General features: G+C 46.2%; 1 protein-coding gene across 1 annotated transcript; it reads left to right on the forward strand.

Annotated features, from left to right (window-relative positions):
- The first annotated feature begins 9790 nt into the window (after positions 1 to 9790).
- LOC8042353 (solute carrier family 25 member 35) lies at positions 9791 to 53325 on the forward strand. Its single transcript, XM_040211211.3, has 4 exons — positions 9791 to 11255; positions 22814 to 23032; positions 29645 to 29818; positions 51781 to 53325. The coding sequence occupies exons 1-4, from the start codon at positions 10881 to 10883 to the stop codon at positions 51931 to 51933; spliced, it is 921 nt and encodes a 306-aa protein (XP_040067145.1). The 5' UTR covers positions 9791 to 10880; the 3' UTR covers positions 51934 to 53325.
- Positions 53326 to 72089: the final 18764 nt, after the last annotated feature.

Consider the following 72089-nt stretch of genomic DNA (forward strand, 5'->3'; position numbering starts at 1 on the left):
TCGTTTGTTCAGGGACAGCTCATTGGATTCTGCATACAAACTGAGGACGGGCGATGTCCGGAAGGCTCCTGTTGCCAGTCGCAAGCCGAGATGGTGAACTGGGTCCAACATTTTAAGGGCAGAAGGCCGAGCCGATCCATACACTACTGCACCGTAGTCAAGACGGGATCGTACAAGGGCGTTGTATAACTGCAGGATACATTTTCTATCAGACCCCCAAGACTTGTGAGATAAAACTTTCAAAAGGTTTGTGGACTGAAGGCATTTTTGCTTCAGAGCTTTAAGGTGGGAAATAAAGTTAAGCTTTTTATCAAATATTACACCAAGAAACCGGTGCTCCTTTTTAACTGGAATAGGTGTTCCATTTGATTTCAGGGAGGGATCCAAAGACAGCCCGCGTCGCAAAGAAAAAGGAACACAGACCGTTTTTGAAGCAGAGAACTTGAACCCATTTTCGTCGGCCCACTTGGACAATTTGTTTATGGCTAACTGCAACTGGCGCTCACAACTAGAAAGGTTACAGGACGATGATGAAATCTGTATATCATCAGCATAAAGAGAATACGAAATAGATGGTGGCAGCAGTCGTGCGAGTGAATTCATTGTCAGCAAAAACAAAGTCACACTTAAAACACCCCCTTGAGGGACTCCATTTTCTTGAACAAAGGAGTCAGATAGGGCTGAGCCGAGACGAACTTGGAAAGTCCTGTCTGTCAGATATTCCTTTATGCTTCGTAGCATACGGCCTCGGATATTACAGGCATACAGGTTTCGGAGAATCCCATACCTCCATGCTGTGTCATACGCCCTTTCTAAGTCGAAAAAAACCGCAACAAAGTGCTGCCTGTTTACAAATGCCTCACGTATCACAGTCTCCAGGCGAACTAAGAGGTCAAGGGTAGATCGACCTTGGCGAAATCCACATTGATTGTTATCAAAGACCCTCTGGCTTTCTAACATGTAGACCAGTCGCCTGTTTATAAGCCTTTCATATGTTTTCCCAAGGCAGCTTGTGAGTGCAATTGGGCGATAGCTTGATGGTTGTGAGGGGTCTTTGTTAGGCTTTAGGAGGGGGATGATATGTGCGTGTTTCCAAGCCTGAGGGAAACATGCCTTTTCCCACAAAAGATTAAAAAACAGGAGAAGGTTTTCAAGGGATTCTGTAGAAAGGCGGCGCACCATTTCATAATGGGTTCCATCGGGACCAGGGGCAGAGAGCTTTCTCACATTAAGAGCCATCTCAAGCTCGCATCGCGTAAATGGTTGGTTATACGATGCCGAGTTTCCTCCTGACATGACAAGCTTTTGTCGTTCCGCACGAACTTTTAACTGTCCGAAGGAAACACTGTAGTTGGCCGAACTAGATGAATTATAAAAATGTTCCCCGAGTATGTTACCAATATCTTTTAGAGACGAAGAAGGAGCATTAAACGTTGGAATGGCAAAGCACCTGTAATCCCCATTTACTTTCCTGTATCTGTCCCAGGCCTCCTTGGCTGGGACAAAGCTGGTTAAAGAAGAGAGATACTTCGTCCACGACTTCCGCTTTGCCTGCTTCCTAGTCCAACGAGCCTTGGCTTTTCGTCGTTTGAACTCAACAAGGTTGCTTGAAGTGGGGTACCTGCAAAATCTGCCCCACGCCCTATTTTGGTCCGCCCGGGTTGTGGCACACTCCTTATTCCACCAAGGTTTACATTTTTTGGGTATATTACCGGATGTTTGGGGAATGGACTGCTGAGCAGCCTTTAGTATCTGCTCAGTAACATAAAGTGTAGCGTTCTCAGGGGACATAGACGAAAGAAGCGAAGGATCCAATGTGGAGTGAAGATTAAAAAGTGCCCAGTCTGCCTTGTCTAACTTCCACCTAGGAACCCGCTTTAAAAGATTAGGCAATGGAACGGTACTTTCTAAAACAACTGGATAATGATCACTTCCAAAAGGGTTATGGAGAACCTTCCATGAAAAGCAAGGAAGTAATGAAGGTGAAGCGATAGAAAGATCAATAGATGTGAATGTGTTGTGTGCCGCACTAAAAAAAGTTGGCTCTCTCCCGTTAAGAAGGCACAGCCCAGAAGACAATAAAAGACGTTCAATTACACCACCACGGGAGTCCTGACGGGTACTACCCCACATGGGATGATGAGCGTTAAAATCACCTAAAATTAAAAACGGTTGAGGAAGCTGTCCAACAAGTCTCTGCAGCTCTTGAAGATTTAAAGGAACATTTGGCGGTAAGTATAAAGAAACAAGCGTTACAAGGCGGTCCACGAGGAGACGCACTGCAACTGCCTCCAGATGTGTGCGGAGTGGGACTTGAGAGCAAGCGACTCCACTCTGCACAACTACTGCAACGCCACCTGAAGGAGTGGAAGCGGGACGGTCTTTCCTGAAAACCTGATGGCGCCTTAAAATGTTAAAAGAATTAGAGTGAAGATGGGTTTCTTGCAAGGCAAGAGCGATGGGTCGAAGCTCATCCATGAAATGATTGACATCATCAATATTTCTTAAAATACCGCGACAGTTCCATTGCATAAAATGTAACTTCGTCATCTATTAAAAAAGTGTGTAAATATGTAAATATAAGAAGATAAAACCTGGTAAAATAAATAAAGCTATGGAGAGCCAACTCGAGCTAGGTGGAATATGTGACCACAATACGGCAGCTATTGGGGTCATCACTTGGGCGCTACTACAGGTTGCTTCTTTTTAGATTTACGAGAAGCTGTCTCCCATTCCATACCATCCTGGTCGGACCCAGGAGTAGACTGACTGTCAGCATCAGTTGGTATCTCCATGTCCTGCGAAGTGTCCGATGGATGGAGTATGACGGAGCTGGTCCGGCCTGGTACGCGCGGGGGAAAACCCCGGCCACGACCGGATGGAGGAGTGGCGGACGAACTGGGCGAGGGGTCACCCAAGTTCGTCTTGACACCTCCTTTCACAGGAGCTGCATGGGTACCATGCTGCTCCTTCGGTAGGGGGACCCTCTCCACCGAGCAGGAGCGAGAAGCTCGCTCCTCCCTAGGAGGGGACCTAGGAGAGGGGGAAGGCGCGGCTGCTGCCGGCCTGTCCTTGGATGGAGGGGCAGCACGCGTGCCACCACCAGGGGCTGGAGGAAGCTGCTGCTGCCCCTGTCGAGGAGCTGGGGCCCTGAGGTCGGCCGCCAAGGTCTCGGGAGAGACCTGCGTGGCCCTCGACTCCGAGCGTGGTGCAGGGCCCCTGCGCACCACGTCGGCAAAACTCCCCTTTGACACAAAGGAGAAACGTTTTTTCGCTTCCGAATACGAAATGTTCTCCTTCACTTTAATGGCAAGGGTGTCTTTCTCTTGTTTCCACGAGGGACAGGTACGATAGTAAGCGGGGTGTGGTCCACCGCAATTAACACAGTGGGCCACAGCCTCCTCACAAATGTCAGAAACATGGCCCTGACTGCCACACTTTGCACATGTCTCCTTCCCTCGGCAGCTGCGTGCTCCGTGACCAAAACGTTGGCAACGGAAGCACCGCTGGGGGTTGGGGACGTAAGGGCGAATGCGGCAGTTCAGGTATCCTGCCTTGACGGTCTCTGGGAGTGTGTGCTTTTCAAAGGTCAGGATAACATGTTTCGAAGGAACCTGTTCACCATTTTTCCGAAACATTATGCGTTTAACAGCGACAACGCCGGAACTTTTAAGTCCCTCGAGAAGTTCTTCTTCGCTTGTGTCCAGAAAGTCGTCTTCAGAGAGGACTCCACGAATGGTGTTAAGTGTGCGGTGAGGACTCACCGACACCTTCACGTCAACAATGGTGGTGAGGTTGAGGAGTGCTTCGCTTTGCTTTTTTGTGTTTACCTCCACAAGGAGGTCTCCAGAGTACAGTTTTTTTGCCTTGTAGGAAAACCCTACAAGGTGCTCTAGAACTTTGGCTACAATGAAGGGTGACATCTTTGCAACTGTCTTGTGTTCATCAAGAGAGTGAACAACAAAAAACTTTGTGAAGGATTCTACCTCGGGATCTTTGTCAATGGTTTTGTGTTCAAGGCAGCGCCTTTTAAGGGCGTGCCCTGAACGGGGTTTAGAGGGGCGGGGCGCCATAGAAGGGCAAAGAATGTTCGGAATCCGCGGTGCACCGCCCACCACCGAGCCCAACAAGGGGTTAGGTAACGCACCATAACAAGATGAGCTTGGCTGGAGACGTTACACTAACAGTGCTGCCGGGAAACTATACCCAAGTGTGGGTCAAGACAGAGGTCTATTGCCACCCAAGGTTAGCCCTTGCCGCCAAAGAGGGGTGAAAAAGGAGTAAAAGAAATGAGAGAGAAGTAAAAGAAACAGGAAAGGTAAAGGTGAAAGATTGGAGGGGATAGTAGAAGAAAAGGCGACTAGACTGAATCATCCTGGCCGGGCCTTACCAGGACTCCCGTCTACGAGAAGCGGGGGCCGAAGTGGTGTATTGCCTCACCCGGGGGGCCCCGAAGGGTCCAAACCTACCCCGGGCTCGGCTCAACCACCAGGATGCCCTTTTCCCCGGACACGGGAAAGCCACGCACAGCCAGACGTGGGCGGGCGAACCCGCATGGCTCGGGGTCTGTGGAGACGCCACTCTCCAAACACCTGCTTTCACAGGTGCCCCCTGCGGGGATTGTAGAACCAATATCGGTGGTACACTGGAATATACTGGCCAACGTTGGCCTGACTTGACCAACGGCTCACCAACGTTGGTATTCGATTGGCTTAGCTGGCCAACATTGGTCTATGTTAGCCAATGAGTTGCCATCATTGGTAATCGATTGGCTAAGACAGGCCAGCTTAAGCCAATCAATTACCGACATTGGTAATCGATTGACTTAGGCTGGGCAACATTGGCCTGTCTTAGCCAGTGGCTTACCAATGTTATATATAATTGGCTTAGTTCTTTTAATATGGATCTTTCGATCTACAAATATGGAAAAAGATGGGAGGAGCTTCTACTACCTGTCACCGACTATAACTAACACGCGTCTTCCCAAAACTGATAGTTATGCTTAGTAAATTCCACACGAAATACAAAATGCACGCTTCCTTCGATTTGTGTATATGTTTATACGGCAAAAAGCATAGTGCCTCTTCTCTTATGCCCATTTAGCGACGCAGCCGGGAAACCTTTCCCGGTTGCGTCGCCGGGAAAGCTGGAGAAAACAATTGTTTTCTCCAGCTTTTTATTCCCGCATTTATCCTTTTTTAACTATTGGCACAGGTATTTAGGTCGAAAAGGCATATTATTTGAACTTCCGAACCACTAAGCATGTGACGAGTAGTGCCTTCTGACAACGAGTTTCTAACAATGACCATCTACGCAATCTTTTATGCAGTGAAGAGCGACAGTAGCTATACCTACATATCATCAAGATTAGACCATTCATGCAAGATCGCCCGTCCCAAGTCATCAAGTGAAGCACACCAGCATTCCCTCATCCCTGAAGCAGTTGTGGACTGGAATGACCTCCCGGACGCCATAGTCACCATACCCGACTCCAAGCAATTCCGACTAGCCCTTCAAAACCACTTGTACTGACCCACTCCCCTCTATAACGCCCCCGAGGCATTGAGGGTATGTATAAATAAATAAATAAATAAATAAATATGCATAAATAATTTCAGATTAAAATAAGCTCGACCACGCCCTCTTTCCCCGTATTGTTTTCTTTAACAGTTCGAAATATCTGGAAGGGAAGAAAGAAACTGAAGCCCCCCCCCCCCCCCCCCCCCCCCTTGCTACCCTCTTACCCCCCGTTTTTCCTCTTCCGACGCCACTTGTATGGTAGAACGCTCCTCGACCTGGAGTTGTGTCGGCTTTTTGCGAGGCGATTCCTCCGTCCCAGAAAATAAACCTCCAGGACAATTACAAACTTAACTTACTATATGCCAGCGTCACTCGGGCGGCGTTCGATCGGATTACTACCAGCGTGCAAGAGGTGGCGAGGTAGTTTGCCAGGTCGCTTCAAGGTTTTTCTGAGCCTCAACCTCCTGCTCGTCCCTGGCCGTTTCGAACTGGACGAGTCTGGTAAAACAGTGTGTTTGTGTGATCACTACTGCGTGATGCAGATTAAAGACCCCCCCCCCCCCCCCCCCCCCCCGGGCTGGCGGTCACAATTATTGATCCATGGTCACACGCCACTCTGCACTGGCAAATATTCCAGCACATCCGGGACACTCGTCGTCATTTCGCAGAATCTAGATATCACACCCTAACTTTTCTAAACTTAATTTTGTGAAAACCAGTGAGTCGTGAAAACGTTATTTGAAACAAACTGTGGAGGAACTTGAAAACCGAACTTCGAACTCTGAAAACTTGGACTAGAAAGGAACTCAAAATCTTCAAAGTTTTTTTTTTTTTTTTTTTTTTTTTTGAATTTAGCGTTAAATGAGAGTCGAAACCTTCGAACCTTTCGAACTTCATGCAGAAAGAAATTCGAAATTTTCGAATTGTTCAAACTTCATGTCTATAAAAATTCGAAGCGTTCGAAGTTTTCGAATTTTATTTCCAAAGAATTTCGAAATCTTCGAATTTATCGACCTGAAGTAAAACATTATTCGAAATATTCGAATCCGAAATTTTAGAAACCGTGAAAGCTTCGAACTTTTCGAATTCGAAACTCCACTGTGATCGAAAGTTGCGAATTTTTCGATTTCGAACCTCGGTCTGTACGAAAATATCGAAATTTTTCAAAATCGAACCTCAGTTCGCTTCGCAAATATCGAAACCTTTCGAAATCGACCTTGGGGTGGTTCGCGACATCCCTACTACTGGATTGGCTGGGATGGCTCGTCCTATTCGCTGCGGTTCATTGGAAGATCGGGAAACGGAGCGTAATGCCCAGTGAAAAGCTTTTTTTTTCTTCTTTTTCTACTAAGCGAGCGCGTGTGTCTGTGTGCGTATGTATGTGCGTGTGCGCTCGTGCCAGCCTACATGTGAGGTGAAGAAAAATTGGGTTGTGTGTATGTTTATACAACCTAGAACTTTGTCTGCCTCACAGGGGCGACGAGTCTCCCAGCTGTAGATGAGAAATTTAGCCAGTGCAGTACAACCGCTAGCCTGGTTAAGAGCCTCAAAGTGCTGGCGAAACTCTGGCTTGGAACATCCGGCTCATTTCGAACGTTCAAGAACAAGTCGACGCCGTCCCCGCAGGCAGCGCTGCTGTACAAGTTCGTTCAAAGCTTCAGTCCGTCTTGAGCAAAAATAGTGGGTTTTCTGTACTCAAATAAGTCTCAAAAGTTCTCACCGGGAAACACTTCAGGGTACCGGAGGGTGTGGAAGTATTGAATATTCCTAAATACAAGTACGCCCCACTCACATCAGTTGACGTGGAACGCTCTTTCAGGGGCGAAGCTCAGGGTCTAGCCTTGTCCGTCCGGCGTCCGTGCTCAGATCGATTGCCATCCCATCTGTCTTCTTTAAAAAAAAAAAAAAAAAAATTGCGCTGTTGACAGGATTCGAATCTGTGCGGGGAGACCACAATGGATTTCTACCACGACTGCGGGACGAGTAGGGATCGAGCTCTGAGATCTGGTAGTAACTCAAGAGCTCGGGATGTCATGGATGAAACGTTGCGTGTAGCCGCTCAACGTCTATACAGGAGAGGGCGCTGCAGTCAAATGCGTATATAATCGCTTTAAACTTTGTATGCATTGGCTCAACGTTTAGAGACGAGAGGGCGCTGCGGTCAGATGCTCAATTGCGTATATAACCACGTTCCATACCACACATTCTCTTTCTGACATGGACCGTTGACTTAAGCTGTGGAGATGCGCTCCCACGGCTTCTAGCGGATCCAAGCTGATCCGCTAAAAGAACCACTGGCTCTTCATTTCACCGACCATAAAGCAGTAATAATCAAGTCGAAACGGCAACGAACTCAGCACTACCTATGAGCAATAAAAAAAATCAGCACCATCAGCACTACTTATGAACAAAATCAGTATCATCAGCACCACGAGAGTTTCGCTCCAGTCAACATCATTCACCACGTGGAGATGCGGTCATTTTTCAGGGTACGAACTGGTTCTAAGCGACAAGGGGCAGAAGTTTGAACCCAAGACTCTTTAGATGGTGCTTGTTCGCTATTGTTTTCATAATTTTTCCCATTGTTTCTCGTTGGACTATGTACAGCATGGGATAGCTTAGTACCGGTGTGGGCATGAGTCGGCATTTTTTTTTTCAAATGTTGGAAAAATTCAAGTGCAATTTCTATTGTACCACTTTACTATTCTGTCTTTGAAATGCAGAGGCCTTGAATGCTTTCAAACTCATCCTGTGAATAAAAACTGATTGTGCCTATAAATGCCTATTACGAAGTTTTTTTGTACGAGATGAAAACGCGAGACCTTTGCACATCGCAAAGCCTGACGTTTTCGTCATGGGATGCGCGTGCCGGGGAAAAATCCCCGGGATTTCTCTCTCGTGTGAATACCCCTTAAAGGGATACTGAACCGAAATTTCGAGCTCACAAAACAAGGCCGGGCGGATAGGCGGTAGCTACAAAACCAAAAAATATCACTCTTACCGCGATATATCTAACGAATCGCCGTATTTTTTCGGAAAAGAAGTGCGCCATTGAACCCGGCCGACGAGGCCGACGAAACAAGGCACGTCACGATTCCCATTCTCTCTCGTCCTCGGTACGCCCCGTCAAGCTGGTGAACCGAAGCGAGGAGGAGAGAAGCGAGGCCGCTTCTCCTCATTCTCAAATTCTCCCGGAGGACTGTTACGTCAAAGAACTCGCTTGATCGCGCCCTTCGTCTCCAAAAGTACGGCCATCCGTTTGAGATATCGATGTACGAGTGATGTTTTAGAGTTCGTAGCGTCCCATTCAACACTTCTGCAGCTTTACTTTGCGAAATCTAAATTTCGGTTCAGTATCCCTTTAAACATGCAGCCTCTATTAACAAAACAGTGGCCGGGGACTTTTCAGGCATTTCCCCATCTAGTACTGTTGAATTTGTTCTGAAGATTGGGCGGGGGGCCATAATATAGTTTTATTGGAAATGACCGATTTTCCTTCACCCGTTACCGTTCTTACGCCACTACCCACATCATATCAGCACAACGCAATACACGCCTAAAATCCTACACCTGCTCTAGTTTCTTTCTTTTTTCGTCAATAAAACTATTTAACCCGACAAAAAATTATCGCCAAGTTTTTTTGTGTTTTTTTTTTTTTTTTTTTTTGAAAGAGAGGGAGTGGGGGTTTGATGGTTTTTGGGATTTCCCTGACTTTCAAGTTGGTAAAAGATTAATAAAAAAATCCCCCCCCCCCCCCCCCCCCCCCCACACACACACACACACACACACACACTGATCGCATCGCCTGTGTCCGGTCCCCGAGGCGCCAGTACCGTTTAATCGTAAGTGCGCTAACCAATGCTAATTAATTTTTTTTTTAATAAAAACAAAAACATTTGTTTGAAATTATTCTAATTCCGAAACCAGAACCACTAATATTTCCATAGACCCGTCGAGACTGCCAACACGCCAGTGTCACAACAAAAAGTTGATAACTTCTAAACCACTCTGTTCCAGTTTCCCGCGACAAAATCGCGCCGCACCAACGTCTTCGTACCTCCGGACCTCGTGGTACAACGACCGCGCCTTCGCACGCAATACGCTATGGTGGCTATTCCGGCTATTCACCTAACCTTTTTGCTATTCACGCACTAGGAGTGCGGCTTAGAATCCACCGCTGTCCGTACTCATAGTTCGAGTAGGGAAACAGTGGCCGCTAGGTAGCGTATGTCATCGTCCAACTCCAGAGTTCGCTAGGCTTTATTGCTTTAGCCATCTATTTCCCCTAAAGAGAAACAAAACAGAAAGCTGGTAGCGGACGTTTTGTTTAAAAATAAATGCGGAAGAATTTATCCTTCACTAGGTCAATGGCCTCAGCGTGCCTCTCGCACACACTTGCTTTATAGCAGCGGAGGTACTACCGGTACTACTACGGACTGCGGTGAAGTTTTTGCGTAAGCGTCTTTCCGCAAACGAACACCAGTCGCCCGCAGGCCCTCAAGCCAGCAAATGCACGTGTGCCGGTGATGCTTCGTGGTAATTATTCCCTTCATTTCCAAAATTAACTAGAGTCGCAGCCAGTATGCCCGAGCAGATTCACCGATGAATGCTCTTTACGACTTCTGAGAGCTTTGTACTAGCGTAAGGTAACCGTCGTTGGGAGTCGCTCCTCCCAACTCTAATCGCGGGTTCAAATTTTGTTTTTCTTTTCTTTTCTTTCTGTACAGTAGGCTGCGTCGATTTTCATTCATTGGTTTCTCAAGAATCCAACGCTAGTTTCCGTCGATTTACGCCGATTCTGGGGCGTCTGCCTCGAGAATAGCGTTCCGATCGAGTGATTTCGTAGCGAGTAATGCCACTTCTTGCATTGGACCGCTCAAACTCTTTTTCCTATAAATAGGCTATCAGTGGACTATATCGCGGAGTTTGCGGCACAAGCCGACTCGACGTTGAAGCGACCGGCAGCTCGCGGCACGAATCATTTGGTAGCAGACGATCGGGGGGGTCTACGTTCTCGTTCCTGTAGCTTGTTGCCATAGCGCCGCTACGATTTGACTTCTGCTCCGACTTGAACTGCTTGAACGTTGCACCGGTTGCTGTCACTTCTCATCGGATCGCCGTCGCGCTCACCTCTGCAACTTACGGTTTCAAACCTCTTTGGGCGCTTTTCCTTCTGTTTCCAAGGGACGCAAGTAGCTCTGCACACATCGACTTTAGTAGCACGACAAAGCGAGTTTTAGCAGACGAACGCTCTCTCGTTTACCTAAAAACAAATTAACGTCTTAACTCGAAAAAAAAAAAATCGATACTGGTTTTTGCAATTTTCCAGCATACCTTTTTATTTGCCGTCACTCTTGAGCATGGAATTTCTGCTGGGCGGACTGGCCGCGTGTGGTGCTGGCTTTTTCACAAATCCCCTGGAAGTGGTCAAGACACGTATTCAGTTGCAGGGCGAGCTCCAAGCTCGCGGTCGCTACACTGTTCACTACCGCAATGTGTTTCACGCGTTCTACGCCATCGGCAAGCACGACGGGCTCCGGGCCCTGCAGAGCGGGCTCTCGCCCGCTCTCTGGTACCAGTTCTTCATGAACGGCACCCGGCTCGGCGCCTACCACATCATGGAAGACCTGCACCTGACTAAGAACAAGGACGGCAGTCTCAACGTCATCAAGAGTATTGCCGCGGGCGCTGCGGCCGGCTGCGTCGGCGCCTTCGTGGGGAGTCCTCTCTACCTGGTGAGTGACTACGTTGCTCTTTCTTTTCTGTCCTTATATACAAAATAATCATGAACAAAAAATACAGCGCCTTTTTTTTTTGTTTGAGAGTCTAGAGTTCCGTCCAGACGGAACAGTAGCAGACGCCCTAGAGTTCCGTCCAGATCAGGGGGGTTAAGGTGGGTGAGGAGGAGTGGAAAATCACGTACGCCGACATCCTGGGTCCCAAGTGAAAGATCGCGAAAGAGCGACAGAACACGAGAGAAAGAAACCAATCTTGCCAGCTGAAGGACGACAGTCGCAATGGTAATCGCGAAGACTGAAAACTCTCAGCAATATAAATAGTGATAATTTAGCGTTGTAAACTAAATTTTGAGCTATTCTAACGCTTACAAAAAGCAGTATATTCATTACGCTGCATTAACTTCCCTTCTGTCGAAATCTCTGAAATCTGGTGGTTGCGCGGTTTCGTATTCCTGGGGCGCGGCCATCCGCGAAGCCGGTGATCTTGGTTATCTGGTTTAGTTTAGTGTTGACAGAAGGCCGTACATCTATGCGCTATGCAAAAAGAAAGCTTCGAAAGGAACGCGAATATCTTTCCACCAATAAGTTTGTGTATTGTGGAAGTTCATGAACCTGCTTTGATGATATAACTATATTTGTGAAATCGAAGGCAGTTGGTAACCATGTGTGGGACCCCGAGGGTCTGCCTGCATGCTCCGCTGCTTGCGGAAGCCAGAATGCATGGAAAAATGGCGGACCTTTTTCTTCTAGAGTTAGTATGTATGATCTCTATGGTCCATATGGAACTATGGCAGGCCCAGCAGAGTTCCGTCCAGACGGAACAATAGCAGTTCGGCTTCCGGAACGACAGCAAGCCTCATAGAGCCCCGTTTGTTCGTTCCCAAGTGTCCAGTAGAGAGTATTGTTCCTTTTCGTGTCCATGCTAGAGGGACGATAACAAGCTCGGGCAATTTTTCGGGATGCCAAGGGTGTTTGTTTTTTTTTTAGAAATTATTCACCAGGTGGAGCCACAATACTGGCTTCTTATTATGCAAACCTAATTACAAAACTATGCGCTGCAATCAAGGAGAAACGTTGTGGGAAGTGGAGACTGGGAGTACTCCTTCATTACGACAATGCACCCAGCCTCAGGTTTTGCATTCGAGTGGTTGTCATTCCTAAATAAAGCTTTGAAAATGATATCTACTGCATTCACTGTATCTGGCTCCCTGTAGCTACAAATTCTTTAAAAAAAACAAAAAAAAACAACGAAAGAAACACTTGTCTGGGAGGAGATTTTTAATGTGTATATGGAGGTAATAGAGGCCAGAGGATGCAAGGTTTGCAGAGGTTGGATAAACTGTTTTCGAGGAAGCAGCAGAAATGTTATGGGATTGCTGGGACAAGTGAATTTAACTTGAAAGACTAAATTAAAATTAGCTTAGGAACATTGCCAGCTGTTACTCTGGAAAGAGTCAGGGGTTGAACATGTAGACCAACACACGGCCTTGACGTCACGCGTCTGTGGAGGCGCTGTCGACGGCACTGCGCATGCGCAGAAGCTTCACTTCACGCGAATCCGGTTTCTGCGCATGCACAGTGCCCACACCTGGTGTGGGCAAACGCGGGCTTGTTTGTAAACAGCATGTCGGTCTATAGGGATCAACTTCCGTGCATGCTGGATGGAGCTTCAGTGGCGCGTTGCTCTTCTGTCTGGACGGAACTTTAGTGGTGGCTATAGTTCCCTCTGGACGGAACTGTAGTGGTAACAGTTGTTCCGTCTGGACGGAACCCTAGCCGAAGCCTTTTTGTTATTACAAAACGTAAACCATGCGTTTCCAAACGCTCCGTCTCCCTACTCAAATATAGCCCTAGCAGTCCCAACCAGATGCCTAAGTGTTGGAACAAACCGTTACCTTCTTATAACTGATCTTCGGAAGTTTTCAATGGTAAAATGGCTTTGGCTACAGACAGGGATGGGCAGAATACATGCAAATATGTATCGAAATACAAATACAAAATACTTCGTCAAAAATGTATTTAATTACAAATCTAATTACATTTCCATAAAAGCATTTAAATACAAGATACAAATACAACAAGATGTATTTGGTCTCCTCCAAATACTTTTCCAAATACATTCCTCAAACTTTGCGTCAGCGACTTCAGGGCATCTGCAACGGGTTTCTGGGTATCTCATTTTAATTTTGCATCGCACACTCGGGAGTTAGTGTGCGAGGCTTTAGTGACGTAATAGAAATATAATCACAAAAAAAGTAATCAGCTTGGACGTAATAGGTGAAAAAAGTACAGAGATTCAGCAGCTTTTTTTTGTCGATTACATTTTGGTATAGACCAACAAAGAACCGAGACGACCAAGATGCGCAGCACTAGCTAGAGAATTCTTTATTGTTGCAACTAGCACCAGTTACGAAAATATGGACGACCCGCGCATTTAGAATGTTCCAGACAAAAATATGGATGGAAATCAGGCTGGAAAGCATCACAAGTTGCCACAGGCACTTATTTAGCCAGTCCTGTGAACGTCGATTTCACCACTATTCTTGCACTGGACTAGCACCGTAATCACAAAGTCACTAAACGCTTGTGGTTGATTGAGAGACACTGCATTCGGTGCAGAACGCAGTTTTCTTCCTGCACTGGACAGTGACAATAAATTTGAGTGATGTATTTCCGCCCACAAAATTGTATTTAATTGCAATTGTATTGGAAATACCCACGTTTTAGTATTTAAATACACACGTCAAATACATTACCCAATTCGTAATTAAATACAAATGCAAAATACACAAAGTATTTGAAATACGTATTTCAAATACTTGTATTTGAAATACTGCCCATCCCTGGCTACAGAGGTAACAATGTGTTATTAAAGGTCGGAGGCTTGAAATCGAGGTGGAGCATCTCCAGAATCCTGACTGTAAACTGTATTTCAAGTTAATTTACAAACATTAAAACTAAAAAAGAAAAAAAGGATTGTGACTATTTTGAAGTTTTCCAGAGGTACATATTCACTGTTGCTGCACCCTCGAAAGGAAGGGTGCACAATGAAACTGGTTATATCAATTCAGCAGTGTACTTATAAATCTTATCACCTTCATTTCTGTTGTTCATTCAAAGGCTTGGTACTACGTGTTTTCACATGCGCTTGCCAATTAACAACATTCACAACCTACCAAACTTCACTAGCAGTACGGTGTAGCAACCGTCAAGAGCTGGAAGATGTGTTTCGCCATTGTTTCATGTGCCACGGTATGAATGGAAAAAGAAACACTTTTAATGGTTGTGAGCTCTATACCCATTTTCACCTCAAGGAAAAAGCAAGTTTTGAGCATCGTTCATACCCGGCACGAGATTCGGTTGTGGGCGGAAAAAGTGTTGCATTTGTAAAGTGTACATCTTGATGAGATAATGTATATTTAGTCTAAAAATTTCCTTCATATATCTCAACTTGCCACATATAGGGGGAAATTAGTAATGCTCTGCTATAGTCGGTTGCAAGCTAAGAAAAAAACTGAAATGCCTTTCAGAGGGAAATGTAATCCTACGCCGAGAAACGCCAGCCAATCGTTTTCATGACGTCACGATTCCGTGGACCAATCGCGATCCTTTTGAAGAAAAAAAAAGCTCAACATGGCTGCTTGCCTTAGCAACGCGACGCTAGTTTCTCGTGACAATTATCCTGCTTTTTTGCACCGTGTTTTACGTGCCCGAGGTTACGTCGCGAAATCTTAATGGTATCGGCTTGCGTTTGCAGCAGTTTTTGCGCGACAACGTGAGAATCCAGTGACGCTATCGCCAACGAAAATTTCGAAGCGGGCGCGAGGCTTAGCACTGCTGGCCGCTGTTCAAAACCTGACCTTGCTTGTGCTTCTTGAAGAACCGCTTTGGTGTCGCCGGTAAGGCTGCACCAGGCTGTTTCGTCCAAGAAGAATCAGGGGAATCGCTTTCCGATGTCACCTCAGTGGGATCCATGACGGAAGACAAAGAGAGCGGGGCGCGGTGGTGGTGTCGATGACTTGGAAGGGTGCCGATTTGTCAAAACCCGAAAAGTATAATTATTCTTGTTTTCTATTCATCCAACAAAATAAAGGCACACATTTCGTGTGCAAAGCCCACAAAACTAAGTAAGTCACTAAATATTTATTATTTGCAGGAACTATAAGTGCTTCGCTTTCCCTCAATCGAAGGCGCTGGAAGACGGTATGTTAGACAGTATCTTGGACAGAAAATGAATTGGGAAGACGGTACATTGGACATGACTTTCTTTCTTTACTAAACAGCTATTTCGTTAACAAAAACATATTCTAACTTATTTAAATGTCCTGAATGAATTAAATAAATATGGTAGTAGTTTAAGACACGTTTCCTGGAGGAAGAAAAAGCAACGTTGCTAGCGAACTACTTTCTCAACGGCGGAGGCACTTCAGATGGGCGCAATGCGCTTGTGGGTATAGCTAAAAGATCGTTCTCAGGTTGCATCCGACTATAGACGCTTTACACACACGCCAGAATACAGCCGCCATTGCTGACCTTCTCTTGTTTTACCGAGATACCGAGCCACTGAAATTGGTGTGGACGAGCCTCCACAAATGCCTATACTGGGGAGAAAGACAGAATAAAATCTAGGATGGCAATGACCTAGCCTGCTATGGTAATAATGAAGTGAAGTAAACGAAATAAGGGGAAACAAAACTGAAGGTCAGTTATGGCGGCACCCATGCACAGCTGCTGCAAAGCGTCTATAGAAGCCGGACCTTTTTTTTACTATGGTTCTTGAGGTGAAAACTGGTATGGTTGCCCTCAAAGATGTGATTTGGTGGTCACTGTTTTTTCTGTTGAACCTGGGATTTCAAGAATCTGTCTAAGAGTGAAATGTGAAATTATAGTCTAGTTCATTTGGGCAGCAGGATTGGGCTTAAAAATGACATGTGAAAGCAACACCTTTGTGTGAATCTTGGTGAGTCGAAGCAGCACTGCTTGGAGATTTGTTTTATGGGCGCACATTTCAAAGGTTCGGAAAATATTCACACGGATGTCATGAGTTTTATAGCCCCCATGAGTGTTGCTGTTGAGCTTGTATGCTGTGTAATCTTTATTTTACATTGTAGAATTAGTTGAGGATTGCTCACGGTAAAAGTATGGTAGTGTGTGTGGTGTCATATGAAAGATATGCATTTTGACATAGCCTTGAAATTTGTCGCATACATTAGAAGGGCATTTTGTAGATGTTACATTCCTACTGCATGCTTTTTTAATGCTTTGTCACTGTGAATGCAAATCTTGTAATGGTGTGTAAGAAAGAGCTTAAAGGAGCTGTGCAACTATTTCAGGGCTTTGCTTAAATAATTGTGGAAGTTGATGCCTTGCACTTCTGCAGTGAACTACAGAAAACAGATTTTGCCTGGATACTCTAGTTTTTATTTTAAAATATGAAAAAGATCCAGGTTTTTGCCGCCTCTCAACTCGTACATCATCTTCCGGGTCACGTGCGCAGTGACATCACTTGAGTAGGCGCGGGGTTCCGGAAAAGTTCTCTCTTTAGAGCCATCAGCGAGCAGCGAGAACTCATCCGCTCGCGACCGCGTGACCACGGGCTGGCGGGCGCCTCGCGAAATATACGGTGAAAGGAGGAGAGTCTCATCCGGGTCCGGCCATACCCGTCCTTGCCCGTCCGGCGCTGTCCCCCTCCCCCTCTGGCTTCTGGCGGCTATTCGCGGTTTTGTGGACCTAGGATAGATGGCGCCACTAAAACTCCGTATAATAAAAGTTTTGTCGATGATACCAGGGTTTTGACGCATTTATATATATATGTTGGAACGACAAGATTTATAGAAAAGTTACCTTTTATCGAGCAGGTATTCGCACAACTTGCTATATTTTTACAACTACCCAAGTGACGTCACGCCGCTTGTTTCTCATGGCCGCCGCTCGCGGCTGCAGGTCGGGAAATATTCTAAGTTTTGCCTCGCTATTACGCGGCGGAATCGCAACATTTCGATGAAAGGAGGTGTGTTTTCTGCCATTTGTGACACAGTGAACAATATCAAAAGCAGAAAATGCCAATTCTTTCAACGTTAAAATCGTTGCACAGCTCCTTTAAAGAACCATGCTATTTCTGAAACAAATAGAATGGTAAATTAACATGCCTCGATAATAATGACAATTACAGTTGTAGTCACGATTATAACCTAATAACGAGCATTTGTGAGGTGGGGTCATTTTATCGACTTTATTCAGGATAACGCTAGAGTAATATTTTATGTTTGACGTTTAAACATGTAGAAATCTTCGGTTATTGCACAAACTAGGGGTTCGACCCTCAAGGTTCCACATTTTTAGGTTTTATATTGACCAGATATCAGAAGCTAGAAATATGATTTTGTTTTGTTTGAAAAAGAAAACTGGAAGAAATGAAGTATTTATGAAAAATACTATGTTTTTTTTTCAGAATAAAATTTAATAAATACCGATACGCTATGTCAAAATTAGCTTACATGATATATTTTTGAGCTTGCCACACATATTCCTGCTCCTGCAAGGCCATTTGCCTTTAGGTTCCTTATTTGTGGTTCCTGACTCACTGTGGCTGCTCATGAATTTGTAAATAGCTTTTTGTTTTAATTAGAATAAATATATATATATATATATATTTTTTTTTTATTTGGGGTATATTTATCGAGTGAAGTTGGGCTTTACTTGAAAACATCCTACTCTGTTCTAAAATGTGGGCCATTTGTTTGAGAACAAAGCACATGCTTCAGTACATTGTTTCCTTTACCTAAATTACTTTAATAATCTTTCTGGTCAGCGAGGATTCTTAAATTTATTTCCTAGATGTATTGAACCGAATTTAAATTTCTAGCACAGTCTGCACCAAAAAGATGATCAAACATTAAATATTTTTTAAAGAGTATATGTGTGGTGTGTTCATTATTGCACCCTACCAGCCAAATGAGAAGCAGAGTCTTTGCTTTCATTCTTGTAGTATCTGAACTATGCCTGGAAAATAATGTTTATAATTATCCAAGTTTCTGCCAGTTTTTCGACTCTCAAGTCATGCCAATCCGCATAGAGTTGCATCACCTACCCCTACCCGTTTGTCAGAGAGATACACTTTCTTGTTTATACTGATAAAGAAATTCTCAGTCAAGAGAGAGATGTTGTTTTCTGCTACCTCCTCTCCCCTTTGCAGACCAGTGAGATATGCAGAATCCAAGAGAGAACTGCACTGTCACCTTGTTGTGTGTGTATATTCCTTCATATCTATATCCAAGTGAGCAGTCTTATCTAAGTTGGCTCTGCTCCCCTCCTATATCAGTAAAGATGTCTGGAGTGCTTTTCTTTATCAGGCTGCAAGTTGTGTTTGTAAGGAAAAAAAAATTTCTGGACTATGACAAAGCAGAATTGCAATATCTTCTTTACTTTTCTTTTTTGTTTTTACACTCCAAAAAGTAGACTGGAATCTGCAAGAATGTTTTTTGGGATCTTATTATACTTCAATCAAAAGCAAGAGCCAAGTCAGGGTGGAAGACGCACTGTAGGCAAAGGGCTAAGAGCTCAATGTCACATGTATTCACTAGGCTTGATTTGCTAGCTGAGGATGAGGAGTGCCCTGCGGAAAAAGGGGGGGGAGGGGGAGGGGGAGGGGGAGGGGGGAGAGGAGAAGGAGAGGAGAAGAGGGAGGGGAGAGGGGGGAGGGGAAGGAAGGGGGAGGGAGAGAAGGGGGGCGTGGGTGCGGCAGTGATGATGCATTTACAGCACAGGCAATACTTTAGCTTGAGTAATGGGTGCAAAGTGAAATCTGAACCTGTACATTCTTCATTTAATTCTATCCAGATTTCCATGTTTTTGCTGCTTTTTGAAAACAAACCTGGTGTAGTACAACCATTAAAGAAATACTGAAAAGAAAAAAAAAAATGTTATTTTTAAACAGTCTGGTTGGGACACACATGTCAACAAATAAATTTTACGCAAAAAGAAACAACAAAAAATTTTAGAGCAATATTGACAGCGTGAGACGCGTTTTAGTCGGTAGTCACCTCTTTCCACTTGTTTATTTTCTCGGCATTTCGGGCACGTGGAGGAGAGGTGGATCAGCTTGGCCATCACGTTGAGGTGGAGGAAATGTATGACCATCTCAATGAGGTGGAAAAAGTGTATGACCATTCTGTGACGTCATGGACTTTGCACGCAGAATTTAAAATAAATCTTGCGCCGTCAGTATTGCTCTAATTTTTTTTTGTTTCCGTAAATTTTTTTGTGTGTGTCCTAATCAGACTGTTTAAAAAAAAAATTTTTTTCTTTTAAGTGGTTTTTTAAGCCTCCTGCTTCAGAGCATTTCTGTCTCCCTGCAGCCGGCTTTTCCTGAAAGTAACTTGATGAAGGAAACCCAAACTGTTGCCCCTTGGAAGGCAGCAAGATTATCATATGACTGGTTGCTCACGTAATATAATAAAAGGTCAGTTAACCATCAGGTTCTTCACAAGGAATTTCTCGCATTACAAGAGAAATATCAAGACTATGTACAATTCTTTAATGATGGGGGCAAAAGCTCATCTTTCGTAGGTTCCGCAGTATATTTGGCACACTTTAGTAGAGCGAGACATATCGGCAGTGTTGCAAGTCTTTTCACTGCTGAGCTTTACGCTGTGCTCATGGCACTTGAACACATCTTAGAAGATCGTGTGAGGAAAACTATTTTGTTTGTGGGATTCCCAGGGTGCTCTACTTGCTGTATGCTTTCTTAACGTTACAAAGAATTGCCTCGTACAGCAAGCGCGTGTTCAGATGAATCGTGCTCTCCTACTTGGCCTTAAAACTATGCTGGGTGCCAAGCCATGGGGATATTCCAGGTAATGAAGCAGCAGATAGATTGGCTGTCTCTGTTAATGGTGGCCTAAATACATTGGTTGGCCTACCCTATGAGGATTTTAAGCCAGTTAGAGAAATATTCAGTTTATGAAGTTAGGCAGTTAGTGTGGAATTAAGAAACAGACAAGAAACTACATAATATCGCACCTTGTTTAGAATTATGGGAGAGTTCCCACCCGAGGAACAGTTACCACGAGGTTTTGATGTGCCGCTTCTGTGTTGGTCACGCACGTTTAATGCATCTATATTTTCTTTAGGATGACGATACCCTGCAGTGTGAGCATTGTGGCAAAACGTTGACTGTCGTGCATATTCTGTGGCACTGCAGGTACTTGATCAGAAACGATGAGCATGTTTTGCTTGTATTTTTGGATCCCATCTTCCATTTCATCCCATATTGTTTTGCTAGGAGATGAACCTCTTTTGCCATGTATTTATTTGCATTGCAGATAATTGCCTATTGATTATAACTTTTATTCTTACCTGATGTCCATATCTTTTACACAATTCACATTCACACTTTTAATGCATCACCAGCTACTATAGCTCTGTCTTCTCCTTAACCTTTTTTCTGCAATAGTTTATGCACCTGGTGCATTTTAGCCTAGTTGCTCTCGTGCCATTAAACTCCAGTCAGTCAATGAACTGCAATATTAATATTTTTCTAAGCGTTTATTCCGGTGGGTTAGCCCTGTTGAGCACACTTCATACCGAGCACCGGTGCACTGCGAAGAAGCACACTTAACGGTGTAACCCTCTGCAATCAACACTCGGGAAAAGTATGAATATCGCAATTGCATGCTTGGGAAAAAAGCAAACCTTCAAAGCGGGATAGTGCGCGCTCGCGCCTGGTGTATTTAAAGAGAAACGGAAACTTTGGGAAAGTTGATACCTACATTGGAGTAAAATTTAAAAAAATAGACTATGGGAAGTTAAGCTATGATGAATGATGAAGATAGGTTGCCCTGACAACCTGTGTACATCATTTCGAGATACTTTTTTTGTTTTTAATTTGAGATTGAATAAAGAGTATTAGCATATGGCAAGATCAGTAAATCCACTCAGGTTTAGCTGGGCATCTCTATAGGTTAATTTTATATGAAATCCTTGTTTACTTGCCATCCCAAAGTATAAAACTTTCTGAGGTCACGGTCGATATATGTAGTTAGATTAAAATTAGCTTATAAATGGACAAGTGGAAGCTCGGGAACAACCTTCACGAGCTTAGCTGGGTTTTAGTTTAAGGATGGTGCAACAGTAGTGAAAGGCTCGCAGAAACTATTCAATATTCAATTAGAAAATATTTGGCCAAAAACCGCTATTCGCTTCAAACTCAAAATCCACTATTTGCACATGACTACAAATCTTGGATCATTGAAAACCGGGCCTTACCGTTTATCTCGTCAAGCTTCATTCAGAACAACAGGTCATTGTACTTCTGGGTCACGACAAAAGCCACTGCTCCAGTTTCCAGCCTAAACCATACAATTTATGCTTCTTGGGCGGAGGAGGGGTTGTCTTCTTGTAACGGTGAGCTATGCACAATGAAGATTTCATTGAAGGGGGAAGGGGGCAGTTGAAGCTCTCATATTACACCCACTCCACCTCGCGCAGCCACAAGGTAGGGGATGGAAAAGGACGGGATGAAAAAAAGCTTCCCAGTGACTAACTCCAGAAGTTCAGTGACTTTAAGGTATCAACGTTAATCGAAGCAACACTTGTTTGCAAGTTTTGCCGTGAAATAGATTGGTATTACCAATGGCATGGGTGCCAATGTCAAATCCAGCTGAAGAAATATTATTTGATGCAAGTGCATTCTTTGAAATCTAGCATCACGTTTACACAGGATATCATTTATTTTTATTTTGAAAATAAGAAATGCTACCTCGAAATTTCGGAGAATTGTATATGCAACAAAAAAACTGAATTTTTGGCAAGAAATAGACTCGGAAATACACCCTTCGAATTTGACCAAAAATGAACTTTGAAATGCAAAAACCTACATATGTTCCACACATATTTTTATCATTTCTTGGCAGAAATTCAGATATAGCATACTTTTAGGCTTTCCATTTTACGGAAATTATTTTGTTTCTGAGCAAAACATGTTGAATAAGCAGAGTTTAAATCTATGACTAGCATTATTTTTGTCATGGGAGAAACTTTCTAACTGCAGCCTTTCAGCATTTCCCTCAGTCTGAAGTAAACTGATTTTTCAGGAACTCTTTGCAGTTAACCGAAAGCTTGAAAACTGGAGCCCCAAGAGGAAAGGAGGAATTAATGGTTTTCACAGGTGTAGCTGAACCATTATATTTTATTATTTCTAGATTTAGCTTTTCCTTCCCCTAGAAGTACAGGTCAGTGGGATGTATACTTTTCAAATTTAAGTATTTCATATTGTGGAAACTATGCTTGGCAGCATGTTCCTTTTTGGTCATAATATATAAATACATTTTCTTTAAACCTTTCACCGTCACAAGACTTAAACTATCCTGCATTCTGTTCAGCATATCACCAAAAGATTTGACTTCGTTGCTCTACACGGGTGTTCTACTACATCTGTGCCGAGGGGTGCTTACCAGGAAGCCGCGAGCCATGCTTGGGCTTGTGAAAAGCCGCATGTGTGTTGCAAGCCGCAGTTTGGCCACCCCTGGTTTATAAAGTTGCTGCTCCTCCTCCAGGTGAAGGTGCAGCTCCAGGCACAGTCCAACGCCCCGATCGCAGTGGGCTACCAGCACCACCACGAGGGCATGCTGACGGCCTTTGTGCGCATCTACCGTGAGAACCGGCTCTGGGGCCTGTGGAGGGGAGCCAGTGCGGCCGTGCTCCGCGTTGGCTCGGGGTCGGCCGTCCAGCTCTCGACCTTCTCCAAGGTCAAGGCCCACATCAACCAGTTTGCAGTGAGTGGTGTAACCCTCTCCCCAGTGCACTTTTCCGTCTAGAGTTGGGTGCTCTTGACGCCCTATGACCTTGGCAGTTTCTGCACTTCTAAAATGGAAGCAATCGATCAATTAACGAATCAGCCTTGTGCCCTTCAGGTTTAGCTCTTGCAAAATACTATGTCGGGCGACAAGGAATTACCTCGGTTGCACCGCCTATCAACAGGGATGACATGTATCAGACCTGGAATTGTGGGGGAATTTGGTCGGCTCGCAAAATTTTGAGGGTAAAAGTAGAGAATATACAAGTGGAACAAAACGAGAGTCGAAGATTTGTGAGTGGCGTTTAGTTCACTGTGTGTTTTTGTTGACCTGATGGGCTCCAAAGATTTAAACACAAACAACTTTTAGGTGTATCCATGGTTTAATAAATAATTAGTCGACAATCGTGCAAGTGTCATTGGAGGCTCTGAAAGCAAAGAAGCTTGTTTTGTTCCATACTTGCGGTAGGTCACGAGCTGCATCGTAGCATCATTGGAGTCGTTCGTGATGGTGGGCCATTCTCTTCAAAATATTCAGGGAATTTTGATTAAGCGGTTAAAGAAAATGGGAGGGAATTTAGAAATGTAAGTATGCTAAAGACTGCTTGTTTTTGGCAGCTAATAGTATACCATGGCTTTTGTGTGGGGTCAGCATTGAGCTAGATGAAAACTGGCAAAAGGCATGTCAGTACAGTGTAGGTGGTGAAACTTGTGACCCAGTGATCGGGAGACCTGGTTTCACATCCGACTAATAACCCATTTACTTCTTAATTGTTAATTTTTTTTTATTATTTTGCACATTCACATCTTTTCATTTACATCATTCATCATCTTTTCAGGGCCTCTGAAAAGGCCCTGAAAAGATGATGAAGGTGCACTTTTGACATGCATATAATTTTTATATATATGAAAAGTGTGCAAATTTCAATTATAAATGTCACAGGACACGTCCAAATAACACCTCGCAGTGCCCTGAACTGTGTTTATCCTTTAAACAATCGTTGACGCGCATGCTTTGGTAGAAGTTGCAGACATAGGAGAAGTGGTTTACCCGAGCGTGGAACAGTGCTTCATTAATAAAGGGTCTTACGAAGAAAGGAGTCAAACCTTTGGGAACCATACGTAATTGTAAAATAACAGCTTGGCTAGAAAACATTGTCAAATTATAAGCAGTTGTAAATCAGGAAAGGCCTTTAAAGGATGACAGCGGAGAGAGAACAAACAACATTCCCAGTTCCCGAGCATTGTGTCTGCTTTTTACCGGACAATGCTTGGTCACATACCTTATTCTAGCCGTGTTTTCATGATAGAGACAGAACTGTTCTTGCCTATGCTTTTTGCAGTTTGAATCTTGCCTCATTGAACATCTAGCTCTTTGGGTGCTTGAATGCGTTTCTTGTACTTTAGGAGAGAAAAAACTTGCCACCAATAAAGATGACATTGCATCTCATAGAGAGTGGGTGTACAGGCAGCCAAAATGATATTTTTACATGGAATCGGGAATCTATTGGACTGACAGTGCCATTGAATTGCGAGGTTAGGGAACTACAAAGTATGTAATCTATATTGCATTCATTGAGTTATATTTTAAATTAAAATTCCCCTCATATTTAGGCATGGCCTCGAGCAAAAAGTATTTGCACAAATATTTGTCTGGTATAAATGCTTCTTTTCACGAATTACAGATAATCTTCAGGGGTGGAACGGCTGCGCCATTTGCGCCATTTTGCGCCAGACGCATGTGTCTGCGCCATCCTGCGCCATGTTGCAGAAACTGCGCCACAGACAATATCTCGCGCCATTATGCGCCAAATCGCAAAACGTGCGCCAAAAAAACGTTTTATTTTGTCTTGGTTTCGTTTTATCGACTCGATTGTCAACAATGAGGGCGTTTAGCCTGGTCGGCCTTGCAATGCCTTGTTCTGTTTATTCCCCTTGTCTATCCCGAGTCGGAAGCGCGCGAAAAAACTCTGATTCTAAGCGCTACACCACCTGCGACTGGATTCTTACTCTTCAACCATAAGCGGTAGGGCAAGTAGGCCGAGGTGAGGTCGAGTCGTTAAGCGTCAAATTGCATGAGGCTCTGCGGCCCAGGATCCGGACGTCATCCAGTCGAAAGCAAATGAGCAAAATATTCCTTTTAGTGCTTCATCGTTAGGAGTTGGAACCGCATTCTTGCAAGATAAATCGTGATTTGATAGAAATGAAACGCGGTCCGATCCGAAACCTTGCCTCTCAGCAGCTCTACTTATCTGCTCGGCGTACTTTAACCTTGCTCCTGCTTATCGCTTCGAATACGATAACTCCGTTAATCGTAGTCTGCTGCTTCGATATCGAGTTGCACAATAGGATAAACTCGAAATTTGTTGCCCTGTTCCTCCGTGCAACTGCACGTCGGTTGTTTACGCACGTCACGTGGTTCGCACATATAATTACTATGTCGAGCACGTGTGGGTTGTGCGATAAGCAGAGCTGGTTTGCATCTTGAGCGTCTGAAGGCCACTCAGAAAATATCAAGGACGCTATCTTCAGAAACATAGAGTACTTGCTGTTTGATTCTCATTAAGGTTCACAAAGATTCAAGTTTTCGCATATATTACACTGTTATCCCCTCTACCTAGGTCCCTAACCGCTCATGTTCATCTCTGCTGCTAAGCACAATTGAAATTGCTTTCGTGCTTGTCTAAGATAGAAGCTAAAGTGCAATGCAAACTGATCTGAGCTGCTCCTAGCCTGCTCCAGAATGTAGTTTTAGCTGCTCCCAACCTGCTCCAAAACAGCTGTTTCAGCTGCTCCCGTGGCTGCTCCCAAGTACATTTCATGAGTTCCACCCCTGATCTTTCTAAATAGTTCCTACATGAACCCCCCAAGATGATCAGTGATGGCATGTCTATGGAAAAATTAGCAGTACAAATCCTAGTACTAGTTGAGGTTGAAAGGTGACATTTATGGTCTTTCGGTAATGCTCTGGTCTTGTGATGTTTTATCTTTATGCCCGAAATACTGCGTAAGCAAGCATATGCAAGAAAAGGAGAGGCGTGCCATTTCTGCACAGTGGAGAGGGGTGCCGAGGGACGAGGGCGTTGTCCTAATTTTATGCTGATTAAAACTCTCCACATGCTGATGGCGAGGTTATGCCAGGCAGCTTCCACTCGTGTATATGTGTGTGAGATACGCCTGGTTCTTGTGGCAGGTTTATGAGGCTTTGTGTGTTTGCTAATGCATTCTCAGCATGTCTTGCACCTGAGTGACCCGTATGAGCAAAGTGCTTAGGGACAAAGGGGTTATTTTTTTATGTTACATTTGTGTTGTTGCACATATCAAACCTGTATTCTGTGGGAGCTTTTAACCTCCCAAGGTGGTCGCTAGAAATGATAATCTTTGCATATGCCATATTTCATGTTTAAGACACATTGGGAGTCAAAATAGTGGACATTATGTCAGACCTAACATACAGAGAAAGTAAACAGTGTTTTTCTTAATTTGTGCTTTATATTGCAAATCAAACAAATACAGTATTAGAGAAGAGTCGTACTTCAGTCCCAAAAGATTACCACGCTCTTCTAAAAGTTAGATGCTTCTCGTCTCTGTTTTGGAGAAAAATTTTTGTACCAGCGTTCATACAGTTTGCGTGGCGGAATAGGAAATTTGAGCTTATCTACGAGAAAGACTATTTGTTTGACAGCTTTTTAGAAAAAGTTATTTTCTTGCATTCACTATCATAATGTATGTTGGGTGGCTTATGACAGCTGGCACACTCACCTGCTGTGATGGGTGGTAGCAAGAGATTTTGGTTTGGGGTTTGTTTGTGCATGTCTCAGAACATGATTGATTTTCAGTAAAAGACCTGCCTGTGTTGAGGGCATGTAGAACGGAATCTGTGGTACCACCATCGGTTTAAATGTTATGCTGTTGAAGTGTTGCTGGGACTGAGCTAGTAGCACTGGTTTAGTGTTGCTCGTATTGCAGATCACAGTGTGCATGAGTGAGAATCAAAGCCGAGCCAATCTGCACCAAAACACACTGAAATCTGGTTCACTACAACTTTTTTTTGCCCATTAGGCTCTTCGTTGAGCCTGCGCTATGTCATAGCCGCCTATACAGGTGAAAAGCCTGGGAGTCGAGCGCGAGAACAATAGCCCTCTCGGCAGCTGTAAGAGAGAAAGGAAAATGAGAGCCAACACACCCAGCACTAGGAAAAGCGCGGCGGCCAATTGCTAAACAAAACACCTCGCAGTGACATGCGACCTCATGGCCACAATCACAGGCTCTGTCAAGGCAGAGTGCTTCCCAAAACTGCCGCTCTGGTGCAGTGCCCCTGCCTGCCTCGCTCTTTCTCTCCCAGATTTGGCAACCAGTTCTGGTGTTGACCTCCTGTCTGAGGCACCCAGAGTGGTTGCTAAGATGTCAGAATTGCAGTCATAGAAATTCTGTTTGTGAGAAAAATTAAGGTTTATGCTGGAATTGTATATTTGCGCAAGTAAACTAACTGTCTTTGGGTATCTTTACTAGCCTTCTATGGGTGTCTTTGTTCTGTTCTTTCCCACCTTGAGCTCATAATGTTGGAAGATTTCTTTGAACTTATGGGCATTTTTAGCAAGCCATTAGAGTGGAAATCTCGATTATCTGCAAGTATGGTAATTGAAAGGCCATTCATATGATTGCCTCAACATTGTTTTTGACTAAATGACTTGAGACCCGTGTACAGCAGAAGTTGTAGATTCAAGAGCCTCCATTTTCTGACACCTTTTCTTTTAGATCTGAATTGATCTTTGCTTCCTTTTTTTAAGCTGGGAAGTCTGTTTGTATGTTATAGATTGACCACATCCTTTAAGAAATTGGTTCTGCTAGAGCACATAAAGAAAAGACCAAGGGAAGGGGTTTTGTCAAACCTAGTGCAGGCTCTTTTGTCTGTTTGTTAAAGATCAACTACATCTGCCAAGAAAGCACAACTCAGCCAGAGCAAAACACGATAGGAACAAAGGAAGGTTGATCTCAGAGTTGGGACTAGCTACTCCATATCTGTAACCCCAAAGAATGAAAATGCGGATCTTGTACACTTCCCAGGCGCCAGAATCCATAAAAGTCCTTGGCACATTGATAGTTTACCCCCATGCTGCAGTACAAAAAGCTCCGTCCAAATTGAGAGCTAAAAACATACTTTTGTTTTAGGATCGTCAAAATATTAGGTGCTGGAGAAAATCGCCCATCTGCGTCAAGTTCTTATTTTAAACTCTTTTTGTTCCCATTCCATTCATTGAAAAGCATAGTGAAAGATCCCAAGCATGTACCTGGTCTTGCCACCACGCTGTCTCCTTCCACATGATAAAGTCCGTTGATATCGTCAGCGTTGCCGTGGTAACCAAGCTTCTCTACGGAGGAATACCCGAACACAGCGTCTGAAGCCAGCAATAACAGACGTCATCTTCCAAAAGTCGTCTGCTAATGTAAACCTCGCAACGCTAGCCAAAGTCGGATGGGCCGTCGTATAGGTTGACGCCAAGAGTGGAAAGCGGTCACCTGCCGTACCCTTGACGGTTCCAACAAGGCTTGTTGCACTCTCGGGCCTAAGATTATATTAAAGTTTCCTCTGAGTGAAGCGAGGGGTGTCTATGCGCAGCGCTGACTGTTTGCTTCAAAGCTGACTTGGAGCCCAAGCTAGCTTTGCCGCATTGGTAGCGAACGGCTTTGGAAAACCCCGTAGCTGTAGCTGGCTTCAGATGCTGCATTCGCGTGCGTGTTTATAGACATTCGGCAACCATAGCAGACAGACTTTATTGTGTGGGAGGAAATGGTAGTGGTATCGAGATCAGGTGCATACTTGGTGGGCTCTTTCGCCGTGCTTTTCAATGGGCAGAATGTGAACGAAAAGAGTTAGAAATGAGGACTCGACGCAGACGGCCGATTTTGTCCGGCTCCTAATATTTTATCCAGCCTCATACGAAACGCATGTTTTGGCCATCCAACGGCTGTATCTTTTTTTTTCTTCTTGGAATGTTAGGTGAAAGTATCAAACTGCCAAGTCCTTTTGCTCGGCAACATTACATCGTCCTTTTCTTTCCCCAAGATTCATTTGTTGTGTTTCGGTGTGTACACATTTGTCACCCTTATGTCACGGCGTCTGGATTGCGTCTCCGACTGGTGCGTTTACCGTGTCCCGAAAAGTGGTCCTTCGATTTCTGCCCGACGTCATCGTAAAAGTGTCGCGTTGTCGCCGGCCACGACCCTGGCGGCGTTGCAGCGACGGTGGTGTACGTGGCAGACGCCCGCTCTGCTGCAGGTCGCTCTCCAACTTCTGAAGTTTTGTAAAAGCTTCTGCGGCCAGGAGCTGGGGACTCCGCGTCGACGACGACACTCGCGTTCGCTCTTACTTTTTGCCAGGACTCCTAGCACTGACCGTCGGGACCGTTGCAGCCTCTGCGACATTGTTTATTGCCACTTCGGCGCCACTTCAACGTACGGGCGGGATGGGACGCTCGATGCGTCGGTCGGAGACTAGTTCCAAGCACCACACTTACGCGATGTCTCTGCTTTTTCGTCTGTGACGTGCGCGTGTATCTTGCGTGGGAGTGAATGTGTTCGCCCCCTGCAGGTGTTTCACGAGCGTTCCTGGCTGAATGCGCTGGTGGCCAGTTCTGCGAGCGGAGTGGCCGTCGTCGCCACCATGACGCCCTTTGACGTCTGCTGCACGCGGCTGTACAACCAGCCGACCGATGCTCGGGGCAAGGGGATCATGTACACCAGCGTCTTGGACTGCTTCTTCAAGGTATGTGCCCGGCTCGGAATAGGGGAAACGGAAGACTTTTTTTGCTCCTCGCCGATTGATTTTTCAAAAGCCTTTTTGAACGACGGGTGTCTGTGGCTGCGTTTCCGCATTATGACTAGAGCAAGTTTTGCTATGCATGTTTGTTTGTACATGTTGAAGGTTTCACGTTTTGTGCTTATAGATTGACACGCTGTTTACAAACAAGCCCTCGTTTGCCCGCACCAGGTGTGGGCACTGCGCGTGCGCAGAAACCGAATTTACGTGAAGTGAATCGTCTGCGCATGCACAGTGCCGTCCACAGCGCCACCGCAGCTGCGTGACGTCATGGCCGCGTGTTGGCCTATATTTTAGGAGATGAATATGAGGACTTTTTAGCGAAATTTTAGGCTGAGTGTAAAAAGAATTTGCTTGACACATCATATTGTATGCCATTGTAAAATCTATCAAAGAGCAAACCTGCAATAAATTAAATTTACATTGCTATTACCGGTATGAAAATTTTGTCCAGTGAAAACTATGTGATGACTTTGTATTGTTCTTGTGCTTTCCTGAAAGATATGCCGTAATATGCTGAGACATAGCCCACCTAAAATCGAAAGCAAATCGGGTGAAAATAATGAGTAGACAAACTTTCGGTATGTGATAAAAAAAGTAAAAAAAAATTATAGTTTTAGATTTTGTGGCTTGCGAAACTTGTGATTGCAGGAAGGGGCGATAAAGCAAGGACGACCGTCCTTCCCAGTCATCAGTGTTCGCTTATCTCCCGTCTTGTCTAAGTGACACCATTTCTGCTGAGGTCACCATTGCCAGGGTCCTGCAATTACTAGAAATGAGCTGTCTTCTGGTGTTTTTGAAAAAATAGGAAATTCTGCCAAAATTGGCCATCTTTTGGGGGTGGGGCATCTCTCTGAATATTGTGGTAGTTGTTTATTTTATATTTGCGACTCCAATTCATTATAGGTGGCGCCACTTGTTCTCCAAAATGGCCGTTATAGTGAGGGTCAGAGATGCATGCCGGTATACCAGTTGCTCAGCTGGCTTCACTGAGCAGCAGAAATTATTCCTGCTTAGACGAGAAAGCTAAGGTATTATGAGCACGGGTCACCTCCCTATCCTGAAGAAATAAACACTGTTTAGCGGAATATTTACGTCGGAGGGACGTTTTAATTATGGAACGAAACCAAAACTAAACTCTATTTTGAACTTAATTTCTTGGTATAGATGTTAATTTCGGGTCTCTCATAAATTAAAAAAAAATTGGGTTGTGTGTGTGTTTATACAGCCTAGAACTTGGTCTGCCTCACAGGGGCGACGAGTCTCCCAGCTGTAGATGAGAAATTTAGCCAGTGCAGTACAGCCGCTAGCCTGGGGTCTTTAACGTGCATCACGCAGTAGTGATACACGCCGGTACGATGCTCATCCAGATCGAAACGGGCAGGGGTGGGGCTCGAACCCAGGATCCCTGGGTTCTGCAGCGCGAGCTTTCGCTCCACGTGCTCCGAGCTGGTGTGCGCTAGACCACTCGGCCACCGATCCCCCCGTTTTCATAAATTAAGATATGTCTCACAGTGTAATTATTATACTAAAGGAATTGTTTGCGTAAAATTTATTTTGTGACGTACGTCTCCGATCCAGGCAGTTCAAGATATTTGGAGTCCACGGTCTCTCTAAAGACGGGGCTTTTCATACCCCTTAGAGGTAACATAGAGTATTGCGTTTGTTGAAAAATATCGGTGCTGGTAATTGTGTGCTCCTGCTACCATTTCTCGCTCGGATAATTGTCATGTGAAATAATGAACTGCGGGCCTTTTAATGGGTTTGGAGGTATTTATATGAAAAATTGCTTTAACATTATTCCCAAGCACAAGAATAACAGAATCAATCTGAACTTTACAAAATATTGTTACAGGTGATGAGTAGATTATGTTCATAAAAAATTTAAATTAAGAAACGCTGTTCTCACTGCAAAACCCAAAGACGAAATTGGAGTCGGACAGCAGAAGTGTTTGTGTTTTTTAAAGCAACGCTTATATTACATCCAGCTTTGACTGTTTGTCTATCTTGATGACGATTTCATAGTTTTTATATGCTAAAAATAAAACAAAATGAGGCCTTTCTGGTAGGACTGTTAATTTTTAATAATTAATTATAATACAATTAAGATATTTTAATACATAGTTTTTCGAGCTCTACTATAATTTTTTTCTTATGATCTAATTTCAAACGCGCGAACAAGTATGGCACTTAAAATGTGCAAATTATCCTCACTGGTGTCAATTGGAACCTTTTTAATTAACAAGTCATAACCCCCCCCCCCCCCCCCAATTAAAAAAAAAAAAGTAAGAAAATAAACAGATTTTTTTTAGTTACTATTCTTTTTAGAACTATATGCTTCTTTAATTTTCACGCACTGTCTTTTTCCAAATTTCAGCCTTTCCAGTTCAAAGGGACGCTTACCCGTTTGCCCGTCTGCATGTTTCGTTGGCGTTGGAAATTGGTGAAACAGTACTGAGTTTTAGTATTGTGTATACGAGCGATAGCAAGCACTGTGTGTTTGTGTTGCGTGTTCTACACTGTGCGGGCACAAAAAGGCGGACTTGAATTGGAGCTTGGCGACGACGCGCATGCACAGCGTGGAACACGCAACTCTAATGCAAACGCACAGCGCTTGCGTCTGCTTCTGCACGCAATACTAAAACTCTGTTATAAGTTTGATTGTTGTAACAGAGTTTGTTATAAGATTGGGACAATGAAGAGTGTTGTTTGCATTTGGAAATGACATTTCGCGAGCCACGCGAGCCACGATCGTGAGCAGTTCTGCCGTGCCTGCTGAGTAGGAGAACCGAATGACTCTCTCTAGAGCACTTCCTTTTTTCGCCGCGGGAGGGCAAGTAACGAGCTGGAGACGCGAATACGGTCGGACGCCTTTATAACAAATGCCTCTAGTACAAAAACGCCCATTTAACGAAGTAAAATAAAAGTCCCGGCCAATCTCCTATGTGTTCAATATATTTCTCTGACCACTACAACGAATTCCTGTTTAATAAATATATCTGTTTATTGAAGAAATTTCGCGGCCCCATGAAGCAAAAATGACCGGTATTACGAATTTTCTAAGTGAAGAGTAATCGACCTCACATAAATTATCGCTCAAGTGACGCGCGTAGAGAAGAGAAATACTGCGGCAGCGGCAACTGTTGAAATTGCCGTTGCCGTCACTGTGCCGCCGTCACTGCAATGCCACGCCGCATGTTGTCGGTTTTGGGTCTAAATACAGTGTAGACCGCATATAACGTATGTCGCGGCAGTCGCGAAAATCCGCACTATAAGCGGTACCGCGCTATAACCAAAACATCAATTTTTCAGGCCAAAATACATGCCATCAGACAACTTACCTTTGTAAAAGAATTAATTTCTATGTTAGATGAAAAATAAAGCTTAGTTTGAGGAAAGTCTTTATTTCACCAGACTAGTACACTTGTCTCTCAAGTGTCACACATTCTGAAAGAAATGAGCGACTTTTACCTGGCGTAGCTTTTTAACGGCGTCGCGGGCTGCGGACGGACGTTGCAAGCGTTCGGGAATGCTAACCCTAATCACTTTTCTCCGGCGATAAAAACGCGTAAAAATTCGTATCCTTTATACGGTACGCGCCAGTAATACCTTCAACTTGAGCACAGGCACGAAATGCTCCAAATAAGAAATCCGGGCGATGGTCGAAAAATGCACGCACGTGCGTGCGTGCGTTTAGAAAGCACCACTGTAGTCGAAGTAAACAAACACGACGACACGGGCGTTTCTGCCGTCTTGAGAGTGCCGCCACAACATCGCCGCATGTGTAGGTGGATCTTCCCTTCTAGTATGTGCTGGGTTATCATAGCGACACAAAACGAAAATTCAGTCAAGGTTAGCGCTTTTACGCGGAACGATGAACTTCCACCATGTTTCTACGACGGCGGTCACCACCGACGCCATGTTCGCGAATAGAAGCCGACCCGCGCGCGAACACTTCTCCTCGACCTGCGATTGGTCTGTCGTTGCGGTTGTTTCCAACACAGCAGAGGGATGCACGCACGCACGCACGTGAACGACACGTGCGTGCGTCCCTCCGTCGCTATGGCAACTGAAGCCTCCCACTTCGCCTCTCCCCGCTTTTTCGAGCAACCTCCTTGCCCCGCGAGTGCCGCTCGCGGCTAGCGCTGTTATCTAGTGTCGGCGCAGTCGGCGGGCTGTTCGAGAAACCGCACTATAACCGGTATTTCCCTTCGCGCGCCTGCATTTTAAGCGGTGTGTAATTACATGGAGTTCTATGGGAGGCGAACCGGTGGTTTAAAAAAGCCGCGTTATACCCGGTACTGCACTATAAGCGGTTACGTTGTAAGTGGTCTATACTGTAATTTGTTAGTATGTAACCTTGTGTCTAGATGATACAGGTTGCTGCGTAGAAAGCCTGCACGCAGCTACATAGGCACGTAGTGCCATCTATACAGAAAGTGGCACACAAACAAATTATTTCGACCCAAAATCACTGATCTCCATGACAATAACTGGATTGCGCCTTCCCGCTTCGCAAGTGCGGCCACTGTACAGCCATCTTGAGACACTGAAAATCTACGTTTTGGAGCATTGTGGAGGTTGGGTGGCAGCGTGTTGAAGACACGTTTTCTGCTCATTCGTCGTCATTCGCTGAAGACGTTTTTTAAAACCTCCTGTAAACGGTAAGAATTGCCTTTGAGAACACGTGAAAATTTTTACGAAAGCGCAGCACCGCAGAAAAAAGGCACAACTTGTTGAACGCAAGTCTTGCCGGTATTCTTGATCGGTATCCAAGCGTGCGAAGGCAGAGACGCAGCACTTGGCATGCCAAGGAAGCTTTGATCACGCTGCAAGACCGGCGAGACTTGCATTAGACGAGCTGCACCATTTTCCTGCGGTGCTGCTCTGTCTTACAAATTTCCACATCTTTTCAAAGGCAATTCTCTCCGTTTACATGGGGCTTTGACAAACTTAGGCGAATGATGACGAACAAGCAGAAAACGTTTCTTCAGCACGCTGCTGCCCAGCCTCCACAACGCTCCAAAAAGAAAATTCTATGTGTCCCAAGATGGCTGTCCAGTGGCCGCACTTGCACTGCAGCAACGAAGTGGGGATGCGCGATCCAGCAAATTTTCATAGAGATCAGTGCCCGAAACCGAGAACGCCCGGCGTGTTGGCGGCGGAAGCAGTGCAAGGGAGGTGGCGTCGTGCCTCTGCCACGTGGGCTCGTGCATACTTTCGTTGCTTTCATTTTGCTCACGCGTTGAGTTCACACCACTCACTGTTCCAAGGTCAGTTTTTTTTTTTTTTTCAACGTTTCGTTTGGGCAATATGCACACTCTTTTTCTTATATTGAAAGTATGTCAGTGCATTTATAAAAACCCGCGCAAACAAAATCGCATAAAAATTTTTTTTTTATTATTGACAGTTGCAATTTTTTTATACTGTCTTGGCATTTGCTCGACCAATGGGCCGATCTTTGTGAGGGTCCAAGATTTCCAGTCTTGCTCGATCGGAGGTCCAAATTGTTCCACCTTGTAATGTGTTTGCACGATTCTAACACGCAGGCAGACTTAGCTCCCAGAAATTCAAAAAGTAAATTGCTGCCAATTCTACCACGCAGGTAAAACAATGAAGGTTGAACACGTACCTCCGTAGACCAGATTTTATGAAATGCGCCCCAATGTAAAAATAAATACCGTGCACTAGTAGCAGTTGTTGGAGTCCGACGATGGTTTTTTGCTGTTCACAGAAGTAATCCTTGCTTTTGTCTAAAGCATCTTAGGTGCCACGCTTCTTGCGCCGCTTGTTTGAGTGTGCAACCGTCACCTCTGGGAGGGTGGTCTTCCAAACAACTTTGCGAACTCGTCGGGTCGCTGGTTTTGCCAGGTCACGCAGTGCTACTCCTTTATTATCTCTTCCCGCCAGCATGATGGCCTTTCATTTATATAAAGCCTCCTAGTAGAATTTTTTTTTGTTTTTCACTTTAAAATGGCGGACATGAGTCTAGTTTTGGTTTTAACGCGCATGTATCTTTGGGCACCGATTTTGGTGAAAAAACGTGTGCGTTCGAATCGTGCAAAGTGGTAAGCAATTAAGGAATATCTGCGACTCCACCCATGACTTTAAAGTTCAAGCGAAATCAGTAGAACCGCATAGAAAGAAACGAGCTCTCTTTTTGGTGCACCGCTACACGGGCTGCAGCTGCCACGTGCCGAGTGCATAGCTGAATCGGCCGTGCTGCTGTATGCTGCCATAACACCCAGTGTTACCAGATTGAAGTCGGTTGACAAGCTTGTCAACCGACTGCGCTCGGTAATGCTTGCTGCACTATCAGGCGGCCCAGTGGACAGGAGCTGCGGAATCGGTGGAACATTGGATGCAGGTTACCTCCAATGGAAAGAATTCTATCGGGTTTTTATGCTAAAGGTGCAAGAAGAGCGTCCTTTGAAAATGGTTCTCCTTCGTTGTCCGTGGAGGCATCAACGTCGGCGGCACTAAGAATGATATCCGCCCGCACCTGCTCGCATGCAGGCCACAGAGAAGAACAGTTTTCGACCGCCGCTTTGATTATACATGTAATTGAGGGCAACACAGCTGCTTTGAGTGCTTCCTTTGAATGACATGTGGCGGTGCAAGCCGTCGCCCAGTTACCGAATTAGGAAAGGCCTAACTTACACAGTCGGTGAACGCCTTCGCTGAGTGATGGGGGTAGATGTGGGTGGTTTAGTGATTGTCCGTGTCGTTGCGCTGTTTTTCATTTTTAACCATGAAATACCAACTAGCCCGAACGTCAGTGTTAGTCCACTTGAATTTTTTATTGAACCGCATAGCCATTCGTCCGAACCCTTTCAGCTCGTCTGAGGGGGAAATCATTCTTCTTTTTCTCGAACCCACACTTCATCTTGGTCGTGGCTGTTGGTTGCAACGGGTGCTTCCACCCTTGTGAGGGGGTCCAGAAGATGAATGAATCAGTTACGAAGTCTGGCTTGAACTGTACATGACATGTGAAGGCTGAGCTTATTGTGGAGCGCACTTGGTGCTGCTCGAGATGGAGCTGCTCGATTCTGTCAAGTAATTGTCATCCTAATGACCTTTGGTGAGCAATGTGAAGTGCATTATTTTACATCTCTAAAGGGTCTAAGTTTAGAAGGTGAACATGTTGGTGGAATTATATGTTCCTCAAAGAACAAACACAGGCAAAAACTTCGTGTGAATTTTGCGGCGGTTTCTTCGCAGCGTATGTATAAGTAAAGAAGTACTGTTGATACCGGTTATAACGAAGTCAAAGGGAATCAGAAATCGCTTCACTATATCCACTTCTTCGTTATATCTGAACACCATAAAAGTAACACGCAAAAAAAAAAAGATAACATGAGCTGTCACAGGCGCATGTTTATCGTGCCTGCAAAAACTGGTTGAGGCTTTCCTGCATGCATTCTCTGCTAGATCGAAGCCTCTTCTTGCCAAATGCGAGAAGCTCCGATAGAGAAAAGATCCTGCGAGCTATGATGGCCCCTGTGGAGGACACCGGCGGTGTAAGGCATTCTTTACGTTTAGGAGCACTTCATCGAGGTTGGCGGTACTCTTTTGTCTTCCTCGTCGATGGGCAAACTTGTCATCGTTGAGTGGTGGTGATTCGCCGAATCGGTGCTTGTGCAAAGCTCAGCTTTCGTGCAGAGGGCGACCACACCAACTAGTGACGCCGACACGGAACACTAAGCATACAAAGAAGCACGCACGGCATCGAGTTCGGGCTCAAGGTCGTGTTTCGTTGGTATAGAGAGCCTTGATTGCGGATGGAGGCAACTGCTCAATTGGGATCACGTGGTTTATGGGCCGCATTTGCAAAAAGAGCTGCAGCGTGCAAGGAGACACCTAGTGCAAACATGTCCGCCTCTCCGCCTGGTTTTCTCACCACGCTGGCCACGCGACAACCAAATGCAGACGCACTTGTGCCAATCTGCCCAGGAGGAGTCAGCCATTGAATTGTAAATGCTCTCCGTGGTTGGAGTTGCTCTCTCCATCAGTACCTTGTTGCTAGCGCTCGAGACGCCTCTGTCGGCACGCCACGACGGCTTCTCTGCATGTGATGCGGAAAAGTCACTTCTTAGATAAGGAGTGAAGATCAGGCAACAATCCAGGGGCAAAGTGCGGCATTCTGCGACTTAGTAAATTTTTCATATTTTATTATTTTTTATATTGTAAGAATCTTTTTTCGCTATATATTCGCGTGAGCTGCTCGATTTCCTTCGCTAAAGACGTTCAAATACATTGAAAAAGTGCAAACGGCAATGGGAAATTGTTATCGCTTCGCTATAGCCGCTATTTCGTTATAACCGACTTCATTATAAACAAGCGCAGCAGTATTGTGGAGCAGACCAGGCTGTGGCGCCCCAAGCGACTAACTTTAGAACTACACGGTTGGGAATAACAAATAATAATGACTGAGCGCTCGGCCGACGTGCCGAACGCCGCGTCAGCGTTCGGCTGGAGTTTGTGTTCTCCGGTCGCCCGAGGGGGAGGAGGGGCTCTTTTCTTACCACTCTGACCTGCATAAACAATGCAGCATGCACGGTGCATATGCCCAGTTAGCACAAAAGCCGAAGTGGGTCAAGCTCGCATTCTCCGAGTGCTTTCGGGAGAGATCCGGAACTAACTTTAAACTTCACTTCGTGTATTGTTAATATTTCTATGTCACACTCTGCCCCGCGCTCTATTGAAAAAGATAACGTGGACATGCCTACAAAAAGGCCTGTGGGCCTATCCACGGGCCTTGTGTTGGGTAAACACTGAGGTGTGGGGACAACAAACGGGTTAGAGCGCCCTCTATAGTTCAATCTCCTCGCCAATAGCGCGGCAGTTCTGAGCAGAGTGTGTGTTAAAAATATCTCAGGAATGCAAAGAGGCACGCTATGCACCATATATGCCGTGCTGCATTCTAGATTGCTTCTCAGAGATTTCCTTATTCACAGCATGCTGAATCGAGTCATGGTAGTAGCCCTCTCTACATCAGCTGGTTTCATGTGGATTTGGTGGTACACTTTCACCAGTTCCACCTGACCAAAGGTGATTGCTCCATGCATGACACCGGTGAAATCCCACATCTGGTATTGGTTTGCAGTCGGAGACCGTATTCTGATTGAGGGGCTCTGATCCCTGCTTGGATGCAAGTCACCACTCTTTTTGAATGCCACCTGGAGGGCCGAAGATCGAGAACTGGAGGAAGGCTAGATATAGCCAAGTTCAAGCATGTGTCCAAACTCCCGTTTCACTATCCGTGGGCGATCGGTGTGAGACGTCGAGGTTAAGTGAACACCAGGGGTCCTGTCGTCTCGACGTACTGTCAAACCCACTTATAATTATAATGCAATTAAATGCAACGGTGCAAGCGAGCTGGACAAAAATGACGAAAGTACTTTCGCCACTTATAGTGAACCCGATAGTTCCGCGAAAAGTGGTTGTTTTATCAGTAGTTCGTTATATCTGGACTTACCTTTAAAACACGCTATAAAGGAGGATGATAAACCTGGTATTGGTAGTTTCACTCCGCCAGCTTTTTATTTAAAGGAACGTTTTGCACAATTCTAACGCGCAGGCAGGTTTAGCTTTCAAAAAATCAAAACGTAAATGGCTGCCGATTCTACCGCGCAAGTAAAATAATAAAGATTGACCACATACCTTATAGAACAGATTTTATGAAACGCATGGCAACACAAAAATAAATGCCGTGCACCAGCCCGACAGTGGTTCTACGCTGCCCACAGAGGTAATGTGGACAGCGAAGAATTATTGTCCACAAAGGGGACGATGGTTCTTTGTTGTCCACAGAAGTGCCGCGCTTCCTGCGCATGTACGAGTGTGCAACCGTCGCCTCTGGCAGGGTAGTCTTTCAACCACTTTGCAAGCTCGTCAGGTGTCTGGGATTACAAGGCCGCGCAGTGCTGCTCCGTTGTTATATCTTTGCACCAGCGTGATGCCCTTTCGTTTAAATAAAGCCTCCTAGTGGATTTTTTTTTCTCTCGTATTACAATGACTGACACGAGTTTGTTGACGCGAGAGAATGTGCATGATAGGGATACCAAAATGGCAAACATAAACAAACGCTCACGATGGTGATGGAGCTAGCCACCTTACACTGAGCATTGAGTTTTTCTTGAGTTAAATACAGAGTTTGCAAACATATGGTGAATTTGCATGGTTCTTTCTGCACGCTCTCGAGCGCGCTTCCCAGAGCGCGTGAGATCGGGTGGTGGAAAGAGAGTGCTGTTGCTTGATCGGCTGGTTCATTCTGGGACTCCTCTCCCTCTCGGAGCGCTTCCTAGCACTCCGTCGGTAGCTGTCGGAGTGCGGAGCGGCGCAGGCGTCACGTGATACTTGGACGGGGATCGCGTGGTTTCGTTGACGATGGCCGGCAGTGGTCTGTGGTGGTGTGTGGGGTCCGACATGACGGCGATTGATAGGTGGTTCTACAAAGTGCTTGTGCATTTGACGGTGTGAGGATTACAACGGACGGGACGACATTCGTTTGTGACCATAACAGGAAAAGTCGACGTGTGAAGTGTTCCCAGTGCTTTCACGAGATCGTTCATTTCACAGCGGTGAATCCACTAAGCCTAACCGACGAAGAAAGCTCGCAGAGCTGGCGGCTGTCTTACCGGGTTTTGCGGTCTCTTCAAAATATTTTCAGGTTTGTGTTGTAAAGTAAAGGGAAAGCCGAATATAATGCACTGTGATTTGTGTCGCATGGCGATATGTGCTATATCCTGCTTGCACAATATTTTGCCGAGAAAAAAATGTGGTTTATTAACCATTTTATATTTGCCTGCTCTGCCGTACGCATGACCACTATCGCAGCGCGTTCACTATCGAAAACGCGACGAGTTGACAACTCTTTCCAAGCATTGGCTTTCATTCCGTTCTGCCAAAATCAATTCGCATACTGCTGTTTTCTTTTTTTACATGCCGATGCTTAAAACAATTGACGTTACAACCATTTTTTTATCACGTTGGCGTAAATTTTGCTCAATCGCCCACCGTGTGCTGTACAATCGTTTTTTTTTTTATGCATTATAGATGTTAAGAAGTTTTACTTCCGTGACTGGTCGGAGAATGTCGGAGCACTCTGAACCCATCAGTTGTGATTGGCTGAAAACGATCCCGAGTAGCTCTGGCGGCAATAAGGGGGCGTTCGGCTGAATCAGGATCAGAGGATAGAGGCAACCACCCGAACTCATCAATAGAACGAACGAACGCAGCACGGCGTGAGAGTTGACTTTTTCCTTCTCCTCGTCTTCTCCTTCCCGTGCTCACGCAGTCGGGAGACTACGCCAACCGGGAGGGCGTTCTTGCTTTCGTAGTTTTGTTTCCTCCCCTGCCATGCGGCCGTGAAAGTTACTTTAACCTTTTGGGGTCATGTGAGTTTTCCCCTTGTCGGCCCCTCAGGTCAGAATTAGTTTATGCAAAAGTGATGCAAGCAACAAGTGACTTGAAATTTAACGTTTTTATTTTAATATAGTAATATGTTCAATTGGAAATAACTCTGCATTTTCCTGGGTGCTTTCAGTTCTTGAAATGCTAGCGGTACTTGCGCAGCGTGTGGTACTTTTCAAAGCAAGCGCCAGGGTGCAGGCCAGGTTGACAAGTGCAGGTTTTGCAGTAGAACACTGTTTCGCGCCGTTGCCCCTTGGTTTTTCTGTTCTTGCAGATGGCGCAGTCCTTGTTTTTGCTTCCATCGAGTTTATAAATAACGTGGTTCTTTCCACTCAGTCTCTCTTCACAGTCTCCATCAGAAGAGCGCCCCCGTTTCCTTGGCTGGTTGCGGACATTTCCAACAAGGTCCTTTATCAATGCCTTCCAAAACGTGAGGTGCTGCGGTGCTTGCTCGCCTTCGCTGAGTTTTTCGAGGCAGAAGTGAATGGTAGCTGTTGACTACTCCCACTTCCAGCAACAAAAAAAATAGGCATGCGCGGTGGCGGCGGCGCATGTCTCCTCATCACTCTCGGTACTGTCACCATCACTCTCTGAGGACTCATCAGAGACTATCTCAGAGGCCTCCTTTACATCATAGGTGTCTTCTCCACTAAAATCACATTCACTGTCACTTGAGTCACAAGCCTTTCCGTAAAATGCGGACGGAGTAAAGGTTGCCATGATGAACTCGTAAAAGGGCGCGCAGCATTCCCGCCCGCGCAGTTCGCAAAAAAAAAAAAAAATGTGTAGCGTCACTTGCAGCACCTTTCGAAGGTCGAAGAAGTCTAGTTTACATTCCCGATGACAGATGGCGCAAGTTGACATTGTCGGGGCGCGCCCGACACCTGACCTCAAAGGAGAAATGGGCCTGTCGGGGGAGCCCCGACATTTGACCAGAACCTGAATATTTTTTTGTCGGGGGTCACCCGACACATGACTCCAAAGGGTTAAGCGTCTCCCGGAGCGCCGCGCCCAAAATGTAACCTTTTAATCTTTTTTTTTTTTTTCTTTTCTTCCGAGAGCAGACTTTGTGTTCGTTGTAACAGTATGATGTTTTGAAAAACTGTTGTTTTATCTGAACCGATTTTAATGGGTAGGGCCTTGAAATCATATATTTTCTGAAAGCTGGTTGTTATAACCGATGGGTCGTTTTATGGGGGACTGTTATAAGTGGGTTTGACTGTAGCGGGTCATTTTTACATGTGTGTCCATTGAGGTTGGACGAAACACATTAAGAAATTCTTCAGAATGTCCTTTCGTAGGGGGGCTAGGTGCTTCTGACATTCCTGTGCAGTAAGACGAGTCTTCGTGTCGTGGTGGAGCCTTCCTCTAACGTCCATCGTGAGAGCGGAGTGTTGGAGAAAATCCACTCAAACAATGGGCTGGCGGACGTCGGCAATTAGGAAACGTGATTAAGTTTTTACCATGCGCCTTGGTTGGTAGCCCACTGATCGCTAGAAGTGGTGGGGTATCCTGCCAGTGACATTGTGCTTCCAGCGTTGAAGGTATGACGCAGATTTCTGGTCCCTGACCTACGAAGTAGCGAATGCTGGTAGCTCGGTTGGGGGCAAAGAAACGACCGCGGGACCTTAGGCCTGTGACACCATCCGCCTCTAGCATGCAATCCTGCCGTTACCCTTGTATGTGCTCTGTGGTCGACATTTTGTGGCGTCGTCACAATGGCAGTAATAACACCAGTGCACTCTGCATTTGGCAGCAGATTAAAAGCACTTTCGGTGGCAACCATAGTTTTTCTCTCTCGTTGAGCTCGAGGGTGTGAAGCGATTCGTACAGAGGTCCTTGAGCTCTTGCTTGAGTTGGTCTATCCTATCTCTCATTTCCAAGTTGGGAGACAGGAGGTGGGCAATCTTGTCCTCCAGGGCCGGAGATGATTGTGCAGTGGGTAGGCTGTCATCATGGTCTTGGACAAGAGGGATGGTTGGAAAGCCTGCATCCATTATTTGGTTGGAATATCCCACCTAAATATTGCACAGGAGAATCTGCAGAGAAGCATTCATGCAAGTTAACATGTTCACTTCTGTAGTTAAAATAGTTTACAATGGCAAAAAAAGGCCCCTCAGACAAAAGTCGCCTTTCGCATTCAGTTTAATCCAGTTTCCCAAAAGGTAAACGGTAATGATGTTATGTCATGCCACAACATCAGTTGGATCTTTTCAGGGATTCTTTAAATGTTTCGCTAAATGCGGTTTGGGATAAAATCTTGATGGATATGAAAGAACAGAGTACTTATTAGTAATGATGGACCGAATCTGCCAAACTTTGAATTCGGCGAAAATTTGGCAAACGTCTGTGCACGCGCGATAACTCGACAGGGCCATGGATTGCAAATGGATGCTGTGCAGTCGTGCGACCACCGCTGTACAGTGTACTTTTACCAGCGGTTACAGCGAGGTGCGGTGTATATGGTAACTGTGTGTTTGTCAGCCTTTGTGAGTGTGGTTTTCTTCAATATTTTGTGCCTCAAGAACGGAAGATCGGCCAGGAGTTGACGCAGTCCCACAGAGCAAGTGACAAGTAATGCGGTACATTTTGGATAACGTGATTTTCACTTGATCTTTCTGGTGAGGCAACGAGGTAGTTTCAACACTGACTGACAGGTACTTTGAAGCAGTCCTTGCCATTGTAGCAATCCTGTTTTCAGCTCACAAGTAGTCTGTGCCAAAACAAAAGAATATTGCTCCTTAGTTAGCATTATTTCATGGTTTTCATCTGTCCACATAAAACCAAACACAGAACTATCATGTTCGACACTACACGTCCAACATTCCTAACTCGTACCACCTTCCTGAACGTCCTCGCGTGTCCTGACATCAAAAGCTTGCACTTTAAAAGCTAAAAGGGGGTGGTTGCGAATACAGCGTCAAGTTACTCAAATCGAAGAGCTGGCATACTTACAATAATATTATTTCTTCTGGTGGAAGCTCAGCAGCCTTTGAATTTGTTTTTGTGTACGAAGCAACGACTCAGAGAGAAAATTGGAGCACAGTGTTGCTACCTTTATCTTAACAATGTACCGTATTTACTCGCATAATTTACACTTTTTTTTTTTAAATATCCATCATCAGAAAGGGGGTGCGCGAAAATTGCGGATATTTCGCGAGCACATCTTAAATAACACATCTGCAAAGGCTGTAATCTACCGGGTGAAACAAGGAGACGGTAGGCTCTTTAAATCGACCGGAAAATTCGGTTTCTTAACCTATCGCGCTACGACTTTGTGCAGCGTTGCCCACAGATGGTGCATTTTTTTTGTAAAATTTGCAAAGAGCGAACTTACCTGAGGAAAAAGTAAAGAAAGAAAAAGGCTTAGCTCCTATGGAAACGCAGCGACGCCACCGATCTGCAATCAACACGGCGCCGTTTTGCACGGTAGACAAGAGATGGCGCAACGAACGCCGCCAACGAACGAGCATACGGGCGCCGAGAGCCGGCCGAGGTATTCCTCAAGGGCTCTTTAGCAGACGATCTTTTCGACTCAAAAGCGGCGCGCGTTCCGCAGGCGGCGACAGTCGCAGAAACAAAAAAGACAGGCGCGGTAACAACAAGGAACTGCGGTTCCTCGGCTCTCGGCGTCGTCTGCTCGTTCGTTGGCGGCAGTTGGCGTCGCGACCGCTTGCGCCATCTCTTGTCTACCGTGCAAAACGGCGCCGTGTTGATTGCAGACCGGTGGCGTCGCTGCGTTTCCATAGGAGCTAAGCCTTTTTCTTTCTTTACTTTTTCCTCAGGTAAGTCCCCTTTTTGCAAATTTTACGAAAAAAATGCACCATGTGTGGGCAACGCTGCACAAAGTCGTAGCGCGATAGGTTAAGAAACCGAATTTTCCGGTCGATTTAAAGAGCCTACCGTCTCCTTGTTTCACCCGGTATAGTATAAAAATACAAATATAGAAACGGCAAAAGTGTTTTTTTATTCTACAAAATACACCTGCTTTGTTTACTCCGAGTCGCTGGTGGAGCTCTCGCACTCGGTACCATAGCTGCGATCGTCGTGGTTGTCGTCGTCGCTTTCGTTCCAAATAGCATCGTCTTCAGTTCCGTCAAGCGGGTTTGATAGTCCCATCTACTGAAGCTTGACTCGACAATGCTGGGAGAGACCATGTCCCACACTGTTAGAACCCACTCGCTGACAGTTTCCAAGGGTGGCCTCTTTATCCTTCCACTGGGAGTGAGGCTGTGTTCTCTGCTGGCCATCCATTAAAAAATAGAGTTTGCACACATAGTCTTTGAACGGTTTGTTGATTGACACATCCAAGGGCTGTAAAACCAATGTTAGACCTCCCGGCATGACAACAAGGTTTGTTTTCATGTCTCGCAACTTTTGCTTCACACTGTCGACAAGGTGACCTCCTGAAGTTGTCCTGTACCAGCAGCGATGGCAGTCGCAACAGAGCGCGTGGTCGTTTTCCCCAAACAGTTTCAATCCAGTCTTGCATTAAAGCTTTATTCATCCATCCTTTTTCATGGACACGGATGTGTATGCGACCTTGCAGTTTCACTTTTGGCAACGCCTTCCGCTTAAAAATGACGAAGGGCGGGACCTTGCGCCCATCAGCAGTTACCGCCAGCATGACAGTGCAGCGTTGCTTCTCACAGCCAGTTGTTCTTACAGGAACAGCTGAAGCACCTCTTTCGCTTACTGTAGTGTTAGGTGGCATATCGAAGGTCAGCGGCGTTTGATCCGCGTTCCCGATCTGGGACATAATGAAGTTGTCCGTTTTCCGCAACGCGATCATGAACCGATGAAATGCCAACACCTTCTCTTCATAGTCTTCGGGCAAACGCTGGCAGAGAGTCGTCCGTCGTCTCAGAGACAAGTGGTGGCGTCTCATGAAGCGTGTCACCCATCCTCTGCTAGCCTTGAACGTTGCTGCTGAGATACCTTTTTCTTGTGCAATCTTTCTTGTCTGAAACTGTAGCATCTCGCACGACACGGCGTGACCAGCCGACCTGTGATCACGAAAATACTGTAGCAGTTCATCTTCAACAACAGGAAAGTTCCCTCGTTTCGGCCCCCGAAACGCTTTTCTTCCCGGTCTTGCACTTGCCAGTTGCAACTTCTGTCTTCGCCAATAACGTACGTGGCTCTCGCTCACCCTAAACTGCCTGGCAGCAGCGTGGTTTCCATTTTCCTCAGCAAACTTGATCACGAGAAGCTTCAACTTCGCTGTATTGTTATTGTAACCCATCGCAAGAGCAATCGTCGAGAAAACTGTTGACGGCGTCAAACTTGAGCCACACAATGCAAACAACGGAAAGCATGCGCTTTGGCGTCGCAGATGTCGCAGACTTCGCGCCACTGCCACTCCAGACGACCGCAAGCGCACACCACACGACACACAGACACACACGACAGTTTCCACATCCGGGAATCTCAGCGTGATGTCATGGTCCCTTGCAGGCCAACCACCTCGCAGCATTGAGCCAGAGGTGCGCGCGCGCGTCCCGTAGCTCGCGCAGGGAAGCGCAGAGTCGCATCTTTCTCTCACTCTCGCCTCTCACGGTTGCGCGGAATTTCCGCAGCTTTTCGCTCGCGTGCCTGTGGGGCGTCTGGAGAAACGGTTGGCTTGCTGGTGCAGAACGGTGCAGGGCACGCAAAATACGCAAGCAATTAGTTTTTTTCTAGAAATCTGGGCCTTAAGTTAGGGGTGCGCAAATTACGTGTGGGCGCAAATTATGCGAGTAAATACGGTACACACTTGTACATTTGTGCTGTTAAGGCCTCAGAACTGAAACTCTCGTATCATGACTGTGGCCACTACTACCCAACCTCGTTTTCACACCACTTCTGCAAGAAATCAATATAAAATTTGTCAGTAAACACACAAAAATGACACCAATACAATTATCTTGTAGAATATCACCTTATTTAGTAATAACTGTGTCAATATGCAGTATATGTTGTATTTAAGGAATAAAAAAAATGAAAAACTTCTTTTGCCAGAAAACAACAAAATATCAACTTTTAAGTCTGGCAACAATGTATTTTGGCGGAATCTTTAGAAAAGATCGGCAAAACTTCGGCTTTGCTGAACCTCAATATTCGACGCCGAATAGACCATTTCCGAAATTCAGTGCCATCTGGTGGTTCGTAAAGCAGTTTATGTTTTGCCATATCAATGGCGGATATGAACTTCTACCGGCACCATCACTTTAGCAAGTCAACGGCATGCGAGGACTTGTTTATTGTGAATTCTTTCTCGATCACTTTCAGTTCGATGGTGACCAAGAACCTGCATTCAGAACAAAGCACCAACCCACTCAGATGGCTCGAGAAAATTCTATACACCAAGGTGCTTTAAAGCCGATTGTGTGCCGCCCACAGATTGACTGAATCTGAGTTATTAGAAATAAACGCTTACGTAGCTCTTGTGTTCCTTTCCTACGTCGCGTCGTACTGACCCCCCGAATGTACAGGCCTTGCATCATCCGCTTAGGAGCATCTTCAACGTCTTCCTTTATCAGTCACTACAAGGCCGCCATTGGTATGGCACAGATGCCGTTCCACAGATGATGGTAGTGATCAAAGTGGCCAGTCTGAATTTCGGAAAGGGTCTATTGCCGATTCTTCAAAAGTTTGGCCCATCACTACTTATTAGTGTTTGTTTCCACATGGGAAATATAGAAAAGATATATTCATGGGAAATATAGAAAAGAACTGCCGAATTGAGTGGCCTCATGTTAGATATGACGACAGGCATGAATGTGAACCACACAATGCTGCACAGGCTTAAAGGGGAACATTGGCCTTGGAGCTTTTTTCTTATTTTATGACGAAACCTAATGAAACCGCACAAGTTTATTCAGCTTTTAGGGCTGATTTAAAATATCTGGTCATTTTCTAAGTTAGTAGATAATTAAGTCGTCAAGTGTCGTCAAGATAATTAAAGCTCACCTGCATTTGTTTGGAGGAACAATAGGGAAAAAAAACTACTGAACAAAATATCCTTTTTAGCACATGGCTAGATACTACGAAGTGTAGATAATGCAATGTTGGAACCACTTTCAAGATTAACCTATTATTAGTGATTTTATGACGCATTGAAGTTCAGAGCACTATATGTGGCTAACTAATAATAAAACAAAATATAAATTAGAAAAATTTCTTAGACTTATATTAGATATCTGCTCTCAACATTGTATGCTTCACACATTTAGCTACTTGTTTTCGGAGAAGTTATATTTCTATGTGCCCTAGATGCTGAGATATCCATCCTGCAAATTTTCAACAAGTTGAAAAATTGTGTTTTGTGAAAACACAATTTTAGAGTCGACTTCAACGCACATTCAGCCTGCATAGACATTATAAATTGATGTATAGCTCAAATATTCATCCACGAAATTGGAAACGTGTTAGATTCAGAAAGGCGACAGCTGTAGAAGTCAACATTGCTATTTTCAAAAGATTGAGGTTTTAGGAATGTTTTGTTTCCAAAGACCCATGTCCTCCTTTAAGTTGGCTATAATACAGGAATGGACAACGCTGTCTTTTCATGAGCTGTGGTATATGGACATGCGACAATATTTCAGTGCTTATTTGACGGAGATAATGAAGTAGTATGGGTTTGGTGACAGAGCAAAACCACGGAGACCAGACAAGTGATGGGCTGTGATCAGTTCAACTTTTCGAGATTTTTTTTTCAAGGAAAGGGCTGCCAACAAAAAAGAAAAAGGGAAAAAATACATGTTGGTTGTTGAGAGCTCAGCAGAAGGGAAAAGCTGTTCCTGTGTTGGGTGTTTAGGGCAGACAGAATTGGACAAAACAGCTTGCCAGAAGGATTTCATTTACACTTCCAGGGCTAAATATTTGCTGCAGTCAGCCTTTCTCTAATTGCGAGGACACTGGACAGGTTATGATATATTTATTTTTATTTCAAAATGCCGCGAGCCCCTTCATGGCCTTGTGGTGTCACTACGTGAGGAAAGAATCGGGGAATAAGTCGCAGAGAAAAACTTCAAGGCAGCCTATCTCAATCTGTTCGAAATTAATTGAAGGCCTTGCTACCAACAAGCTCGGACAAAAATTATACTATATCTTGCTTTGAAAGTTGCTCAGGTAATGTAATGGCCGTCCTAGTCCTTTATAAATGCAGAAAAAATTGTCTGCATGAAAACTTTTGTGCGACTTTCCTCGTACAGTAGGGAGTACCTCTGATTTACTTGCTAATTTGTACACTTTTCTTTTTGAATTTCGGTACATCAGAAAATGGGGGCACAAATGATGCGGAGATTTCACAAACACGTCCCAAATAACACGTCTACAAAGGTCGTAGGATGCAGCACACAAAAGAAATGTCATACCAATGATTTTATATATATATTTTTTTTTTTAAATTTCGCGAGGCACTCTTACTTTGTTTACGCGGAGTTGCTGTCTGAACTCTCACTTTCGGTACCATGGTGGCCATCGTCGTGGTTGTCGTCATCACTTGCGTTTCAAATATTATTGTCTTCAGTTTCGTCAAGCACATTTGACAGTCCCATCTTCTCAACACGACAAAGCTTTCAGAGACCATGCCCCATGCTGCCAGAACCCACAGGCAGACTGTTTTCACGGGTGACCTTTTTATTCTTTTACTGGAAGTGGGCTGTGTTCTTTTCTGACCATCCATTCTGAATTGACCATGCAACCCTCTTCGGCAGCATAAGCAACAAAACATTGTGGTAGTTTTGTAAAAATGTTGAATAGATATGCAGCCTTATTTAGTCTTCAAAAGTGATAAAAGAATGAGTCATTTAATGCTGTTCTTGTAATTAAATGTACATCACATGTTTGCAATACAGTTTTGGTTTCGAACACAGGTGTTGAAAAAGAAGACAAAGTTTTTAGCCATCGACTGAACGGATCCTGTCGAGAAACAAACCCAGTGTACAGGGCTGTTAAAACTGAAAAGTCGGTCCATCTAAAGAATTTATCTGAAGCAGATGGTCCTTTTCGTTCTCCTTCAACTAGCACTTTCAAATGCACAACAATGTATGGATCTGTCTGGACCTAGCCATGCTGCTGGTCGTTCCGCAGCTCGCACTCGATGTGGAATATGATTGTGTGGCAGATTGACAATAATGAAGCAGTAAAATTGAAAAATGGTGTCGATCATAGCCTGCACAACAATTTTAACGTTAAGAGAATTTGCATTTTCTACTTTTTACATTGTTTATCTAGTCACAAAGGGCAAAAAACACATCTCCTTCCTTTAAAATGCTGTGATTCCGCAACGTAATAACGAGGCAAAAATGAGAAAATTTTACGATCTGCAGCTGCGAGTGGCGGCCATGAGAGCAACGCGGCGTGACGTCAAAAGGGGGGGGGGGGCTTGTAAAAAATAGCAAGTTGTGCAACTACCTTTTCGATGAAAGGTAATTTTTCTATAAATCTTGACATTTCAACATAAATATAAATGCGTCAAAACCTGGTATCAGTGACAAAACTTTTTGTTATATGGAGTTTTAGTGGCGCCATCTATCCGAGGTCAAGAAAACCGTTGGCTCTATATGCTACCGCGAGGAGCCGCCAGATGCCGGACATTAGCTGGACGGCGTAGGGGACGGCGGAACCCAGTTGTGCACGTTGGCACTTTTGTCCTTTTGCCATGTTGATCATGCGGCGCAAGCATAGGGTCATTTTGTTTGCAAGTGGGTGAGTTCTCGCTGCTCACTGATGGCACTAGAGAGAGATCTTCACCGGAACCCCACGGGTCCCCCTTTCACGTCACAGCGCACGTGACTTGGAAGATGGTGAAGGGGGTGAGAGGTGCCAAAAACCCCTATCTTTGTCATTTTTTAAAAATAAAAACTAGGACATTCAGGCAAAAGCGGTTTTTCGTTCTTTACTTCAGAAGGGTCGAGACACCAACTCCAACAATTATTTAAGCAAAGCACTGAAAATGTTGCACAGCTCCTTTAATTATTGGTTTTCAATCTTCCATAAATTGGTCATGTAATTTCAGTAGTGTGGTGGGGGAAAAAAACTATGAAAGTCTGGACCATGGCTCCCAGAGTGCATAAGCAATCTACTAAAGCTCCCTAGTGTATCAGTTCCAGTGTAAGCTCCAAGCAATCACTTTTTGTAGTTTGTGAGTCTAGACCACGGTTGAAGAAGGGAGAGGTGTCTGAACTGCACCGTTTTGCCATAGAACGAGTGTGTCAAAGATTCGCTATAATTTATGACAAATGTCGTAGGATGCGCATGTGACGAGGATCTCGAGGAGCTTATTTGCTCTCACTTTTCAGTGCCGCACTGCGCGCAACCGCACCTGTGCGGGAGTCCCAAACCGACAGCGCCCCTTCTGGGAGACGTGCAAAGCCCCAGTGAATTTTTGTCCCCTTTTCTGGTCTTGTTCAAACACCCGTCTCTTCTTCCACCGTTGTTTGGACATTGAAAAATGTTGCTAGGGTGCTCGCACTTACCTCTAACCTAGCGATTATTTATTTTCAAAGGTGTTCAAGACTGAAGGCGTGATGGGCTTCTACAAGGGAGTTACGGCCAGCTTCCTCAGGCTGGGACCTCACACGGTACTGAGCCTGGTCTTCTGGACAGAGCTGAGGCGGAAATATGCCATCTTCAGCGAGAGCGGCATTCAAACCGCCTAGGCCCCGACCCGCTAACCCCACGTCGTCTGCAAGTCTGCGTCCCACCGCTCTACTGTTCAATCTCGCGTCACGCTCCGCCCGATCGAGTGAAGGACTCTGCTGGATGGATGGATGTGGCACGTTTTTACCACTGGTTGTGTCTCACAATTTTGTGACACATTTGTAAGGGGAACAGAATCTGTCTTTTACGACAGGAAGGGAATGTTTGTACCTCTTGATATGGTCTGTTTGCCGTTCGGGCTGTGAAGGTTTCAGCATGTTTAGCGGGCGACCCGTGGTGCAGCTGTAAGAGTTAAGGCACACAGGATATGCCTTTATAGGTTCTGGTTTTGTAAGAAGGTGCTGTAGAAGAGAGAACACTGGTTCGGCAAGTGTGCTGAATTTCGTTGAAGCAATGGTTTTTTTCTAAGACTGAGGCATTTGCAACCACGACTGGACTTCAACCGTAATGCAAGGAGAGGGGCGCTAAAAGACAATGGCACCATCATTCTTGACTTGCTGTTTTTTTTTATTTGAGTTCCCACATTTTGTCGCGCACCTCATAAATTTTTTGCGCACAAGGTGTCTGGTGTTCACGTGACTCAACGATGTAGCATTTTGTGTACCTAGAAGTATTTATTCTTTGCATTTTAGTACCAAAAGATGGTATTTGCCTAGTTGTACATAGATCAATCAAGTTTGAGTTGTTTTTAGGTTTGGGTGCTTTACTGTGCAGCATCTAACATGGATTGCCACTGTTGCTGGCCTATGTGAACAGGAACTGCACAAAGAACATTCACATGCGTTTCGTTTCTCGGCTTGATTGGGAATGGCCAAACACAAATGGGAGCCTCTCAAGCTTTTTTCTTCCGATTATTATTCTAAGATTACAGTTTTTCTGGTGAGACAGTGTAACCCTCCTTTCACTCAGCTTTAGTTTAACCAGTGCAGGGGTTATCTTGGTTCACAGCCTTGTATGTTTTGTTTACATGACAGTGGCATTTTCTTGAAGGTTCCTACATCGAGCATGAATGGCACAGTTATGTTGTTTTATTTGGTTGTTTAATCTCATTTAGCACTGTGATAAGCAACCTCTTGTGCAAACTCGAAATATGGAATCTCATCTGTATTTCTGATATTTTCTATTTAAAATTTTGTGGGCATTCATTAGGGACATGTGTTAAATTTTTTATTGCGCATGCACTGGACAAGTGCTCTGAGTTACCATTTTTATTTTTTTGACTATATGGAGACACTAGGTGTCATGCCAGCAGTAGTGTATGTCAGTTCCCAAAGAAATGTTTCTTAATAGGTTTGAAAAAGGTGTTGCCATTGAACTGAAAATATTGTGAAGCCTTGTACATAGAGCCTGTAATAAATACTTTGTTTTCCACATGAAACCAGCAACAAAAAGTGTCTTTAGGGCAGTGTTTGCTTTTTCACCTTTTTAAAAAGTAAGTACACGCGGGTTCTTCGTTTTCGGGTAAAACCCTTTTTGACAGGATTTACTCTACAAACTGATATAATCAGATTGACAATATTTTTTAATGATGAAGAATGGGCTCTCCCAGCCCATTTTCAGAACTATTTGGAGACTTAAGCACCAACCCTCTGCTTTAAAACTTTTGGAAAATAAGCAAAGGACATTTAAATACCGACCCTGAAATTCAGATCCCGCCTAGCTAACAGCTAGCTAACCCCTTTGCGTCAGCTGCTTCTCCAAGCACTCCGGTGCAGAGCAGTGGAGCCCACCCTATTATGTGCCCGTTCTGCATTTATGCTTTTGTACCTAACAATTGCCTATCCCCCTGTGTTTTAAGGTTATCTTTATAATTTTAAAAGCGGTTGCTCAGTTTTTTTGGTTTTTTTTACGGTGAAGGAGTTGCTAGTGTCAGACAGAAACACCGGCAGAACTCCAAATCTGTGAGAAACAGTTTTGTTAAAACACCCGAGATTAGGTGAGAACATCTTGAAATAACCAAAGTAGAAGAGACTGAGAGACGTCTGAGAGAGAAGTGTTGAAAGGAAAGGAAGCCTGGAACTTATTCTGACTACCTTCCCTGTCCCTTGTTTTGGTTGTTCCAAGATTTTCTCACCCAGTCTTGGGTGTTTCAACAAAAAAAAAAAAAGTGAGTTTACACTAGCTTGCCTGTGCTCTCACTGTGCTTTCGTGAAACGATGCATCATTACCTAAATCATGTTTAAGCTAACAGGGTGCCATCGAGTGTCTAATTGGTAAATCCCGTATATTTTCAAGCTGCAAATCTCTCCAAACCTCCACAACCTTCATTTATTTTTTTTCTGCCTCTTTCTTTTTCCTTTCTGTATATTGCTATGTCGGGTCACTGACGTCACTCGTGCTTCCTCAGATCGACCCCTCAAGCCTCAACCCTGCCACCCGTCGTTTGAAGCGCCATTCTAGAGGCTGCGTTTCAGAACTACTCTTCAGGGACTACGGCAGTCCCATGTAGACGCTGGTCTTCAAACCCTGTGTATTCCATAGAGTACGCTGTTACCGTAGCAGCCGTCTCCAAAACAGTGGCGCGTCGAATGACGGGAGGCAGACCTTGGAGGGAGGGAGGGGGCTTACATTTTCTGGAGAGCTGCGCGCTGCCATCCGTGCCTGCTGGGTTGTGGAAAGCGTTATGAGCGTGCGCTTTAGCTCTTCCACCGAATATCGGACGCCGCAAATACGTTCACAGCCAACTGATTCGGCATTTTTCGCCCTACGGCAGTTGAGCGCTAACTTCTTGTTAAAAAATGAACGAAGAATAAAACGCTCTGTGCAAAAAGTTTCAGCTTAGAAACTTATTTCTAAGATATGTTAAAAAATCGCCGAAAATGCTTAAAGGGGCCCTGCAATCATATTTAAGCGCCTACCTTTTTTGCGGTTTCCACGTCTCTTAGGGGTCGGGCAAGCCAGCGGGCACGGAGAGAGTAACTAAATATCAGTGCGTCATATTTTAACTGGACGACGCGGAAACCTCCTCCACCGACGAGGGCGACCCACGGTACCGAAAGCGCGCAAAATGTGACGTCTTTGGTCCTGAGCTTATTACTACTGGTCAGAGCCGCTAAAAGCTTCTTTTTAGTCGAAATACAAAATATAAGTGGCGCTGACCGTTTCAATTATTTATAAAAGTAGTTTTTGTTCAGTATTTTAGATCAAAAAAGAAACGAATGCCGCAACATAAAGTACGGAAAGAAGAAATGACCCATCGACATACCCGCCACCAAGCGGTGGAAAAGGCGGCGCATACTAGAAAGAAGTAGTGGGATCAGGCGCCGACATGGAAAGGTCCCGGATGTACGCAGCGGCGCTGCGGTCGTATGGGCAGGAGGATCCGACCGGCTCCGAGCGTTCCGAAGGCCTTCGGCGAGCTTTGCCTTGCGGTTTGGCCGTTTCGCGGTATGGCAGCGCAAAGTAGCTCCCACTCTGAACTGATCTTCACACCGTGTTTGCTGTCGTTTGTGGCCAATGAAGTGTCATGCCGAATTAGTGTTTAATCGCGCAGCAAATGCAATGAGAGCCGCTCTGGCTGCCCGCTGCAAACAGCCTATCCAGACCACGCTTTAATGGCGCCCTCTCGCGCCGTCGACACGGAGTGCGGCAGCCGTGAGCGCTCGATAAGCTCACTACCCCTCCTCTAGTTCACGGCCACTCTCAAGCAACCAAGGACGTCATGAGGGAGGTTATTTTTTGCTTGTTTTTGTACTTTTAATTTGCCTATAACTTTTAAAATAAAGAGAATTTCAAGAAAGGAAAAGTTTCACTAAGTTACTACGTTCAGTGCGCTCAGGTTCGGTGTAAATTAAAAATTAGTAAAAAAGTCATTGCAGGGCCCCTTTAAATGTAGAAGAGTTGTACAAGAGGCCAAGTTTGTCATTATTTTACTTAAATTACAAGATTAAATAAGCATGATCCTTGGGAAACAGTAACCTTTTCACTTTTCTGTTTTGGCTTTCTCTTATATAAAGTAATAGCTTTAAAGGGACAACTGCGGTCAATGTTTTTGAATTTGGGATTACAGCTGTTCGGCTAGAGCAGTGTCTCTGAATTACAAAGTATATTTTTTCCCCCTTGATATTGTGTGTAGTTTTATAAATATCACGGGGCTCAAAGTTTGGTTTCGGGTGTCTACGGCAAAACCGAAACAATCTGCTAGAGGGATGACAACACTGACCACCAACCGTACGGCCGCGACGTTGCTGGCAAGGTTAGAAGTAGGGGTGTCGCAAACTTTTGTCGAACCGGATTTTTAGGTCGAACTTTCGGGGTTCGACTGGGTCGAACCGGTTCGACGAACCTTCGAAACATTTAACCAGATTCGACCGGTTCGACTTTGTGGACAATGTGGCCAGACCTTGATACAAGCATATGTCTAAGTTTGGAAAAAAAATTTTTATGCAAAGGGTTATTTTAATTTTGTGAACAGCTGCAATTAAAAGTAACTAATTTTAATTACTGAAAAAATTGATAACTTAATTTTTTGTACTGTATTAACTGAAATAACCAATCAGTGCTGCCCTTAATTCATCCTTTAGCCATCACCATCCAATCCGAAGCCAACTGGCCAGCCTGTCGCGCATGCGCACACGAGTCGAACCTCAACACCAGGTTCGTCGAAATGTCCACTAAAAGTTCGAAAAAGTCGAACCTGGTCGATTTCGAACCTCGGGCGGTTCGCGACACCCCTAGTTAGAAGTAGGGGTATCGCGAACTTTTGTCGAACCGGAATTTTAGGTCGAACTTTCGAGGTTCGACTATGTCGAACCGGTTCGACGAACCTTCGAACTTTGCACCAAATTTGACCGGTTCGACTTTGCGGACAGTGTGGCCAGACCTTGATACAAGCATGTCTAGGTTTGGAGAATTTATTTTTATGCAAAGGGTGATTTTATTTTATGAACAGTTGCGATTAAAAGAAAACAATTCTAATTACTAAAGAAGTTAATAACTTAAGTTTTTGTACTGTATTAACTGAAATTACCAATCAACGGTGACCTTAATTTATCCCTTAGCCATCAGCATCCAATCCGAAGCCAACTGGCCAGCCTGTCGCGCATGCGCACACGAGTCGAACCTCAATACAAGGTTTGTCGAAATTTCCACAAAAAGTTTGAAAAAGTCGAACCTGGTCGAACTCGAACCTCGGCCGGTTCGTGACACCCCTAGTTAGAAGTATTAGAAGGGGGCACGTTGCAATATTGGTGAAGCCTAGTCATAAAAAGTTTAAACGATGTTGTGTGTCCCGAAGCTCAAGGAGACTTGACTTAGTTGAAGAAAGGGTTGGTCTCCGCTTCTCCCCAACGTAGAAACTCTCGCCCTCCACAGAGGGTGCACACACTGCATCCTCACTAAAAGGAGGTAACAAAATGCAGCACCAACTCCGAAACTCATCTAGTGCTCCCATAGTTTGTGCTGAACTCGAAGAATCGCGTGCTTAAGGGCAACGGAAAGATTACCTTTTTGCCGTTGCCTTTCCTCCCAGAACTCATAATATGCAAGTCTTCAAAGATTCAAAGATCGTTCGAGAAACCTGTAGTAATTCCCCCAACGTTTTTATATAAAAACTATTAAATAAGCAGTGTTGGGAAGTACTCTATGTACATGGTACTTAAAGGGACACTGACACCCCCCAAAAATTTTTTTTTATTTTTTGCCAGGCGCTTCATTATGGTGTCGGAGGACTACCCAATTAATATTTTGCAACAGAGTAGCGTATTTCTTTAATAAAGCCAAAAGACGCAACTGCTCGAAACCGAAACCGAAACCCGACGGAGGTCGGAGAAGTGGAGAGAAGAGAGTGACTGGCGGAAGTCACGTGGCTACACACGACCGTGCGGTTTTTTTTTTTTTTTTTTTTTTTCTCCTTTCCGGTAGCAGACGACACGACATGCGGCGTGCGATGCGGCGTGCGGGAACTGCTTGCCGTGCGATTCTTTTGCAGTTATGTTTGTTCCGCTCGTTGTTCTGTACTCCAAGATGAGTTGTTTTGTACATTGAGGAGTTCGAGATGAGTAGTGAGTGCCCGTGGTGAATTTCCATGATCGGCTCCGAAAAGAATAAACCCAAGATGTTGCGTGAAGAGCTGGCTCACATGTCCTGCGTCCGATAAAAAGTGGCATTGTGCGACAGAGTTTCCGAAAGATCAACGGGATCGGGACCAATGGCTGGCTGCAATTCCTGTAGAACATTTACGGGCACCTCGGAGAGCGGACGCTACCTGATTTATATGCTCCTTGCATTTTGTGGAAAGTGATTACATTGAGTTCGCAGGTGTCAAAACGGAAATCCCATACCGTTTAATTCAGCGAAGTATCGTCCACAACATTTGTTTGTTATCTTTTTGTTCGTTTCTTCAGTGATGATTGTAAAAAAAAAAAGAAAAAAGATATGTAAACATCGGAAAATGTTTGAAAAAAAAAAAAAATTCACCTGGGATCGAACCCGGTTTTACCGCGTGTGAACCGGACGTCTCTCCCACTGAGCTACTGGGGCATCTCGTTCCTGGAGGATCTCTTTCCTTAGTAATAATTCAGCCGGTGAACTGTAAGTTTGCTGTCGATTTTTCTCTAGCAAAAGCACTCCCGGGTCGAAGTCGGGAAGCACCACGCTTTGGGGACATTCGCACCTAGTAAAGAAATCGTACGCGTGCATATTCAACTCGAAGTAGACACGTCGTGCTTGACGTTTGCGCGAGCATTGTCTTCAGCCACGAGAAGGGAGCGACGGCTCGGCGACGTCTTCGTGCAAATCGGCTTGGTGGCCGGGCGTGTCGTACGGGATGAGTACCAATTCTTTTGATCAGTCCCAAATTTCTCTTTTAACGGTAGACAGAATTCGCCGGTACCGCGAACGACAGTTCTGAAATAGAGGTCCCACGCCTGTCGTCCGCTGCCATCGCCGTCCCCGCGAGTCCCACGATACGCGAAACGACGAACGCACAGAATGCTTCCGGTTGTCTGTGGAACTTTTTTTTTTTTTTTTTCAATCAACGTATTTACAGCTTTTTAGAAGCCACAAAAAATGGGTTTCATATTTTTTTCTATTTTTAATATTGAGTGTGTGCCTTCAGTGACCCACGACTTTGATTAAATTTGGTGGTCGCATCGATACCTTAGAAAACGGCCCGTGACCGCGAAAAAGAGAGTGAGCGAGACTCGAACCGGCCAATTCTTGATCGGCGGTTTTCGGGCGGAAAGAAACCGAATTTCGAGCCGCAAATTGTGTTCTGGGTAGTTGAGCTCTCATATGTCACGTACAACTAAAAACCTCGGCGAGCATAAATGCCCTGTCAGTGTCCCTTTAAAGTACTACTGTTTAGAAAAATTGCACTTTACTTTAAGTAAATTTTTTGAACATGTACTTGTTTTTTTTTTTTTTTTTAGGAAAGTAAAACTCCCGACTTCAATGTACGATACCCAAATTTGAAAACAAAAGATGACGGTATCGTCGTCTGAAAACGCGGTCTTTAGAGACGTCATCTGGTCATTTGTTTGAGTGAAGTAATGGCGGCTGTAAGACCGAAGGAAATAGGTGCCTTATAAGTTGATTGCGTCAAATAGCTCGTCAGCGAGAGTAAAACAACTACTCTGCCGCGTCTTTGCCTTATACAATATTTACTGCCATTTCCATAAAAACTGATGCACCTCCGATTACCCCTGGAGCAATGCATACCAGTTAAAAAAATACACGGCATGTATAGGGAATGAAAGCGCATCATGAAAGATTGTGTTAAAGATGCTTGTACTTTACCTTGAAATTTATTGTATTTATATACGTTACTTCGAGTATATTGCACCCTGTGTACTTACTACTTTACTTGAAGTACATAACCTCTCAATCACTTTGCACTTTACTTCAACTACTTTTAGATGCACTTTACGCAACACTGTAAACAAGAAAACACTGTCTAAAAAATCAAGGTCAAACAGTGCTAAACCTCAAAGTACAAATGACACATTCGCAGTACATCACTGACCAAACAAACCAGGAAGTACAAAACAATTAGGCACGCAGAAGCAGAACCGGCAGCATTTCTGTGAAAAAAACAAGCCGATTCATATTTGGCTAGCACAATTTCGCCAACTCATAAAAAAACCTGTGTACTTTCTTTTTACCATAAAAAAACATATAAAAGTAACTTCAAAAGTAACTTCAAAGTAATTCGCTACTTTTTGCGGTAATTAGTCATTTTATCAATTACTTTCTATTTGAGTAATTTCTACTCTACTCAAATTACTTTTGACGTTAATACTCAGTAACTTAATTTAATTACTTTTTTGGGGTAATTTGTACATGTCTGGAGCGTAGCCACCTGGTGAGGCGACGGAAGAACCGCGACCAGGAGGACGTAGCCTCCACCGGCTGGCCAGCGACTCGGCGGGTAGCACTTACATCGCATACTTTTGAACACCAAGTAAAAGGAGGAGAGGGAAGCTGCTTTTGTAAGAATTTTGAGTGACACGTTAATCTTCTATAATCTTCTGGGAGGAGAATAGCGACGCCTGTGCTAATCCAGGAGGCACAAAGGAGGATCCTGATAAGAGGGGAGCTCCTTCTTCCCCTTGTATAGACCTTTGTCCGGAAGTGCTCTTTTTAGCCTCGACCGCAAGGAGCGAAAGCGAACAATAATCTCGAACCCAGACGCTCACGGGGAGGGGGGGCTGCGTCGGCCTGCGCCGCCGGCTCCCGTTGAGGGCTTCTTCGCTGGTGTGCCGACTGCCGTTTCGCCGGCATCGGTCCTGTTTACCGCAGTATGTGAGTATAGTGCCCGTAATGTGAGAGCCGTGTGTCCATACGCCACTTTGCCGTTGTTGGTTTTCGTCTAGCCGAGCCAGAAAACATCTCGCGACGAGTTGACCGCGCCGCGAGTGACGAAGAAGAAGAAAACATGGCGACGGTTTGTGCGATTGCTTTGGTGGCTCCGGTGTTGAGTGTCTTCAACGTCCTCGTGAGAAGGTTCCCCTGCCCTTCGAAGTTATTGCAAGCACCACGAAAGATGTGGAATCATCGTCGTCTCAACTACAAATAAACAGGCCTTCACGAGCAACAACACTGCCGAGCAGGCGCTCGGCACAATTGTGTCAGGCTCACGCAGCCAGCGGCACAGCTGTATTGGTTGTGTCGTCAGATGTTCAACAACGCCGAGGTATTTTCATTTATCATTTGGAATGGCTTCAAGAGTGGTAAATTAATCTATTTCGCGGATTGTTAACGCCGAGGCGAGTGCCCTCCGTTGCAGTGCCGTCGTCGCACAAAGTGCAGAGAAAACCGGGTGGCGATGGCGGCGGTGCTCTTTGATCTTGCGCCGTCGGGTTCATGAAGTCCGGGAGTAAACGTACGTACGTGCGTCTGCTGGATCGGTGTTTTGGACTTACTCAAAACTCTTTCTCACGCGCATTTTCCTTGTGAAGCTTAGTAGCTCACTACACCTCGTCGTCGGCTGCACTCATTTGACTACGACGGACGAGCCTGCGTGATGTGAATTTCACTGCCTAAGATCCTTGGTGTGCTGTAACGAGGGCTAATAAATATCACCGCGAACTTCTGAACAAACGAGTCGAAGTTTCGTCTGCTATCATAACTGATCGCCTGTCACAATATTAATCAGTAGCGTTCCTAGACTCCGCCCCCACAGGCACCGTGCTTCGTTGCCCGATAGTAAGTGTCTCCTGGTACCTCGTAGAATTCCAGCTCCCACTTCAAGTAAGTACCATCCTTTAGAACTGGCAATTAATAGTTTCGAACCCAGACGCTCGCAGTGTGTGATCGTGTGTGTGTGTGTGTGGGGGGGGGGGGGGGGGGGGGGGGGGGGGGGACGGACGCGTGCTAGCATACTCGGAGCCCTCGTTTACGCCGCTTCGCAGCGGCAGACAAGGCGCCACATTACAAAAGAAAGCTAATCCGAGCTGTCTATGTAACTAGACCCATTCGCTAGTCATTCGCTGAAACGTCGTGGTCTCGTTTTCATTCGCTAAAACGGCGTTCGATCAAGTTAACGCCTCCCACTTATTTCGGCTCGGCAGAGCCGTGCTGCCGCAGAAAGGCAAGCAGATCGCGAAAATCGGTCTCGAACGTGCCACGAATGTAATGTCGTATACAAGAAGCCAACAATCAAGCATTTGAAAGCTACAAGAAAGCGGTAGCGAAGTATTTACTACGCAATGAACCCGGACTGAAACGCGGATGTCAAGGGTCAGCAAACACCGAGAACATTTAAGACAAGAAAGGTTTTCTCTTGTTTTCTTGATCGAGATGGGTTCTCGAATGTTCACGACATCTTATCTGTTGAAGAACGGGTCGCGGAGGCTTCTGGTGAAGACATCGTTCACGATGTGCCGGTGCATTCGGACAGCCTGCCGCATCCAGCTCCCCAAAGCAACGCCGCCAACGCAGCCCCCCCCTCCTGCCTGCCAGTTCTCTCCGCGTGGTGGCGCGAGCGTAGATAAAAATGGCGGCGCCCTGGAATTGGCGCGGACACTGGTCTATACAATGTTGTCCGGCTTTGCCACCGTTTCGGTTTCGGTTTGTGATCATGGCTAGAGTAAAATTACACGAAAAATATTTTATTTTTCGCGAAACAAAGGATTGGAGATTGTTTTTCAGTGCTTCGAAAAGCAAAATCGGCCACTATCTCAACATTTTTTAAATTAAGCGGAGTTGCCCTTTAACGCGTAAGTGGAGTAGCGTCGGACGGCCTTTGAACGCTCTGCAAAAGTACCGTCGGACGGTACTCTAGTCACTACGAATCTTCTTTTGCAGCAGGAGTGACCGACGGCACCGGGCGAACGAAATTGGAAAACGCTGTTTCTGGATTTCGGCAATTGATACGCAACAAAGCGCGACGAGCACAGGTGGCACGTCGACAACACACACTCACCGACCGACCGAGTTTCAAAATGCAGTCGGCGGCATCCAAAATAAAACGTGTTTACGTCAAAGAAGACCAAATATGATTTGGACGTCCGTGATGTCATTGGCCGCGACCCCTGGACATCAAATCGGTGCCGAAAATACGCACCCGGGATGCGCGATCCAGCAATTGTGGCGCGTTAAGTTAGTGAGCTCCGGACTCCGGACATCTGCGCTCGAGCGCGCGGGTTCGGAGCGTAGCTTAACCGCTTAACGGCGCACTTTGGTACCGAGGCGCCATCTGACGCCTGCTTTTTTAACGTTTCCGGTTCCGGCTTTCCGGCGCGCGCTTGAACATGGCTCCCGTCCCGTCGAAACATCGAAAAATCGAAAAAGTGTTTGGTCGACGAGGACTTCGATGAAATAAGTGCGCGGAGACGGCGGCAACAGCGAGAGCTTGTATTTATGCTGCACGCTGTTGGTGCGGCGATTAAAGGTACGCCGAACGCCTTCTGAATTCCAAAAAAGCCTGAAAGAATGACGGCTGAATGGCCGAATTTATTGGATCGCCCGATTCTGAAAATGCGGTAAGGTACATGAAGAACTTCGACAAGCATTTAAATGATGTATGCATACCTTTCTACACCAGCACCATGCTTTTTTTTTTATTTTCCACGATGACGGAACGACTACACGAGCTGCCAAGCGATCGCCGTCGAAGTATCCACGCATCCAAGCAGGCGCGACCTGCGCGTCGGACGGAGTCCCTAAAGACTTCGGCGCAAGTACGAACAACGCCGAGAGCTCCGAGCACTGCATCGTAGCGCAGAACGAGCAGCTCCTACCCACGACCGGCCTACCTCAGTGCCGTTCCTGGCTAGGCCGGAGCCTTTCGGCCGCGGGGTTCGGTTGGTGCGGTCGCGGTCGGCGAAGTTTGGCGAGGCGAACGCGGTGGCATCCTCGGAGCGTTCGGAAGCGAACTCGCTCGCCAGGGATTGCGCACACCCGACGCCTCTGGTCCAGAGTGGCCCGGCGGCCCGGTCCGGAGTGTCCGGAGCCCAAAACGCTTGGGTTTTGATGATTCTTCCGTCTCGTGCGAGACCACCGCACCACCGTGTGAAACCGGTGAAACCACGACCACCGTGCAAAATCGCCGCGAGTAACCGCGAGACTGGCCGCGAGAGCGGAAACGCCGTCATCTCACCGGAAACCAACCTGTTCGAGCTCTCGCGCACCATCTCCGACGATGGAGCTCGCGGAGCGCGCTCCGCCACCGTGCACCGGAAGTGAGACGTTGTCGTTTAGTTTAGCTCGAGTGCACTCTGACCGCTGGAGCGCGCTCGAGCGCGTTAACTTAACGCGCCCATGGGCGCGTTAAGTTAGTGAGCTCCAGACTCCGGACATCTGCGCTCAAGCGCGCGGGTTCGGAGCGTAGCTTAACGGCGCACTTTGGTACCGAGGCGCCATCTGACGCCTGCTTTTTTAACGTTTCCGGTTCCGGCTTTCCGGCGCGCGCTTGAACATGGCTCCCGTCCCGTCGAAGCATCGAAAAAAAGTTTGGTCGACGACGACTTCGATGAAATAAATGCGCGGAGACGGTGGCAACAGCGAGAGCTTGTATTTATGCTGGACGCTGTTGGTGCGGCGATTAAAGGTACGCCGAACGCCTTCTGAATTCCCAAAAGCTGACGGCTGAATGGCCGAATTTATTGGCTCGCTTGATTCTGAAATTGCGGTAAGGTACATGAAGAACTTCGACAAGCATTTGAAGGATGTATGCATACCTTTCTACACCAGCACCATGCTTTTTTTTATTTTCCACGATGACGGAACGACTACACGAGCTGCCAAGCGATCGCCGTCGAAGTATCCACGCATCCAAACAGGCGCGACTTGCGCGTCCGACGGAGTCCCTGAAGACTTCGGCGCAAGTACGAACGACGCCGAGAGCTCCGAGCACTGCATCGTAGCGCAGAACGAGCAGCTCCTACCCACGATCGGCCTACCTCGGTGCCGTTCCTGGCTAGGCCGGAGCCTTTCGGCCGCGGGGTTCGGTTGCTGCGGTCGCGGTCGGCGAAGTTTGGCGAGGCGGGCGCGGTGGCATCCTCGGAGCGTTCGGAAGCGAACTCGCTCGCCAGGGATTGCGCACACCCGACGCCTCTGGTCCAGAGTGGCCCGGCGGCCCGGTCCGAAGTGTCCGGAGCCCAAAACGCTTGGGTTTTGATGATTCTTCCGTCTCGTGCGAGACCACCGCACCACCGTGCGAAACCGGTGAAGCCACGACCACCACCACCGTACAAAACCACCGCGAGTAACCGCGAGACTGGCCGCGAGAGCGGAAACGCCGTCATCTCACCGGAAACCAACCTGTTCGAGCTCTCGCGCACCATCTCCGACGACGGAGCTCGCGGAGCGCGCTCCGCCACCGTGCACCGGAAGTGAGACGGTGTCGTTTAGTTTAGCTCGAGTGCACTCTGACCGCCGGAGCGCGCTCGAGCGCGTTAACTTAACGCGCCCATTGAGATCAGTGATTATCCCCGTAACCGCGGGACTATGTGCAGTCCCGCAGCTCCCCACACTTTTCGAATAAACCGGCTCTGTTGCGACATTTTCTTCCCGGGACATTATTATTATGTCATCCTTACAAAATATTGCCGCGCGTCAAGCAGGCAGCGCGGCGATCGATGCACAGGGCGTGCGTCGTCCTCGGTAACGATGCGGTGCTTGGCAACCGCGGTTTGGCGCACCTTCGACGACGTCGCAAAGCAGTCGCGGTATTCGGCGAGGAGGTTAACCAGCTGACGCCGTTTAGGGTCCGGAAGCTTAGGGTCAATGTCGAGCTGCGCTGGCGACGTACTGTCTTGCTGGGGCGGCGAGGATTCGTCAGTAATCGCGGTGATTTCGGCGGGGTTTCGGAGTTTCTCGACGTGGCCCACGGCTGCACCTTTCGTGAGGTGTTGCGTTTCGTTTCGGAAGTTCGTCACGAGGGCCACAGTGCGCCCATCCTGAAGTTCAGCTACTCCCCTTGCGACGCCTCTTCCCAGGAGCAATTGGAGGCTTCCCCCGAGAAGAACTTCGCCACAGGAAGCTTCATCGATCCCGACAACTACGAAAACACTCGACCGCGGTGGTAGGTTTACGTGGTTTGCGAGGACTCGGACCGTGGGTGGCGTCGCTTGGGGTTCCTCCGCTGGTGGAGCAGGTTTTCGTAGCGTCAGCCGGTTTGTTCCGAGGTCGATGACGGCGCCATACTCGCAGAGAAAGTCCATTCCGAGGATAACGTCCCTCGAACAGTCTTGCAGAACGACGAACTTGACAGGGCACGTTTCACCGTGGATCTCGACGCGAGCAGTGCATCTCCCGACTGGTGTGATGAGATGTCCTCCGGCGGTTCGTATTTGGGGTCCTTCCCACGGCGTCATGACTTTTCGAAGGCGGCGGGAGAGCCTCCCACTCAAGACTGAGTAGTCTGCTCCGGTGTCCACGAGTGCCGATGCGTCGTGGTCGTCGATGACGACGTTTAGGTTGTTGGACACCGTTGCAGGCGCGTCGTAGCGATGCGTGGCGTCGGGAGAGTGGGAGCGCTCCGGCGTTCTTGGAGGCTCTTTACTCGGGTCGTCTTCGGCAACGGCACCTCCAGGCGTTGCCGCACTTAGTTTTCCCGACGAGATAGGGGGGACAGGCTGTCACGGCGCGACCGACGGAAAGGCGACGCGGAACGTCGGGGGGATGGAGAACGGGAACCTCGTGGTGCGGTGGGCGCTGGTGACGGAGGGCGACGGAGGTATTCCTCGATGTCCCTTGGTCGTTCTCCAACACGAGGTCGACGGTCGTTTGGAGCGAATCCTCGCAGGCCGAGCTGGCGGTAGGGGCACCTCCGGTAAACGTGGTCAGCCTCCCCACAGTGGAAGCACACCGGGCGTCCGTCATCCGTGCGCCACACGTCGGTCTCTCGAAGTCCACGCTGCTCTTGGCGCGGCGCGTACTGCGGCGAAGAGACTTCACGTCGGGGTGCAGATGGGTACTGCCGAGGAATAGGAGGCTGCGGACGACGAACAACGGCGGCATAGGTCACAGCTGGTGGTTCCGGTGCGGCGTCGGCGAGAACGTCTGGCTGGAGCGCTTGCTGGACCTCTTCTCGAACAGTCTCGGCGATCGAGAGTGAAGCTGGACGTTAGGCGGCAGGTATCAGCTTCTTCAGTTCTTCACGGATGATGTCCCGGACTAATTCTCGGATCCCCGGAATATTGGAGCTGAGGGCGCAGCTTGACGGCGTGGGTGCAGCGACGGCAGGAGCTCGATGGAAGTGAGCGGCTCGTGCTTGCAGGGCCCGTTCAATGTTGGTCGCCTCTGTTACAAACGTTTCGACGGTGGTCGGCGGGTTGCGGACGAGGCCTCCGAAGATGTCATCTCGTACGCCTCGCATCAGGATCCTCAACTTCTTTTCGTCGGTGGCTTGAGGGTCGGCGCGAGTGACCAGGCGCAGGACATCCTCGACGAAACTGGTGATGGTCTCGTTTGCGCCCTGGGTTCTCATTCGAAGAAGGTCCTCGGCCCTCTCCCGCGATATTGGTTAGTGAAAGTTCGCCTCAACTCATTCTTGCAGGCGGTCCACGAGATCAACGAAGTCTCCCGATTCTCGAACCAGTGCCTGGCCGTTCCTTCGAGCGCGAAGTAAAGGTTCTGCAGCCGCTGGTCGTCCGTCCATCGGTTGTGCTGGGCCACCCGCTCGTACTGTTGAAGCCAGTCCTCGACGTCTTCGTGGGCGTCCCCGTGGAATGACGTCGAGTACGGGGTGCGACGGGCAGGTAGATGAAGGCAGGAGCGGCCGGGGTCTGCGACTGGTTGGCCATCGTCGTCGTCTTCGGCTTGGGCTTGTCCAGTAAAGGTGTATCCACACGACGGACCGGGCCGCGGACCGATAGATCACGTGATGCGCGGCCCGCGGGCCGCCCGGCTGCAATGAGCATCCACACGGCGGACCAAAAGAGCAGACGACAGAGTGAACGGGCCGGTCTAACCCTCGACCTCACAGCTCCGCCAAACGCGTGCAACGAGCTGCTTTGAGGCTATTTGTAAGGAGCCAAGATGGAGGTTGAACGAAAGAGACTTTTGGCCGCGGTGGCTTTGGCGTTGACTATTGAAGACGAGGAGGACTTAAGTGAACCGGAAAGGGCATGCATCTATTGTCCCACAGAGCGGGAAATCGCTCCACGAGCGCAATGAAGTAAAAAGTTGCATCGCTGCACCATGCCGCCATCGTCGCACAACAAAAGGTTTGTCGTCTTCGTCTTCAACAGTTGGCGCCAAAAGAACACGACTTTGAATTTGGATTCCAATCCAAACAAAAGTCAGCTTGTTGCCAGACTTAGCACTTCAATTATACTAAAAACGCCGCGGTCCGCCGCCAAGGTCCGGGCGAGAAAACTGGCTTGGCATTTCTCACAAGCGCGGGCCGCGGACCGCCGGCGGACCTCGAAAAGCGGTGACGTAAGATCACGTGATGCGCGGCCCGCGGACCAAAACAGCAATTTGGTCCGTCGTGTGGATACACCTTAACGAACCGTATTCCGGATCCTCTCCCTTGGTGCGCCGGCTGGTCCGGGTTTCGGATTCCGCGGGGACTGGTCTCCTCACTGGGCTTGGAACTGGACTTGCACTGCGGGTTCTTGGAGGGGAACGCTGCACGGGCATGCGGTACCCCGCACCTCCACCAAAATGTCACGGGTGGTGACCAATAAATAAGAGGAAATAAACAGGAAGAAATAAACGTTTAATGTGGCGAACTTGTGCCAAAAATAAAAGAGTACAAAAGATAATAATAGAGCGTCGCGGGCGTCGAAGTCGGCGTGGCAGCAGAGTCGAACGCTGGGGCGAGACTGACTCCTGCTTGCCAGGCGGAGCCGCTTTTGTACACGCGTTGGCTTCTGGAGCATTCGATGTAGAAGGTTCGACGCAGAGAACATTCCAACCTCGAATCAGCTAGACCGTTTTTCGAATCCACTAGAACATTACATTACAGTGTAAACAAAAATGCGTAGCCGCGGCCAGGAATCGAACCCTGGCCATTCGCGTGCGAGGCAAGCGCGATAACCGTTCGGCTACGGCCGCGCTGCCTACTTGGCGCGCGGCAATATTAAGTCTTGCACACTATTTCAGTGGAACGCACGTGGACTTTGTTCAAAGCTACCTGATTTCCGTCAGCTAATTAGGGAACATCAATTTCCACTTATTACTATTTCCGAGTCAAGAGTTGCTGACTCATTTCGCGTAAATGGCTATCAAATGTATCATTCCGAAAGAGGCGGGGAGCAAAGTAGGTTATTCCTCGGATGCCGAAGTGACGTTACAGTAGTCGAGCACATTATTGCTCCCCATCCAAGAAACGAATATGTCTGCGCCACAGTAGGACTTGGGAAAACCAAACTGACTATAATCACAGCCTATATCCAACCGAATGTCCCTTTCGATTCAGGAAGACTTGATCAAATTTTGCAAACTACTCCAACCCCTCACGTCGTCTGTGGAGATTTCAATGCCCACAATCAACTTTGGGGCAGCAGAAAAACAACGTCACGAGGTACAGCCCTTGCCGACCTCATGGAAAAATATGGGCTTCTTTGTCTTAATGACGGAAGTGTAACATTTCTAAAAAATGCGAAATCGGGAAGCTGTCTCGATGTTTGTTTCGCATCCAGTGACCTCTTCAACAAAATGTCCTGGCACACGGACCTTGAAACGCGAGGAAGCGACCATTATCCAATACTCATGGCATTAGAAGGAATACCCTTAAGGAAGAAGCAAGTACAATCCATCAACTGGGACAAATATAGAGAAATGGCAAACCAAGGCATAACAGCTGCGACAAGTGATGATGAATTAATTCCAACTTTATCATATTCCCTTACTGAGGCAACATTTTTTTCATTTGTGCGTCAGGTTGAAAATGCATGCGATCAAGAATACTCAAGACTACGTGCTTTAAGACGGAAAGCAGAGCGGAAAGCTCTTCGTACAAAAGACCCGGTAGATATGCGAGCCTCACGACGGGCACAATTACACATTCGGAGACATCTCGAAGAATTAGCAAAAAAGAGGTGGAGGGAGATATGTAGAAATCTCGCTGTTCGTAAGTCATTTACATACATATGGAAAATTATCAGAGGTCTAAGGAGAAGCCCCCAGCAGCGATATCCATTTAAAGCACTCTCACTACGTGAAAATCAAAGTGAAGTCGATACTGCGAACAATTACTGCGCTTTCTTAACAAGTGGTGGTACACATAGTAGTACTATCTCGACTCCGGGACCTACCATACCTGCTGCAACGAACGAAAGTCTAAATTTGCTCTTCACTATTGATGAGCTAAATGCAGCAATTCAAGGTGCAACTAATTCAGCGCCAGGTAGAGATGGCATTACGTATAACGCCGTGGTACACCTATCCCAACATTCCAAACTCAGACCTCTTGAACTCTACAACAATTCCTGGATCAAAGGAGCCTTACCACAAGAGTGGAAAATTGCAAAGATTGTGCCGATTTTGAAGCCTGGTAAGCCGCCCACTAGTCTCGAATCTTTCCGACCCATTGCACTCTTGAGTTGTATAGGAAAGCTAATGGAAAAAATGGTACTCGGTAGAATTTCATGGTTTTTTAGAACAAAACAAATGTTATTCAGAACAACTGAATGGCTTCCGCCGCGGACGGTCATCCACAGACTGCATCACTGATCTTACAACGAGTGTCGAAGAAGGTAGAGCCCAAGGTCACACGACCACTGCACTGTTTTTAGATACTACAGCAGTATTTGATTCTGTTCAGCATGAGGCAATATTAATGGCTCTCGCAGATCTAGGACTTGGAGGACGCATTTATAAATGGATATACGATTATCTCAAATGCAGAAAAATTTACATTGATACTTCAGAAGGAAATTCCAACTATTTTGATGTTGTCAAAGGAGTACCTCAGGGTGCAATACTAAGTCCCACTCTATTCAACATCACACTGATAGCATTAAAAAAGCATCTTCCCCGAAGAGTTAGTATTAGCATATACGCAGATGACATCTGCGTATGGTCTACTTCCCGCTCTAGGCTAACTGTAAAGCTGCGGTTGCAAAAATCTCTCCATATATTGGCAAGTTTTCTAGGTTCCAAAGGCCTCCAGATCTCTCCCAAGAAAACAGTTTCCATGGCGTTTACGAAGAAATCTATAAATAAGTATTCGATCTTTTTAGGCGGACATACAGTTCCTTACGTCACAGTACATAAATTTCTAGGGATCAACATTGATCGAAATCTCTCGTGGACGAAAGAAGTTAATTCTCTAAAAAAGCGAATCACGGGAGCAACCAATGTTCTACGGTGCCTCGCAGGAACAGCTTGGCGATGTAACTGCACTGTACAAATCTCTGGTTGAAGGACTAATAAGGCACTCTATTCCACACCTAACAAATATAAGCCTGACGAGTAAACGACAGCTTCAAGGGACGCTTAACAAATGCATTCGAATCTGCCTTGGTCTACCAAGAGGTTCATCTGGACCTGGCAAGGTAGCAGAAGCCAGATGCCTTCCTTTGGAAGTATTAAAGAAACAAGAAATAGTACGAATTCATTTACGCCATAAAACTCAGCATAAGAATCACTATCTTTCTAAAATACACATAAAACGTCCAAACTCCAGCCATCGGGATACTTTAGGTCGAAACATTGACAATATTCCAAAGCAGGCAACTTTTACTGACTACTCCAAAATACCTCCATAAACGCTTCGAAAAATGGATATTAAACTAAACATCCCCGGAATCCTCGCAAAGCACCAACAGAGTAGCTTAGTTATGCTACAACTTGTAATGAGTTACATCACTCTAAGAAAAAAAAGGGTGTAGTCGGGTGCATCAGGCGCTCATGCAGCCTTTTCCTAAAAGACGCACCCTCCGTTGCCCAGCCAGTGTGCTTGTACACCGACAATGAGCATCCCCCTCTCCCTTAAAAACATCTAGGTGTACCAATGCACCGCCACGCTAGCCACGCGCCCCGATCAGCTTGTGCTTGGATTCCCCCATGGGGGTCACTCTTTGGGATGGGCAGTTTCTTAGGAAGTATGGAGCTATCGTGTTCCCTCGGTATTGACGGTAGAGTGGACGCTATGCTTGTTTTAGTCCAATCGGGCCTCCGGGTAGGATCACGTGACTACAGTCTCCAAGCTAGAGATAAGGCAGAGCACGGCACCAGCCTGAAGGCCAAGGCCACGGATAGCATCCACTGCACTATTAACTTTGGGTCCAACTTTCAAGAGGATATAAAAAATATAAGC

Source organism: Ixodes scapularis, unplaced genomic scaffold, assembly GCF_016920785.2.
Source record: "Ixodes scapularis isolate PalLabHiFi unplaced genomic scaffold, ASM1692078v2 PGA_scaffold1__304_contigs__length_218370807, whole genome shotgun sequence".
Taxonomy (NCBI): domain Eukaryota; kingdom Metazoa; phylum Arthropoda; class Arachnida; order Ixodida; family Ixodidae; genus Ixodes; species Ixodes scapularis.

Bases quoted from the DNA above. Each gene is read 5' to 3' on its own strand.
- LOC8042353 (XM_040211211.3), top strand. From the start codon at position 10,881: ATGGAATTTCTGCTGGGCGGACTGGCCGCGTGTGGTGCTGGCTTTTTC. The intron at 11,256-22,813 runs GTGAGTGACTAC...CTCCTCCTCCAG, and splicing joins TGGGGAGTCCTCTCTACCTG to GTGAAGGTGCAGCTCCAGGC. The intron at 29,819-51,780 runs GTATGTGCCCGG...TTATTTTCAAAG, and splicing joins TCTTGGACTGCTTCTTCAAG to GTGTTCAAGACTGAAGGCGT.